The sequence below is a fragment of the Natator depressus genome, chromosome 23, assembly GCF_965152275.1.
Source record: "Natator depressus isolate rNatDep1 chromosome 23, rNatDep2.hap1, whole genome shotgun sequence".
Classification (NCBI taxonomy): Eukaryota; Metazoa; Chordata; order Testudines; family Cheloniidae; genus Natator; species Natator depressus.
Genome location: NC_134256.1, coordinates 6,678,867 through 6,748,393, shown reverse-complemented (window position 1 = coordinate 6,748,393; position 69,527 = coordinate 6,678,867). Strand labels below are relative to the sequence as shown.

The 69,527-nt window shown below is 57.2% G+C and overlaps 1 protein-coding gene across 1 annotated transcript; it reads left to right on the top strand.

The window, feature by feature from the left end:
- Window positions 1-30,860: 30,860 nt before the first annotated feature.
- Window positions 30,861-60,207, top strand: PPP1R13L (protein phosphatase 1 regulatory subunit 13 like). Its single transcript, XM_074937343.1, has 13 exons — window positions 30,861-30,956; window positions 49,483-49,588; window positions 50,422-50,552; window positions 51,153-51,696; window positions 52,331-52,429; window positions 52,728-52,825; window positions 53,502-53,919; window positions 54,762-55,324; window positions 55,778-55,915; window positions 56,385-56,518; window positions 57,237-57,403; window positions 58,513-58,712; window positions 60,029-60,207. The coding sequence occupies exons 2-13, from the start codon at window positions 49,534-49,536 to the stop codon at window positions 60,065-60,067; spliced, it is 2,586 nt and encodes an 861-aa protein (XP_074793444.1). The 5' UTR covers window positions 30,861-30,956; window positions 49,483-49,533; the 3' UTR covers window positions 60,068-60,207.
- The last annotated feature ends 9,320 nt before the right edge of the window (window positions 60,208-69,527 follow it).

Here is a 69,527-nt window from a genome sequence, read left to right as displayed (position 1 = left end):
CCTCTGCCCCTCCCTGCGCTTCCCACAGCGAGTCCGCCCAGGCGGGGTCCTGGGGAAGCCAGAGGGTCCTGCCCCCCAACTCCGCAGTCAGACGGGACTCTCAGCCAGCCAGTAAAACAGAGGTTTATTAAACGACAGGAACATGGTCTAACACAGAGCTTGTAGGTGCAGAGAACAGGACCCCTCAGCTGGGTCCATTTTGGGGGGCAGTGAGCCAGACAACCACGTCTGCACTTCACTCCACGTCCCAGCCAGCCCCAAACTGAAAACTCCCTCCAGCCCCTCCTCCTCTGGGCTTTGTTCCTTTCCCGGGCCAGGAGGTCACCTGATTCCTTTGTTCTCCAACCCTTTAGCTCTCACCTTGCAGGGGGGAAGGGCCCAGGCCCTCAGTTGCCAGGAAACAGGGTGTCGGCCATTCTCTGTGTCCAGACCCCTGCACACACCTGCCCTCTAGGGCTCTGCAATCATCATACACCCTTACCCCACCACCTAGATACTTAAGAACTGCCTAGGGGAAACTGAGGCACCCCCACACTATTCAGAGGAAACATTAAGAACAGTCCCACTTTGTCACAGGGTCATGACCCCCAGTTTGAGAACCCCTGATCTAGACTATCCCTGACAGGCATTTGTCTAACCTGCTCTTAAGAATCCCCAATGATGGAGATTCCACAACCTCCCTAGGTAATTTATTCCAGTGCTAAACTAACCTGACAGTTAGGAAGCTTTTTCTAATGGCCAAGCTAAACCACCCTTGTCCTATCCTCAAAAGTTAACGAGAATAATTTCTCTCCCTCCTCCTTGTAACAACTTTCTATATACTTGAAAACTGTTAACATGTCCCCTCTCAGTCTTCTCTTCTCCAGACGAAACAAACCCAGTTTTTTCAATCTTCCCTCAGAGGTCATGTTTTCTAGACCTTTCATTGTTTTTTGTTGTTCTTCTCTGGACTTTCTCCAATTTGTCCACATCTTTCTTGAAGTGTGGGTGCCCAGAACTGGACACAATACTCCAGTTGAGGCCTAATCAGCTCACAGGAGAGCAGAAGAATTACTTCTCATGTCTGAAAATAGCTAAAGTAGTAAAAACGGAGTGAATTTCAGATCATTGTTTGATAAAGAGATAAAAGGGGCAACGGTGCAAGGATGCCTCTCAATAGTCAAAAGAACAGGAGTACTTGTGGCACCTTAGAGACTAACAAATTTATCTGAGCATAAGCTTTTGTGAGCTACAGCTCACTTCACTGAATACATCCGATGAAGTGAGCTGTAGCTCACGAAAGCTTATGCTCAAATACATTTGTTAGTCTCTAAGGTGCCACAAGTACTCCTGTTCTTTTTGCGAATACAGACTAACACGGCTGCTACTCTGAAACCTCTCAATAGTCAAGAATTTGAGATATGGGCAAAATCTGAGGAGATTTTATATTAATATTTTCTAATTAGGGGAACATCTCAGGACATATTAAATTAGGAATAGAGAAGCAGAGAGAAAACTGGGCCAAATGTAAGGCTATAGGATATCAATCTTTGAGAACTGGAGAGAAAATAGGGCAAAAACTAAATATTAGAGAATGTCTGAGAAAAACAGCAAGATCTGAAGGGATTTGATACCAATATTAAATAAGTGACAAACTTGGGGGAAGTCTGCAGGGACTGTATAAGAAAGTTCAATTAATAAAGCTAAAGTAAGAATCCCCTCCAGTCGACATGGGCAGCAGGGAACTACGTTAAGAGGGCAAGTGAGGGGATAGGGAGTGGGAAAACTCCCCGGCAGTGGGGACGGGGCAGCAGCAGGGGTGCACAGGTGCACTGGGCAGTTGTGGGGGGCAGCAGCCAGGAGTGGGTAACCTGGGGCTGGGCAGTCTCCATCTGCAGCCGCTTCTCCTTCCTGGGCCCTTCCACGCCTTGTTGCTGGCAGAGAACTGGCTTTGCGAGCTGCCCCCGCTAACCCCCTTCCCATTTGGGGAATGACTCAGTTTCCCACCTAACAAAGGACAATTTGCAGCAGGGCCAACGGGTGGGGAAATATCCCACCTCCGAGGAGATTTTAAATGGACCTTGGAGAATTGAAGAGAAGGGGGGGGGGGGATCTGAGGCAGAGCCTAGAGGAAGGGTCAGTCCCTGGAGCGAAAGGGGAGACACCTGCCTGGATTTTACACCCCGCACTGACAAGCGGGGAGAATTGTATCCCTGCTGGAGAGACACGTGGCCAAACCAAAGGGGGGGGGGGCTCAACAGCGCCCCCCCATCCGCCCCGGGGGGGTCCTGGCTGCAGAGATGGTCCAACCCCCCCTTCACATCACCTGCCCCCCCTCCCCCGACACACACACACAGGGGAATCCCCTGGGCCCCGCCACTTCTGCCCCCGCCCGCGCCCCCAGAGCCTGCCCGAGCCGGGGGCCGCGGCCCCACCGCTGTCCAGGCCCCTCCAGCGCCGGCGCGTCCCCAGGGGCTGCGAGACCTGCGCCCCCCCCGGGCCCTTAGTGCAGTGCCGCTGTCCCGCCCGCCCCCCCGGGTCTCTCCGGCACCTGGTGCCTGCGGCTCCGGGCGGGGGCGGCAGAGCCCGGGGTGAGTCCTGCCGGAGAAAGTCCCCCGGGCGGGGCACACCTGGCGCAGGCCCAGCTGGGGAAGGAGCCACTGCTCAGCCGGGCTCCCAGCTCCGCGTCTCTGATCCTTGCTTTTCCCGCTTCCTCCTTCTTGCCACTTGTTCCCCCCGCTGGCTCCGGCCCCTTCCTGGGCTGCCGCACTCCCCGGGACAGGGACTTTCTTAGGGGGGAACTAGCCCCCTCCCTGCTCCTCCTCCTCCTGCACCCCCTGTCCCAGAGCCCTGCAGGGACTGACCCGCACCCAGGCTCTCGCTTCTGTTTGCACTGGCAGGGGCCGATCCAGCTCGGGGAGAGTGAACGCCCCTGGGAAGAGGAAAGTGACCAAGTCTCCCTGCGAGGGGGTTAGAGAGGGGAAAAGGACAGAGAGACTGATAAGGAGGAAGAATTCAGAGTAACAGCCGTGTTAATCTGTATTCGCAAAGAGAAAAGGAGGACTTGTGGCACCTTAGAGACTAACCAATTTATTGGAGCATAAGCTTTCCTGAGCTACAGCCCACTTCATCGGATGCATGTGAAGTGAAGTGAAGATGAAGTGAGCTGTAGCTCACGAAAGCTTATGCTCAAATAAATTGGTTAGTCTCTAAGGTGCCACAAGTCCTCCTGTTCTTTTTAAGGAGAAAGAAGGGTTTTTTATTATCAGCAGGAGGAAAAAAAGTTTCTCTCCTCCTGCTAACTCATCTTAATTAACGAGCCTCTTAGTCCACCTTTTCATGTTCCCTGTATGTATGTATATATAATCTTACTGTATGTTCCAGGCTATGCATCCAATCAAGTGGGCTGTAGCCCACAAAAGCTTACGCTCAAATAAATTGGTTAGTCTCTAAGGTGCCACAAGTGCTCCTGTTCTTTTTGCGGATACAGACTAACAGGGCTGCTACTCTGAAAACTGATAAGGAGAAATAACTGGGGAAACCAGTGCCCGGCTCTTTTCTACTGCATCACTCCCTGAGTAGATTGCTCCTGAGCTCTGGGTAAATATCCCCCGCAGTGTCCAGGTCTCCCAGCTCCCCCTGCCTCCCAAGGGAATACACATAGGGGTCTCCTTCCTGCCAGGCGTGATTACAAGGAGCTGGAGGTACACCCTTCTGTCACTTGAGGAAGACAGCAAGCCTTGGGAACATGTATCGGCGGGCTCCAGTGTTACAGTGCCTGCTTCAGGAGGTGTTTGTGCTCTGTTCTTCCTTGATGGGCACAGAACCGGGCAGCAAAAGGTTTGTGTCAGTTTTCTTGCTGCACATCCCTTAAATTAGAATAATAATGAAATGAGGAAAAGGGAGATGGACGAAAAGGAGACTGTTAATCTACTTTGGTAAGGAGAAGATTGAGATTAAGCCAGACAAGGCTGCAAAATGATGATTATAATAAAATAAAAAAACCCTAGGTGTGTTGAGATCCCATTGAAATTTGCACACGACTCAAAGTCGGGTGTAATAATTACACCACTGACGCTGTTATTGCCCTCTCCTCGGCACGCCCGGAATGCTCTGGACTGAGTTGGGATAACCAGTTCCAGTGCAGACTTTGACTGAGATCAGGGTCTCCATTGTGCCACATGCTGCAGAAACCGCCGTCAAAACGAAGGCCACAATTTTCACTTGCACTGTAAAACGCTAACTGAGACCAGGGCCTTCTTTGCGCCAGGCACTATAGAGACCCTAACCGACACTGGGGACCCCATTGTGCCAGGGCCAGCCAATAATGGGATGTGTGGATTGTTGGATCATATTAAAGAAGTTCTGTATTAAAATCACAAATGAGTTTGATTCCCCATAGTTTCAATTCCAGGGTATTACTAATTAAGAGGTCTCTTGGTTTTTGGTGCTGTTTCTCTCCCTCTATGTGTGAAACTTGCAAGCTGCTAATTGTGTTAGTACATTCTAAGACTGAGTCTGTTCTCAAAGCAATTCACACAGAGAGAGACTCAAAGCAATACTCTGTAACAACAGAAACAGCACCCAGAGACTCCCCGCCCTTTTGTTGTATTCATCTCGCTTTGTTAACAATTGTGATTAAAATAGAGATAGAGGATGTATGTGGATGGATGCTTGGTGTGGATAATAAATAAATGATCAGGGAGGTGCCAGCCTAAGAATCCAGTGTCCATCGGCTGAAGAAGGCGTCAAGTGGAAATAACCAGAGGACCCCTGGAGGGCATACCGGAATCCACCCAACAGCCTCAAGGATGGGAGAACCGAAGAACTAGATAACATCTGGCAGCACGGAGCCGTCAGGAATGTGCTATCTGCTGATTGATTCAGCAACAGCATGAAGAAGCAATTCCCATAGACTGGCATAGGAAGAAATTCGTATAAAAATGGACTCTAGAAAGTGAGAGCTTTGGGGTCTGATTCTGCAAACCAACTTCCAGGAGCATCAGATGAGCATCTGACAAGGCCCTGCTCCCTCCTCATGTCCAGGCCACCTGGCCAGTGGCTTGGCATGAGCAACTCTAAGGCTGGTAACTATGGTAACAACCTTGCAGAACCTGTGTGTGTGTGTGTTTGTATGAATGAATATGTGAATAAATATGAAATTGAATGGAATGTTATAGCTATAACTAACTGCTTACTATGATTCTTTCTGTATTCACAATAAATGTGGTATTTTGCCTTTTCCCCTTTAAGAAGATCCTGCTGGTTTTTATTTTATTGGTGTAACATTTTGGTGGAGAATTGCGAAAGGGGGAATACTGGTAAAATAGCTCAGTTATTGTAAATATTGGTGTGCACACCGCCAGTTCTATTGAGCTAGGCATTTCTATTGGGTTAACCAGACCTGCTGGCCTCCGGGAAGGTAGCAGGGGGAAAATGCATAGATTAAGCTACGATTACTAAACCTAAGTCCTATTGCTCACTGAGGTAGCAGGGGCAGCAAGAAGGCCTAAGGGCCAGGCTAAGCTACTCGCTGGAATAAGGAGTAGCACGGCAGATGGCTAGCTTTGCTCTTTCACTTACGTCCTTCACTTCTTTGGATGAAGCTGTGTGTCTGCCACAAATGTACGGCATATCTGAGGTTCCAGCAGCTAGTGACAAAGCTAAATTCTCATTGCCATCAGCCGGAGGTTATTCTGGGCTGCCAGGGCTGCAGGTTTTGGTCCAGGGTCAATCCAGGGGATACAGCTGTTGCACACCTAAATTGGTGAATCCTGCAGCTCATCATTAAACTGCGCTGCCATATTCTGCAAGGTGGCCTCAGGGGCAGAAAATCTGGCAGACCAGAAACCCTGCAGTAGAGAAGGAAAAATCCTCAACAGTCACCGCCTGCAGGAGCAGGAAACGCTGGGTTTGGTTTTAAACTTCTCACACTTGTCAACCCTTGAGTCACCCCTGTAGCTCTCCTCTCCAATTTATCACAAAACACAAATAAGTGCACAAGCCACCAACCAAACTGGATTAGGTTGTCCTGTCTGATCGAACCATCTATTGCCACCCAAGGCTTAATTTAAAGCCGATCGTTCCATTCACCCAAGAGTTCAACTTTAACCGCGGTTCTTTTTTTTTTTCTAGTTCCAATCAAGTCCTATGCAACATGTTCATTTTTAACTGCTCACTTATTTCTTTCACAATGGCAGCTTGGAAAAGTTGTCAGGTCTAAGCCTTTCCTTCCTAATCAATATGAAGAAAAAAAAATCAGAGAAAGAAAATTCCCTGAGGCACGTCTTCTGTCCTGCACAACGGAATAGGGAAATACCGATTCCTCACTCTTCCTCATGGTGAGTAACAATCTGTTTGTCCTTGGGATCCTGTCACAGGCACAAGGGTTCAGGATGCAAATGACATATCAAGGCTACATTGGTTTGTACAGTCTTTTGCTCCTTCATTAGCGATCAGGACGCATGAATTACAAACAACCCAGTTTTGACTTTCACCTCATAGGCTATTTCCAGGCTGGCAATTAGAAGTGTCTGTCCTATGGCAGGTCCCACTGTATTCTCCCCTGTCTATGAACTCGTCTTCAGTTTATAGGCCACTGAACCAAGTGAGGGGGAAGGTTCCCAGAGCTCCAGCTCCAGCCCAAACTTGAACGTCTACACTGCAATTAAACAGCCCCTTATCCTGAGCCCCACAAGCCCGAGTCAGCTGGCTTAGGCCAGCCACTGGTCTGCAATTGCAATCTAGACATACACTTCGTGTCAAAGTAACAGCTTTCCCATCAGGGAATTGTCGAGGACTCGAACCCCAGACAGGCACGGTTTGTTGTCTGACCGGAGAGAGACAGGCAACACCAACACGGTCCGAACTCAAAGCTCTTTATTGAAGAGTGCACACAACAATAGAGAGCATCCCGTCTCCAGAGAGAACCAGCCAGCCTCTAAGTAAAACTCATGGGTTTTTATAGACAGTCCCGTCGCGTCACAGATTTATTCATAAAGCAGCCCACCCCCCATGTTAGTTAAAATCCTCTTTCTCTATTATGCATGCACTTCTACCCCTTTATTGTAGATAACTTTTAGCAAATCGTAATGCTTCACTAACTTTCTTATCGGTATGTTAGTGAACAGTGCTGCTGTTATTCCAGGGGAACAATTCTTGACTTCAGGAAACATTTTTCTTAGCCTGGTTCTGTGCATCACTGGTTTCTCTAACAAAGGGCAGGGCAGGGCTATATGGTCCAGAAATCCTCCTGGAAAACAAGCTACATCCAGAGAATCCTTTCCCTTTCCCAGGTTGGGGGGGCCGGGGGGGACCTTTAAAAGTGCTCTCTGTGTTATTGCACAGGGCTAAGTAAATAGAACAAACCCCAAATTCCCCCTGGGCTTTGGAAGCCGGGTTAGCTGTTTGAATTCCGTATTTCAGATGACTTCAAGTCTGCGCATTGTGGTTCTTTACCAGTTTAGCCATGGGATTTTTACTCACATACAGCTATGATGGCTGAGTGGTTAAGCGGATAGACTTGAAATCCAGTGGGGTTTCCCTGGGCAGGTTTGAGTTGTGCTCATAATGAGTGCAGTGTTTTAGACCCAGTTTCTAACCAGGGCAATAAATCTATATGAACCCGTGAGACACTCTCAATTCACTCTCCATCCCAAGTAAACCCTGCTCTGCACCGGCCCTATAGATGCCTGGGGTCCTGCCTCACAATGTGTCCCAGAGGTCTTGGGCAAAACACCCCACAGGGGCAAACATTCTGGGCTCCTGAAGCTTCTACCACCTGCCTAGCAGCCCTGGCTCAGCCCAGACCCTGGCTGCTGCTCCTCTCCATAGAGTGAAAGGAGCTGAGGCAGTGCAGGAGGCTTCCCTAGGGCCACAGGCCTGAAGCTTTGGGAGAGAGAGATTCTCTGAGACATCAGAGTGCTGTAAACCATGCGGGCACCCCCTAAATCAGGGGCCTGTTCCAGCCCTGAGACTGAGCTGCCAGGATCCCTCCCAGAGAGCTGGGTGCCCCAGATTCAGGGCTGGCCTTGGTGCCCTGGGCGAACCTGTGTTTTGGTGCTCCTGACCCAATGGGCATGGTGCCCCACCCCCTAACCTGGCACTGTGCCCTCTTCGCCTCTAACCCCTGCACCCCCCTCCTATGGCCACATGGGGAAACTGACCTGGATGCCTTGAACAGCTGGCACTGCTGCTCCCTCCTCCCTTGAACACCTGCTCCTCCATACCCACCCTAGGGAGCTGGAGGGGGGGGATGAGGAGCAACATCAGGGCTCCCCGCAGCCAGGCCACTTTCCCCACCTGGGCTGCGTAAGGGGCAGGCAGGGCAGGAGAGCAGTAGCCGCTGATGCTCGCCTCACAGCCCAGCCCAGGTGGGGAAAAGTGACCTGGATGCACAGAGTACTTGGTGTTGCTCCTCACTCCCACCCTCACTCCCAGCCCCCTGGGGGGGCATGGAGGAACATGGGGGGGGCAGTGTCTGTGCATCACCACTCCCCCCCATGTTCCTCTGCCAGGAGGAAGCAAGGAGAAATCTCGGTGCCCCCCCATGTGGCGCTTCCCTGCCAGCTGGGAATAGCTGGTGACGCTACACGGGCAGGGCGCACCTCTGCACTGCCACCCGGCACCTCCTTGACCACGGCGCTGCTCCCTAAGGCCGGCCCTACCCAGATTACAGCCTGGAAACAGGCATGTGAAACTAACTCCTCTTCTCCCTGCATCACAGCTGGGGGCGGCGTGACCTCTCCATGCCTGTGGGCATCATGCCATAGCACCGCGCAGGCATTCACGGCATCAGCACGTCCACCAGCAGCACTGTGCCAGCCGCAAAGCCCCCAGAAGGGCCAGGCTGGGCTGTTTACACTATCACTGCAGTTGGGCAGCCTGTCCAGTTGCAGCCGGGAAACCAGCCTTTGCTACCAGGCAGCTCAGGGCCGGTCTCCATTCTCGGTCCAGCCCAAGGTGCTGTTTCTAACAACAAACACTGGGTTTGTTACAAGTGAATCCAATCCCAGTTCATCAGCTCTCGGAACTGGTTTACACTCACGCGTGGCTCTCAGAGAGACAAACAAACCTCTGGGTGGACTGGAGAGGGTCATGTTCCATCCCTTGACACCATCAATGGGAAGACTCGGAGAACCTCTTGCTTTTTGTTGCTGATGTGCGCCATCGTGTGGCCATTTTGTGTCACTGCCTTTTATTAAAAATGGCTTTTTTCATAGAAACATTATTTTCCTCACAGAGCCACAGGAGCAGATTAATCTGCAAAGGGAAGGTGACGCTGAGGCAGTTCTGGAGGGAGAAGGGAAGATTTTCAGCATTACTAAATTAATGGGTTGTGCCTTCTATACACACACAGAGAATAACCTTAATTATTGGAGCTACCAACACACCTACCAAGGGTAGGTCATGCCTGACTAATCTAATCACCTTCTATGATGAGATTACTGATTCTGTGGATGAAGGGAAAGCAGTGGATGTATTGTTTCTTGACTTTAGCAAAGCTTTTGACACGGTATCCCACAGTATTCTTGCCAGCAAGTTAAAGAAGTATGGGCTGGATGAATGTACTATAAGGTGGGTAGAAAGTTGGCTAGATTGTCGGGCTCAACGGGTAGTGATCAATGGCTCCATGTCTAGTTGGCAGCCGCTGTCAAGTGGAGTGCCCCAGGGGTCGGTCCTGGGGCCGGTTTTGTTCAATATCTTCATAAATGATCTGGAGGATGGTGTGGATTGCACTCTCAGCAAATTTGCGGATGATACTAAACTGGGAGGAGTGGTAGATACGCTGGAGGGCAGGGATAGGATACAGAGGGACCTAGACAAATTGGAGGATTGGGCCAAAAGAAACCTGATGAGGTTCAATAAGGATAAGTGCAGGGTCCTGCACTTAGGACGGAAGAACCCAATGCACCGCTACAGACTAGGGACCAAATAGCTAGGCAGCAGTTCTGCGGAAAAGGACCTAGGGGTTACAGTGGACGAGAAGCTGGATATGAGTCAGCAGTGTGCCCTTGTTGCCAAGAAGGCCAATGGCATTTTGGGATGTATAAGTAGGGGAATAGAGAGCAGATCGAGGGACGTGATCGTTCCCCTCTATTCGACATTGGTGAGGCCTCATCTGGAGTACTGTGTCCAGTTTTGGGCCCCACACTACAAGAAGGCTGTGGATAAATTGGAGAGAGTCCAGCGAAGGGCAACAAAAATGATTAGGGGTCTGGAACACATGACTTATGAGGAGAGGCTGAGGGAACTGGGAATGTTTAGTCTACGGAAGAGAAGAATGAGGGGGGATTTGATAGCTGCTTTCAACTACCTGAGAGGTGGTTCCAGAGAGGATGGTTCTAGACTATTCTCAGTGGTAGAAGAGGACAGGACAAGGAGTAATGGTCTCAAGTTGCAGTGGGGGAGGTTTAGGTTGGATATTAGGAAAAGCTTTTTCACTAGGAGGGTGGTGAAACACTGGAATGCGTTACCTAGGGAGGTGGTAGAATCTCCTTCCTTGGAAGTTTTTAAGGTCAGGCTTGACAAAGCCCTGGCTGGGATGATTTGATTGGGGATTGGTCCTGCTTTGAGCAGGGGGTTGGACTAGATGACCTCCTGAGGTCCCTTCCAACCCTGATATTCTATGATTCTATGATTCACTTCACAGAACGAAATAAACCCCGCTATGTGCAAGCAGAAGGGTGAACGTAACTAATTCTAAACACATGTTCTGGGCAACGCATGACAAAGTCACCGCACTGAACAAACTACTTGATATACTGAATGTCCTACATAATGTTTGAAAGGAGTTAAGAAAGATGTGATTGAAAATTAACGTGCCGCGCCTTTTACACACCCACACAAACACAGAACATGTGAGAGAACAAACTGAATTATTTGAGCTTCCAACATTTCTGCTTTTTCACATCATTTTCGTTATGAAGGTCATTTACATGTTCTTATTTTCTCAGGCCTAAAGATGGGGTAGGAGTAAACTGGAATTGAGAAAATAGAGCAGTGAGGAATTAGACTCATTATCTGTTCATTGACAACAACCAAACAAAAAAACAAACATTGTGAACACAGAGTTGAGGTTTCCCAGTGGTGTCTCTTATCCTTCCAGAACATCAAGTTAAGCAAAACTCAAACTCTGGGAAAGCAGGGAATACAGTATGAAGTAACCCGCCTGCCCCACTCCCCGGTAACCTTAAATCTGACCACTTGGAGTAATTCCCTGATAGCGCATCTGAAAACAAACAAAAGTTTGGATATAAATTATGGCTACTTTTGCAATATATCTTTAGTAAAAGATCATACCTGCCCGCATCAAGAACAGCTGATTTTATGCTCACGACTTTCAAGTTTCTATGATGCTGGTGTCTGCGGCTGGCATTTACTATTTATTTTTATCCCAGCATAGTTAAAGACCAAACTGTTGCATAAACTCCTTTATTCCAAGTGCTATGAACAGCCCACTCCCACACCCATTTCAAGAGGGTGGGTGTTTTCCTGGCCCACAGGGAATTTAAAATAACTTGCCCAAGTCCTTAGGAGAAAACCAAGGGAAATACAAACCCAGCCATTCCTACTCCAATGTTCAGTGTGACCAGAACATGAGACTTGTGAAGTACATCTGTGTAATGAGCTCTCTGGTACTACATTAATCCTGCAATTAGTTAGCTGCAGATGTAACCAGCTCTACATCTGTTAAAGTTACAGAAACTCTGCAGCCAGTCCTGCAATAGGAGAAGCACATTAACTTTAAACAGCTGCTCTTTCAATGCATCCAAAAGTTACAAAAAACAATGCTCTATGTTAAAGTTGCCTTTTACTCGAGCACAATTTATATTGTGTGCATAAAAGACGACAAGGTCTGAAGGTGTAACAGGCCGTTTTGAAAAGCTTTGCTATTTTAGTTTTTAAACAGGCGACTGCCCACCTCCAGTGGAGTTTTCTGCCATGTACGATGATAACTTACTCACCAAACGTAATACAGATTTGTCCATTCCTCCCCATATTCAGGCTGTGACCAGGAAGTTAGCATGAGGCAGAGTCTTGTGAAATTATTGACGTAGGAAAGAATTAAAACTGGGATTAATCCAAGATGAGATTCAGACACAGCCCATGCTGCAGCTGGTGAAGTGACAGGGACACACTCCTTCTACTGTGAGCTCCACAATAACTGCAGAAGTAGATCCAAGAGAGCAAGCTCATGTAGGAGATACGGGCAGCTGCCCTTTCAGGGCATCACTCACCTGGCAGGTGTTTTACACAGCACTTCCCCTCTATAAGGGGACTCCCCTGCCCCCAGCAACTTACTCCCCAGAGGGCTGTTTGTCCTGAGAGACCTGCCTTTCTCTGGAATGTCTATTGTAAAAGAGCCACTGAGGGAAGGAGTTTTTCCAATAGAAATCTCTTTACTACTTTCTCACTGCGCTGGTGTAGCCCTGGCTGCTCTGGCTTGGGGGCTGGTTTTAGCCTTGCTTTCAGGTGGGATCTTGAAAAACTTCTGGGGCTCGGCAGCTTTGATCTTTTTGGGGGGCTTTTCTCTGCCCGTTTGGTGCTTGCTCCAGCTACCTATTACTTAGTGCTGTTCCTGGTCCTGGTGGCCTTTCCGGGGCTCCTGGCAGCTCTGGCCATCTTCTTGGTGCCAAGTTTCCTGTTCAGAGCCACAGGCTTGTTCTTGTGCTTTGTCCTGGGAGTCCAGCTGCTTCCGGCTGAGTGTGAGCCAAGGTGTCCGTGACCTTGGCCTGCATCAAGCTTTTGCTCAGAACGCTCCTGAGCCCCAACTGAATGTGGTGCTTATTCTTCTGCATAGCCCAGCCCATGGAGAACAAGGATGGGCAAATGCATATTCACATGGTACCTTTCATTCATTCAGGACAACAGATTTGATTTCGGATGATGGACAGGATTGCTAGGTTTTTACATGTTTACACTGGAAATGATTGTGGTGTTTAAATTCATTTCAAGCACCATCATGCAGCAGAACTCCTAAGCAGACTGAAACAGGAGGATGAAACCGTGTGGCATGAATAAAAACCCAAAGGGGGCAGCTGGGAACCACAGCATCCATAGTCTGGCAACACTCTGCCATTGACCTGGACCTTCTCTGGCAATGGCAGGTGGGAGACTGTGATCTTAAGGACAATGAAGGAGAGACCTGCTTCCAGGAGCTCCTGTTCCAATCTGAGACCATGCATGGTTTTGAAACGTTTCTAATACATTGTGGAGGTGTGTGTCAACACCACAGCTTGCACAATCCCCACCCTCTCACACCAGAGCACAATGACATTTCTGGGACCACACCCTACTCCCCAACTGTGACCCCCCCTTTTGCAGTTTAAGTAACTGATAAAATCCCTCTCCCATCCTGCCCCTGCTACTGTCCCAGCTGTGCTCCGACACCCCCATCTGCTGACAAAGCCCCCTAGGAGTCCTGAGACAGACAGACAGACAGACAGACACACACACACACACACACATCCCCCCATCTGGCCTTTCTCTCAGCTGCAAAACCCCTACAGATCCCAGAGCAACCTCCCTCCCAGCAGGGTCCCCTTTCAGCCACAGGCCCTTTGAGGAACTGCCCTGGCTGATTCCCTCATGGTCTGTGCCAGGACGACCTCCCACTTCTTCCTCATTGGGGTAGCAGTGAGTATCCCTTCCTATCACCTTGAAGACCTGCATTCAATTCCCTGATGAGGAAGCTGCAATTCTGACACACACAAAACTTTGATGCTAACTCAGATCTTCCTACTGATCAGCCCTGAGCCAGGTCTTGGGGCAGCAAATGAGTCCAGTGTCTGGGAATGAAATCACAGTACCCCGTGCTCCCAGCTCTTTTCTCTTACAGGGACATGGTACAACCAAAGTCTGTCACTGTTCAGCGTGTGGGGCATCTCCGTTTCCTTTGCTACTCATGGTGAGGAATTTCTCCATTTACAGAATTGCCAATCCCCAAATGTTCCAAAATCATCAGTCAGGCTCTCCAAAATCATGAGACTGGCTTTTAAATCATGAGATTATGTAAAAATAACAGCTTTGGGGTTCTTTTTATTTGCCTTCTGCTTATTGAGCCTGTAGAGTGCATTGGGATCATAGTTTGAAGTTTTCTCCACAGGCACAAGGGCTAGAAACTTACTTTTTCTTTAAGAATGAAGGCTGAAATTATCACATCTTCACTTGACTCCAGGAGCTGAGGCTTTAAGGGAAACAATAATTATCATGAGAGTTGGCAACATTGCCTTTATAAAATGTCTTGCTGGAAGGGGAAAAGGCGAGAGAATAGGTGTTTTCTCTCTATTTATTTCCTCTCAATTTTCTGTTCCTTTTTCTCTTCCAGGATCATTCCTTCCATTTCAGATTGTCCAGTGACACCATCCCCACTTAAGAGCAGACGGATCCCATCAACCCAGGTTGAATCCGAGGGGTGAATTGCTGGCAGCAAGGAGATCTGGCAGCTCTTCTGGGACTGCAGATGAGAAATAGCGCGCTGTCCTCTAGATTCTCCCCCAAGGGGCTCTGGGGAGCAGGGTGGGCACACGTGCTGCATTCTGTCCAATAGTCCCCTTTGATCCCAGCCCAGGGACATCTCCAACTGCCCGTTATCCTCATGCTTCCTTTAGCAGCAGCAAATAAGGGATGTTTCCCATTGCCCAGGAGACCCCAGCCTGGGATTAAAGGCATCTCTGGGTTTTTCCTCTCTCCCTTCCTGGGAATCAAGTTCATGTGTTTACCAACAGTTAAAGAAGCCTCACCCCACACTTCCCTTATGTCTGAATTAATATCTCATTTCTGAGTATCAAGAAAAGAATCAAATGTCATTTTAATTAATAGAATATAGAATATTAGGGTTGGAAGAGACCTCAGGAGGTCATCTAGTCCAACCCCCTGCTCAAAGCAGGACCAACACCAACTAAATCATCCCAGCCAGGGCTTTGTCAAGCCAGGCCTTAAAAACCTCTAAGGATGGAGATTCCACCACTTCCCTAGGTAACCCTTTCCAGTGCTTCACCACCCTCCTAGTGAAATAGTGTCTCCTAATATCCAACCTAGACCTCCCCCACTGCAACTTGAGACCATTGCTCCTTGTTCTGTCATCTACCACCACTGAGAACAGCCGAGCTCCATCCTCTTTGGAGCCCCCCTTCGGGGAGTTGAAGGCTGCTTTCAAATCCCCCCTCACTCTTCTCTTCTGCAGACTAAATAACCTCAGTTCTCTCAGCCTCTCCTCGTAAGTCATGTGCCCAGGGAGTGGAGTCAATTCAGTCAAGTTCCCAGGGAGTGGAGTCATAGGTGCCAACTTCTCCTGGCGCTGGTGGGTTCTCGACCCCCCAGCCCCACCCTGACTCCACCCCTGCCCTGCCTCCTTTCCAACCCCTTCCCCAAAGTCCCCACTCCAACTCTGCCCCCTCCCTGCCCCATCGGACTCCTTCCCCAAATCCCGGCCCTGCCTCTTCCCCGCCTCCTCCCCTGAGCACACCGTGTTCCCGCTCCTCCCCTTCCCCCCCCCCCCCCCGCAGCTTGTTATGGCAGCAAGCGCTGGGAGGAGAAGCAGGGATGCGGCACGCTCAGGGGAGGAGGTGGAGGCGAGATGAGCTGGGGCGGGGAGCTGGGCTGCCTGTGGGTTCTCCAGCCCCAGAGCACCCATGGAATTGGCGCCGATGAGAGGAGTTAATTCCGTTTTCAGCCTGCATCCTTTCCAGCCACATTCCTGAGGGCATTGCACCACCACGTGGGCATTTAATTTCCCTCGTCAGTTTCACACAGAGACGCAATTTCCTTTACATGAACAGCAAAATCTTTTCCTGTCTCTTCTCTGAGCCAGGGCATTCAGTCCCACTGAAACCGTCTCTCCTGCACCAGAGATGTATGGTTAAACAGAGGGGACATGAACACCTTCATCTCCGACAGTGAGATGTTCCCTCTCCTCTTTCTTTCTGCAGCTGGTGTAATTTCAGGGAATGCCGGGGATGGAATGAAAGGCTGAGTTCCCTCCAGGGTGAGGAAGGAAAAGAGCCACCAACCCCCTGAATAAAGCTCAGATTCCCAGGGAAAACCTGACCCCTGCTATTGGAATCCCTGAATGGCAGGAGAGACGAGTGAGAAAAGACTTGTCTCAATTGTCAAGATGGGGAACAAACAACTATCTACAGCAGGGGTGGGCAAACTTTTTGGCCCGAGGGCCACATCGGGGTTCCAAAACTGTATGGAGGGCTGGGTAGGGAAGGCTGTGCCTCCCCAAACAGCCTGGCCCCTGTCCCCTATCCGCCCCTTCCCACCCCCCTCAGAACTTCCGACCCATCCAACCCCCCCTTGCTCCTTGTCCCCTGACCACCTCCCCCTGGGACCCCACCCCCTATCCACCCCCCCGCCCCCTGACTGCCCCAACCCCTAACCACACCCCCACCCCCTGATAGGCCCCCAGGAACTCCCATGCCTATCCAACCCCCACCTGTTCCCTGTCTCCTGACCGCCCCCCTACCCAGAACCTCCGCCCCATCCAACCACCCCCTGCTCCCTGTCCCCTAACTGCCCCCCAGGACCCCCTGCCCCTTATCCAACCCCCCCTGCTCCCCGCGCCCTGACCATGCCACTCAGAGCAGCAGGACTGGCACCCGAGCCGCCCGGCAGGAGCTCGCCACCACTGAGGCTGCAGAGGAGGGGGGACAGCAGGGGAGGGGCCGGGGACTAGCCTCCCTGGCCGGGAGCTCAAGGGCCAGGCAGGATGGTCTCGCAGGCCAGATGTGGCCCACAGGCTGTCGTTTGCCCACCTCTGATCTACAGCAATGTCATTAACCCCAAACACACTGTAATCATGCTCCAGACAGAAGGGAAATTAAATTGGCAGGAACTCTTGTGATTCAGCTATGGCCACACTTACACGACTGCACAGCAGAGAGAGTCCTGGGGAACTGGTCTGAGCAAACAATTGGAAATGATAATTCAGTGAAATGCCTTTTCGATGAGAACACAACCGTAGTGTGGCGAGACAACGGTGCTGCTGTAAGCGGTCTAGTATAGACATGGCTGTAGTCTTTTACAATGCCACAGAGAGTCCTTTCAGTAGCCAAAACCTCTCCCCACCACCACCACCACCTATGGCCAGCTGGTAGGGTGACCAGCTGTCTGGTTTTCAGCCGGAACACCCGGTCGAAAAGAGTCCCTGGCGGCTCCACTCAGCACTGCCAACCGGGACGTTAAAAGTCTGGTCGGCGGTGCTGAGCCACTCAGGCGGGCTACTCCCTACCTGTCCTGGCTGGCACGGCGCTGCGCCCCGGAAATGGCCAGCAGGTCCGGCTCCTAGGCGGAGGGGACACATGGGGCTCCATGCGCTGCCTGGAGCACCAGTTCCGCACTCCCTTGGCTGGTTCCCAGCCAATGGGAGCTAGGGTGGGGTGGTGTCTGGGGGCGAAAGCAGCCTGTCTTAGCCCCCCCGCTGCACCACTGACCGGGAGCCACCTGAGGTAAGTCCATGCCCCAACCCCCTGCCCCAGCCCTGAGCCCCCCCAAACCCAGAGCACCCTCCTGCACTCTAAACTGCTCATCCTCCCCAGAGCCCTCACCCACTCTGCACCCTAACCCCCTTCCCCAGCCCAGAACCCCCTCCCACACCCTGAACCCCTCATACACAGCCCCACCCCAGAGCCCTCACCCACTCCCCACACCCCAGCCCCCTCCCACACTCTGAATCCCTCAGCCCCACCCCCCAGCCTGGAGCCCCCTCCTGCACCCCAAACCCTTCAGCCCCAGCCCCACCCCAGAGCCTGCACCCCCAGCTGGAGCCCTCACCCCCTGCCACACCCCAACTCCCGGCCCCAGAACAGAGCCCCCTCCTGCACCCTGAACCCCTCATTTCTGCCCCACCCCAGGAGCCTGCATCCCCAGTTAGAGCCCTCACCCCATCCCACACCCCAACCCCCTGCCCTAGCCCAGTGAAAGTGAGTGAGAGTGGGGGAGAGCAAGCCACCAAGGGAGGGGAAATGTAGTGAGCAGTGGGTGGGGCCTTGTGGAAGGGGCAGGGCTAGGGTGTTCGGCTTTGTGAGACGAGAAAGTTGGCAACCCTATCAGCTGGGGAAAAGATTACAGGCAACCGAGACCTTAAAAACAAACAATAAACCCATCAGACTAAGTGGCCAAGTAGTTACAGCAACAGCTTGCTAATCTTTCCTCATCGTTGTGGACCACTTTTATTCTTCCCCCATCTTTCTTAAACAGCCATTTCCCTCCTTCAGTTCAGGGTCAGTCCCACACTCATTGCTTCCTTCACATGACATTTCATACACACCCAGTGCAAGAAAAAGCTCATCAAGGAATCAAAGGCACCTGCTGGATCCCTGCCCCACTGCTTTACAGAATCCAAAGCTTGTCAGGCCCTGGTGGGGGCTGGCAGGGAGTCAAGGGCTGGATCATTTAAACTACAGTGACAGGCACTAATAGTAAAGTTGCTGAATGCATGGGAGTTAAAAATTGGTAGGTAAATGTTCCAGCCTTGTTATAACTCCAGAACTTGATCAGATAGAACTGCAGCCATTTTGTGTGTCCAGCCGCTGTTAGCTGAAAACCAAATTCCACGTAGCTAGGAATGATTGTTAGGACTCCGAGAGGCAGCAAGGCCAAACAGCTGCATGATCACAGTTTTGCTAATCAGAATGGGAGTATGGGATAGAAAAGTTAACAGACCTAAGGGCCCCTGACATATAAGCTTTATTGTTGTTATGACTAGAAATATTATAAATGCGTTGGTGATCAGACATAATGAGAAAAACTTGTTGAAGTTAGGAGAATTGCTGACTCTGTAGTGGTTACTGTGGGATATGTGATTTGTAAGAGTTAACTACAAAAAATGAAGTAAAAGTAAACATCTCAGAGCAGCCCAAGGGAGCTTTCCTTTGGGCAAGGAGCACACACCTAAACTGTCCATCAGCTGGACAGAAGGAGGGCCCCCAGTAGCCCAGCTAGTGACCACTGCAAACCATCTCAGACTTTGAGTAACTATGTTTGAGATTGTCACGGAGTGTGGGGGAGTCCGGGGCCTGCACCCCTCGTCCTGGGATTCACTGAGACTCTCAGCCAGCCAGTAAAACAGAAGGTTTATTGAACAACAGGACCACAGTCTAAAACAGAGCTTGTGGGTACACCCAGGACCCCTCAATCAAGTTCTTCTGGGGGAGCAGGGAGCTTAGACCCCAGCCCTGGGGTTCCCTGCGTTCCACCACCCAGCACCAAACTGAAACTAACCCCCGCCCCCACAGCAGGCTCTCTCCTGCAGCCTCTGTCCACATTCCCGGGCAGAGGTGTTACCTGCCCCCTCCCCCTCCTGGCTCAGGTGACAGGCTCTCAGGTCTCCCATCCCCAGTGAAACTCCCCTGCCACATTCCCAGGTCAACACTCCCCCCTCCCTGCTGCGTCACATCTCTCCCCACTTCGAGACTGAACTGAGCGGGGTCACTCTGACCAGTGACCTGGGGAAGTTCAGGGCCCCCTCTCCGGGACAGCGCAACCGCTATCAGGTTGGCACTTCCCTTCACGTGGACCACGTCCATGTCGTAATCCTGCAGGAGCAGGCTCCACCTCAGGAGTTTGGTGTTGGCACCTTTCATCTGGTGCAGCCAGGTCAGGGGAGAGTGGTCGGTGTACACGGTGAAGTGTCGCCCGAAGAGATAGGGCTCTAGTTTCTTGAGGGCCCACACCATGGCCAGGCACTCCTTCTCGATGGCCGTGTAGTGTTGCTCCCGGGGTAGCAGCTTTTTGCTCAGGTACAAGATGGGGTGTCTCTCCCCCTTTTCATCCTCCTGCATTAACACTGCCCCCAGTCCCGTGTCTGAGGCGTCGGTGAACACCATAAAGGGCTTGTCAAAGTCTGGGTTTGCCAGAACTGGGCCACTGACCAGAGCCTCCTTCAGCGCCCGGAAAGCCTCCTGGCACTGCTCGGTCCAGACCACCTTGTCTGGCTTCCCTCTTCTAGCTCGGTGATGGGGGTGGCTATGGCGCTAAAGCGGGGCACAAACCTTCGGTAGTATCCTGCCAACCCAATAAAGGCTTGGACCTGCTTTTTGGTGTGGGGAGCGGGCCAGTCTCTGATCACCTCCACCTTAGCTGGTTCCGGCTTTAGGCGGCCGCTCCCCACCCGATGGCCCAGGTAAGATACTTCAGCCATCCCCACCTTACACTTCTCCACTATTACAGTCAGCCCAGCCCCCTGGAGTCAGTCCAGCACTTGTCTAACCTGGGACACATGGTCCTCCCAGGTCTGGCTAAAGACACAGATTTCATCAATACACGCCATGGCAAAACTCTCCATCCCCCTCAGTAGCTGGTCCACCAGGCGCTGGAAGGTGGCCGGCGCTCCCTTGAGGCCGAAAGGCAGGGTCAGGAACTCAGAGCCCCAGAGGGGTGATAAAGGCCGATTTCAGCTGGGCATCTGCATCCAGCGGCACTTGCCAGTATCCCTTTGTAAGGTCCATGGTGGTAAGGTATCGAGCTCCTCCCAATTTGTCTAGGAGCTCATCAGGCCTGGGCATGGGGTAGGCATCAGATACAGTGATGGCACTGAGCTTCCGATAGTCCACACAGAACCAGACCGACCCGTCCTTTTTGGGGACCAGCACCACTGGCGAGGCCCAAGGGCTGGCAGATGGCTGGATCACCCCCAAAGCCAGCATGTCCCGGACCTCTCTTTCCAGGTCCTGAGCAGTTTTCCCTGTGACTCGGAAGGGGGAGCATCTTATCGGCAGGTGCGATCCTGTCTGCACCCAGTGGACAGTGAGATTAGTGCATCCAGGCTGGTTGGAAAACAGCTGTCGGTATGGATGCAGCACCCCTCTGATCTCAGCTTGCTGGGCAGGGGTTAGCTGATACGAGAGGGGAATTGTTTCCAGGGGTGAACCAGCTCTGATCCCAGGGAATAGATCTACTAAAGGGTCATCTCCCTGCTCCTCCCAATGTCCACACACGGCCAACACCACATTCCCCCTGGCATAATATGGCTTCATCATATTCACACGGTACACCCGGCAGTGGTGCGCCCGGTTTGACAGCTCTACCACATAGTTTACCTCATTTAGCTGCTTGACAATCTTGAAAGGGCCCTCCCAGGTGGCCTGTAGTTTGTTCTTTCTCACGGGGATGAGAACCATCACCTGATTCCTGGTGGCGTAGGCACGGGCCCGCACCGTGCGGTCATACCAGACCTTCTGCTTCTTCTGGGCTCTGGCCAGATTCTCCCTGGCCAGGCCCATGAGTTCAGCAAGTCTCTCTTGGAAGATCAGGACATACTCCACCACTGACTCTCCATTGGGAGTGGTCTTCCCCTCCCATTCGTCTCTCATCAGGTCCAGGGGGCCCCTTACCCTCCTTCCATATAACAGTTTGAAAGGTGAAAATCCGGTAGACTCCTGGGGTACCTCCCTGTACGTGAGCAGCAGGTGAGGTAAGTACTTGTCCCATTCCTGCGGGTGCTGGTGCATAAAGGTTTTCAGCATCATCTTTAGCGTCCCATTGAACCTCTCCACCAGCCCATTGGACTGGGGGTGATAAGCTGAGGCCCAGTTGTGCCGGACCCCACATTTCTCCCACAAGCACCGGAGCAGGGCCGACATGAAGTTGGATCCTTGGTCCGTCAAGGCTTCCTTGGGGAACCCCATGTCACGGAGTCCCTTGGCGATGCTCTGGAACTGCTCCCCATGAAGCCAGTCAGGACTCTGGGGCAGTCGCCTTTCTGTGAGCAGCCTGTCTTCAGGACACACAGCTCACACAGCTTCCACCTTCCTGGGTCTGACCTCGGAGCATTCAGCATCCTCTCCCCTCCATGCGCTTCCCCCAGCGAGTCTGCCCAGGCGGGGTCCTGGGGAAGCCAGAGGGTCTGCCCCCCAACTTCGCAGTCGGACGTGACTCTCAGCCAGCCAGTAAAACAGAGGTTTATTAGACGACAGGAACATGGTCTAACACAGAGCTTGCAGGTGCAGAGAACAGGACCCCTCAGCTGGGTCCATTTTGGGGGGCAGTGAGCCAGACAACCACGTCTGTACTTCACTCCATGTCCCAGCTAGCCCCAAACTGAAACTCCCTCCAGCCGCACCTCCTCTGGGCTTTGTTCCTTTCCCGGGCCAGGAGGTCACCTGATTCCTTTGTTCTCCAACCCTTCAGCTCTCACCTTGCAGGGGGGAAGGGCCCAGGCCATCAGTTACCAGGAAACAGGGTGTCGGCCATTCTCTGTGTCCAGACCCCTGCACACACCTGCCCTCTAGGGCTCTGCAGTGATCATACACCCTTACTCCACCACCCAGATACTCAAGAACTGTATAGGGGAAACTGAGGCACCCCCACACTATTCAGAGGAAACATTAAGAACAGTCCCACTTTGTCACATCTCTCCCCCCTTCGAGATCGAACTGAGCGGGGTCACTTTAGCCAGTGACCTGGGGAAGTTTGGAGCCACCAGCGTTCCCATGGATGCCCCAGCATCTCTCCCATTCCTTGGTAGGTATTACACCAGGCCCTTCCAGTTTCACGCCCTCCCTTAGGTCGGGGGTGGTCGATAGCACTCGCAGGCAGCATGTGGGAAGGTTTATGTGGCCCGTGCCCTTTGGCCACCCCCAAAACCCCAGGGACTCAAACTGGGATTGGGTCTTCTCCCCAACAAGCTGGCCAAACACAGCCACTTGGTTATAGGACTGTTTAACTTTCTTAACAGCTTTCACTCCATCTGAGACCTTCTCAAAGCTATCCACACTGGGTCTTTCAACAGGAAAGTCAGTGGATCCATTCACAACAGAAAATTTCTGGCTGTTAGGAACTGAAACTTTCTTGATCAAATTACTTTCACACCCTTCAGTTGCAGTAAACTGCTTGCAAAGACTCCATGAGGATTCCTTTCCCGAGGGCTTTTCTATGCAACAATTCATCCCTCACAGAAATTCTGCTCTTACCCTCTTTACCTAGGGCTTGCTCTAGAGGAACACTTTCCTGAGCAACAACCGACTCTTTCTGGGTCTCCCTTACATCCAGAATTACGTCTGGCCCATCCGGCGGATTCCTACACAATCCCCTTTCAGGCAAACTTACAGACTTCCTAGATAAAAGGTCAGAAGCATTCACCTTCCCTTTGCCACACACAAGTTCAGGAATCTTTTCCTTCTTGCTACGTTTCCACACCCTCAGTAGGTAACACAATCACATCACCTTTATGCTCTCCTTGTGCCCTGGCTAGGATCTCACCCTGATTAGTCAGAGTTGCTCCACCCTTTCCCAACAACACACTAGCAACAGGCAAAATACAAGCACCCGAATTGTCTGGTCTCAGGGATTTTATATAGACACTAACTGGATGCGATCTAGTTACAGGGCCATTCTCCCGAGCAGACACAAACTTAGGACCCTTCCCTTCCTGGGCTTTAGCTGAATCCAGAACCAACTCTGAGACAACTGCACTACCCTCAACCAGCACAGGCTGAAAGGCCCCTTCTGCTCCACAGACAAAGAAGAGCCGAACACACTTTCTCCTTTCCTAGACACACAGCTTGGGATCTCATTCCTCTTGTCCCAGCACACAAGGCTGGTCACAGACAACTGCTTGGAGATCAGGGTAGCTCTCTCCATAGGCAAGTCAATACCCCTGACAGACACAGGCACGTTTCCTTCACTGTCCCAATTCTCCACCCAGCTAACAGGTAAGGTCCAGGGACACTCAGCTTCCACTCTCCTCGCCTTCCCCCACTGCTGACTAGACACAGCCATCAGCTCACAAGGCTGCCTAGGCTCATCCAGACTTTCCTTACCAAGCACCTTGCCACTCCCAACAGATCCCCTGCCCTGCCTGTGTCTCCCCCCACTCAGCTGGGGTCTCAGCTCCCACTGTGCTCAGCACTGCCCTTGCTGTCCCAGTGGGGGTAGGCAGCGAGCTCCCTGCTTTCCTCACTGCATCAGAGCCAGAGTGAGCCCCCTCTCCAGTGTGCAAGGGGGGTGGGGAGCATCTCTCTGTCCCACCCAGCCCCAGGGGGTCTGGTTACAGGCAGGCAGGTAGCCTGAGCCTAGCGGCTCCTCCCCCCCTGACAGCCAGGTCATCTGCATTTTCACTGACCATTTCCCTCTCCGCCGATTGGTTCCCTGGATTCAAATTCAAACCCTTGGGAGTTACAGGAGCAGGGCCTGGATCCTGTCCCAAAGAGACACAGTCACCCCACAACAGGGTCTCGCAGCTGGTGTCCTGAACAGCTGAGAACCCCAACAACCAGCCAGCCCGACCCCTTCTGGGTCTGCACAGGGATCTGAGCCATAGGGAGGGCGAGGGGCTTCATCCCTGGGACCCTCACACAGCCCCTCAGCATCTGAAGCTGCACCACCCGGGGCCTGGCAACAGTTCTCTCTGTCCCAGGATCTCGCCACCCCAGGAATGTCTCCCCATTGACCATCACCTTCCGCTCCCACTGGAGGTCCGAGGGGCCTAACCCCAGGAAACTCCACACAGACATATAGGTTGGGGTCAGGAGTGGGAGCCTGTCCACCTCCCCACCCATCTGGCTGACGGAGTCTATGGCCTTGGGACCCAGCAAGGGAGCTAGACACCGGGGCTTTTCTGCAGGGTCCCCCTGGTTCAAATCTCCAGCCTGCTCAAAGGCAGTGAGGTGGCATCCACATCCCCCCCTCCTTAACCAGGGGCAGCAATTTACTCTCGAGGTTCCCTGCGGAACTGGCACCCCGGGGTCTATCCCCACTCACCCCTGGGGGGTCCCCTAGACCTCTCCGCTCCACCATCGCCAGTTCATGCTGCTGCTGCTGCTTCTGCAGCTCTTTCTCGGGCTCTCGCTGTCTCTCACAGTCCTCTTGCTCTCTCGGACTCAGCTCCAATCCCGTCCGTCTCCGATCCCCCGATGGGGAACCCGATCGTGAAGACCCTCGTCTGGTCGGGGACAGGAGTCTTGGGGATGCCTGGCTCCCACTCCAGCTGCTCCCAGATCCTGCTATAGCCCCATTTGGGGTCAGGAATCTGTTCCTTAGAGCGGTCATCCCCCTCCAGCTGCACGATTAACTGTGCTTTGGTGAACTTTCCAACGCTCAACCCTCTCTTTCTGCACAGGGTTACAATGTCCCTCTTAAGGAGACGGTGACAGGCCATCACTCCGCTCTTCCCAACTTGTTGTGGACTCACAGGCCTGTGTGCTCTCAGCTCCCCACGGTTTCCAGGGAGAACCCCTAGTGTGCCAGCCCTTCTCAGGGTCACCACCTCTTTGCCAGGGTCGAGCTGCAGACTTCTCCGCCCCTGGGACCGCTCGCTGCAATCCCCCGGGGGACCCTGTTACTGCAAAACTCCTTCTCTCTGGTCACACACTCCCAGGGGTTAACCGCCCCCTGAAACCGTCTCTCTCTGAATCTTCAGCATGCCTGGTCCCCATCAATCCCCCTTCGTTTTACTGCTCCCCAGTCACTTACTTCAGGAAGCGCCGTCCACGGGGTGCAGTAGATCCCACCACTGCCACCAGTTGTCACGGAGTCCCTGGGCGATGCTCTGGAACTGCTCCCCATGAAGCCAGTCAGGACTCTGGGGCAGTCGCCTTTTTTCAGGACACACAGCTTCCACCTTCCTGGGTCTGACCTCGGAGCATTCAGCATCCTCTCCCCTCCGTGCGCTTCCCCCAGCGAGCCTGCCCAGGCGGGGTCCTGGGGAAGCCAGAGGGTCCTGCCCCCCAACTCCGCAGTCAGACGTGACTCTCAGCCAGCCAGCAAAACAGAGGTTTATTAGACGACAGGAACATGGCCTAACACAGAGCTTGTAGGTGCAGAGAACAGGACCCCTCAGCTGGGTCCATTTTGGGGGGCAGTGAGCCAGACAACCATGTCTGTATTTCACTCCATGTCTCCAGCCAGCCCCAAACTGAAACTCCTTCCAGCCGCACCTCCTCTGGGCTTTGTCCCTTTCCCGGGCCAGGAGGTCACCTGATTCCTTTATTCTCCAACCCTTTAGCTCTCACCTTGCAGGGGGGAAGGGCCCAGGCCATCAGTTATCAGGAAACAGGGTGTCGGCCATTCTCTGTGCCCAGACCCCTGCACACACCTGCCCTCTAGGGCTCTGCAGTGATCATACACCCTTACCCCACCACCCAGACACTCAAGAACTGTATAGGGGAAACTGAGGCACCCCCACACTATTCAGAGGAAACATTAAGAACAGTCCCACTTCGTCACACCCCACTCGGCTGAAAATGGTCAGGAGCGCATCTGCCACGGTGTCTGCTTCAATGGAAACTAAGGGCACTGCCTCAGGGTAGCGGGTGGCAAAATCTACCACCACCAGAATGTATTTCTTTCCCGACCGGGTCGTCTTGCTGAGAGGTCCCACTATGTCCACGGCCACATTCTGGAAAGGTTCCTCTATGATGGGTGTGATGAAGCAGGACTGTTCTTAATGTTTCCTCTAAATAGTGTGGGGGTGCCTTAGTTTCCCCTATGCAGTTCTTAAGTATCTAGGTGGTGGGATAAGGGTGTATGATCCTTGCAGAGCCCTAGAGGGCAGGTGTGTGCAGGGGTCTGGACACAGAGAATGGCCAACACCCTGTTTCCTGGCAACTGATGGCCTGGCCCTTCCCCCCTGCAAGGTGAGAGCTAAAGGGATAGAGAACAAAAGAATCCGGTGACCTCCTGGCCCGGAAAAGGGACAAAGCCCAGAGGAGGAGGGGCTGGAGAGAGTTTCAGTTTGGGGCTGGCTGGGGACATGGAGTGAAGTACAGATGGGGTTGTCTGGCTCACTGCCCCCCAAAATGGACCGGGATGAGGGGTCCTGTTCTCTGCATCTACAAGCTCTGTGTTAGACCATGTCCCTATCGTCTAATAAACCTTCTGTTTTACTGGCTGGCTGAGAGTCACGTCTGTCTGCGAAGTTGGGGTGCAGGATCCTCTGGCTTCCCCAGGAGCCCGCCTGGGGGACTCGCTGCGGGAAGCTCACAGAGGGGCAGAGGATGCTGAATGCTCCGAGGTCAGACCCAGGAAGGTGGAAGCCGTGTGAGCTGTGTGTCCTGAAGACAGTCTGCTCACAGAGAGGAGACTTCCCCAGAGTCCTGACTGGCTTCATGGGGAGCAGTTCCAGAGCTCAGAATAGTCCCATTACGTCACATCTCTCCCCACTTCGAGATCGAACTGAGCGAGGTCACTTTAGCCAGTGACCTGGGGAAGTTCGAAACCACCAACGTTCCCATGGATGCCCCAGAATCTCTCCCGTTCCTTGGTGGGAGTTACACCAGGCCCTTCCAGTGTCACGCCCTCCCTTAGGTCGGGGGTGGTCGATAGCACTCACAGGCCGCATGTGGGAAGGTTTATGCGGCCTGTGCCCTTTGGCCACCCCAAAACCCCCGGGGGTCAAACTGGGATTGGGTCTTCTCCCAGCGCTCCAGTCTGGAGGGCTGCAATTCGGGCTCTCTTGGTTAAGAGCCCCCATCTTGACCTGGGCCACATACTGTTCACTTACAGAACTAGCATGGAGACATCCCTTTCTCAACCACACACTAGCAACAGGCAAAATACAAGCACCCGAATCGCCTGGTCTCTGGGATTTTACATAGACACTAACTGGATGAGACCTAGTTACAGGGCCATTCTCCCGAGCAGACACAAACTTAGGGCCATTCCCTTCCTGGTCTTTAGCTGAATCCAGAACAAACTCTGAGACAACTGCACTACCCTCAACCATCACAGGCTGAAAGGCCCCTTCTGCTCCACAGGCAAAGAAGAGGCGAACACACTTTCTCCTTTCCCAGACACACAGCTTGGGATCTCATTCCTCTTGTCCCAGCACACAAGGCTGGTCACAGACAACTGCTTGGAGATCAGGGTAGCTCTCTCCATAGGCAAGTCAATACCCCTGACAGACACAGGCACGTTTCCTTCACTGTCCCAATTCTCCACCCAGCTAACAGGTAAGGTCCAGGGACACTCAGCTTCCACTCTCCTCGCCTTCCCACCCTGCTGACTAGACAAAGCCATCAGCTCACAAGGCTGCTCAGGCTCATCCAAACTTTCCTTACCAAGCACCTTGCCACTCCCAACAGATCCCCTGCCCTGCCTGTGTCTCCCTCCACCCCTCTGCTGGGGTCTCCGCTCCCACTGTGCTCAGTGCTGCCCTTGCTGTCCCAGTGGGGGTAGGCAGCGAGCTCCCTGCTTTCCTCACTGCATCAGAGCCAGCGTGAGCCCCCTGTCCGGTGTGCAAGGGGGTGGGGAGCCCCAGGGGTCTGTTTACAGGCAGGCAGGTAGCCTGATGGGATGGGGAGCTCTGCCGGGAGGATCCCCTGCTGGCTGCCAGAGTCAGGGTGCCCTCGGTATTCGCTGGGCTTCCCCCAACCCCTCCCCCAGGCATAGGTAGGAAGGGTCTCGGGATGTCCTCAGGAGCAGTCTGACCCCTCCCAGCCCAGTCAGGCCCCAGGGCCCACGCTGCATCCACCAGGCAGCTTCCCTCAGGGACAGGGATCAGGTCATCCAAGCGATCCCTCTCCTCCAACTGGACAATCAGTTGTTCCTTGGTGGACCTCCCAATGCGCAGCCCCCTCTGCCTGCACAACTCCACCAGGTTGCTCTTACGGCATTTAGCGTACATCTCCCTGCTGGCCACTCGCAGGCCTGGGCAGCTTTCCACGGTTTCCAGGAAGAACCCCTAGGGTGCCAGTCCTTCTTGAGGTCACCACCTCTTTGCCAGGGTCGAGCTGCAGACTCCTCCGCCCCTGGGACCGCTCGCTGCAATCCCCTGGGGGACCCTGTTACTGCAAAAGTCCTTCTCACTGGTCACACACTCCCAGGGGTTAACCGCCCCCTGAAACCATCTCTCTCTGAATCTTCAGCACACCTGGTCCCTGTCAATCCCCCTTCGTTTTACTGCTCCCCAGTCACTTACTGCAGGAAGCGCCGTTCACGGGGTGCAGTAGATCCCATGGCTACCACCAGTTGTCACGGAGTGTGGGGGAGTCCGGGGCCTGCACCCCTCTTCCTGGGATTCACTGAGACTCTCAGCCACCCAGTAAAACAGAAGGTTTATTGGACAACAGGAACACAGTCCCAAACAGAGCTTGTGGGTACACCCAGGACCCCTCAGTCAAGTCCTTCTGGGGGAGAAGGGAGCTTAGACGCCAGCCCTGGGGTTCCCTGCGTTCCACTACCCAGCACCAAACTGAAACTAACCTCCCCCTCCCCCAGCAGGTTCTCTCCTGCAGCCTCTGTCCACATTCCCAGGCAGAGGTGTTACCTCCCCCTCCCCCTCCCGGCTCAGGTTACAGGCTCTCAGGTCTCCCATTCCCAGTGAAACTCCCCTGCCACACTCCCAGGTCAACACTCCCCCCTCCCTGCTGCGTCACATTGATGCTCTGAACCTGTTGCATATATTTGTGTGTGTGTGTGTGCGCGCGCGTGCGTGCTCGGGACCTATTAAATGTAGTTTTAGGTGAAAGCACTCTGGTTTGTATCAATCATTCATCAGATGGCAGAGCTGTGTCTCCACTGATTTATTCCTGGCACCACCTGGAGAGAAACAGTTCAGCTACCCCTGCTTTGGGTTCTGAAACCCTGGGTAACACTGCCACAGGCCACCCAGTCACTCTGTGAAAGATACAAAATGGCCCCTTCTGGCTGAAAGAACTTGGGAGTGGCTGTTTAGTCGACACTCACTGAGGTTTGATTCCTGTTTTGTGCATTGTGTTTGAGAATGAAAATCATCACCTCCCCCTTGACACAATGAATCCAGCAGGACATGTTATCACCCCTGCCCCAATGCAGACAGACTAACAGAGAAATGCTGTTGATTCAAGGGTAAGACTTCCCAACAAGGCTTGGCCAAATAGGCAATCTCCTCTCTTTAAACATTGTCACTTGTTAAACTTTTTGCTAAGTGGTTACAGTGCTGCTATTTTAAGTGTGAGGTTGTGAGTTGAAAATTGCTAGAGTCTTAGACCAGATGTAGCTCAGGGGGTTGGAGCAGTGGTCTTGGACTACATGGGCCACTGTCTCAAATCTTGCCGGGGCCTAGGTAGCTGCCTCAGATTTGGAATCTCCTCACTGGTGGCTTGTCACTCGTTCCTTGATAGCTCATCTCTCCTCAGCATTAACCTCCCTCTACCGAAGGGACCTGGGCAGGGGCTCCATAGCTCAGGGGGCTAGAGCAGTGGTCCTGGACTGCAGGTGCTCTGCAGACAGAACAGAGCTGGTCTCTGCCCTGGGAACCCCACTGCAGAGAACAGTCGTCCGGACTTCAGCATGCTAGGTCCTGCACAAGCCAGAACAAAGCCGGTCCCTGCCCCTGGGAATCTCCTGCGCAGACCAGTCACCTGGACCCCAACTGCACTAGGAGCTGTACAAACTACAACAGAGCCAGTCTCTGCCCCAGGAACCCCCCTGCACAGACCAGCCACACGGACCCCAGTGCGCTAGGTGCTGCGCAAACCAGAACAGAGCCGGTCCCTGCTCCTAGGACCCCCCCTGCACAGACTAGTCACCCAGACCCCAGAGCAGTAGGTCCCGCACAAACCAGAACAGAGATGGTCCCTGCCCTTGGGATCCCCCTGTGCAGACCAGTCACTTGGACCCCGGAGCACAAGTTCCTGCACAAAGTAGAACAGAGCTGGTTCCTGCCCCTGTCACCCCCCTGCACAGACCCGTCACTCAGACCCCAGCGCGCTAGGGGCTCCACAAACCAGCACAGAGTCCGTCCCTGCCCCTGGGATCCCCCTGCACAGACCCGTCACCTGGACGTTCCAGGCTGGACCCCCCGAGCGCCAGGCGCTGCACAAACCAGAGCAGAGCCGGTCTTTGCCCCGCAGATCTCACCCTGTCCTGGCTGAGACGCAGGACAGAGGCCGCCCCGCCCTGGCTACGGGAGCCCTGGGACCGCGGGTCCCAGCTCGCTGCGCGGGAGAACTACAGCTCCCAGCGTGCACCGGGGCGCGCCTGCCCCTGTCCCACCTGTGCAGCCGCCCGAACCTGCTCCCGGCGCGGCGCGGCCGGAGGGAGCGCGGAGCCAGGTCAGTGCCAGCCCCGCGCGCGCTGCCCACGCGCCCCCGGCCCGGCCAGGGGCTCGCGCAGCCCGGGCACCTGCGCCCGCCGTGCGGGGGGATCGGCCCGTCCCGTCCCAGCGGCGCTGCCCCGGCTGCGGGGGGGGGTCTGTCTGCCTGCCGCCTGCCCGGGGCACCCAGCGGCGGGGGGCCCGGCGCGCCTGGAGCGGAGCCGGCTGCAGGGCGCGCCCGGCCGGCGGGTTAGGGTGGGAAATGCTCCAGCTGCGGGCCGGGGAAGGGGCGCTCCCCGGGTACGATTCTGGGGGGGGGAGGCTGCCGGCCGGGGGGTGAGACCGCCCTAGCGCGCGCTGCGCCCGCGGCCCTGCCCCCAACACGTGTCTGAGCTTCTTCGGGACACGGGACGTCGGACCGGTCGGGCTGGGCTTTCCCGCAGCGGGGGAGAGCCGGGCACGGGGCTGGTGGGAGGATTGTGGCTGGGGCGGTCTGGTCACTGGTGTTCCCCAGGCAGGCCTTGTGGTTCCCTCTGGCGCCGCTGTCTCTTGGCCGGGGTTAAGCCCTCACTGGGGTCAGCCGGCTGCAGCAGCCCGACGCCAGGCCTGGCGCCCTGGGGTGCGTGGGCATGCAGCATGGTGCTGATCTGCTCTGGCCCAGGGTTTGCTCCCAGCTGGCATTTGGCATTGGACTGTTGAGAGACCCCACGCACTGGGACCCTAGCCCCAACCCCGCCCAGGCGGATCCCAGAGCAGCTGGGGAGGGGTGCTGCCGGACTCCGGAAATGCCTTGGCTTTGCCTCGGTAGGTCCAGCCTCCCTGGGCACAGACCGGCCATGCATCCTCTGGTTGGGACTCTGCTGAGCTCCCCAGCCCTGTGCATTGCGGGGTGGGGGTGGGGACATGAAGCCTCATGGACTGATTCTGACCTCGCTCATCCCAGCGTAACCTAACTCCCCGTTTACCCAGGGGATGAGGCCTGGAGTAGTCTCAGGGACCCCCTGGGCTTGTGCAGGCTCCATGAGTCACTGGGATTAGCTTCCAGCCTGGAGTGAGCAGCCTGAGATAAGTGCACGTACCAGCCTGGCCATAAAAGGCTCCTAGTGGCTGGCGGCATTCTGGCCTCCCACATTCTTATAATTAGCCGATACCAGCTTGTCAGTGCCCCATGCCTGGGCGCCAGGCCAGGGGGTCTGGGAGCTGCTGCATGACATGCTGCCAGACTGCCTGCAGGGATTGGCATTTGCAGGCCCCAGCTGGGATCAGCCATGTCCAGTAGCTGGGGTTGCCGTGTCCTGTGGCCGAAACGTAGCAGAGTGGCTATCAGCCCCCAAAGGTGCTGCTGGGCTGGCTGCGGTGGGGCCTTCCTGCTGCCCCTGGCCCTTGGTTCAAATCCCTGCAACCTGCGTGGCATGTGATGCCCCTGACTTTGTTACTAGTTCCCTGGTGTCCCTGCTCTGCTAGGCTGTGGGAGCTTGGTCGGCCTGACCTCTGTCCACTGTGCAGCATGGGGGGAGGTGATTGCCCATTTGAGTGACTGGGCTGAATCTGCTGCGAAAGAGCTGGAGACAGCCATGTGGAGAGGTGGGAGCAGCCCTGGCAGAGTGTTGACTCTGGACCCCAATGCTGATGGATGATCGTTAGCTCTCTGGCTGCTGATCGTGTTAGTAGAAGCATTTGGGCAATGTGTTATCCAGCACTGTGCCCAGTGGTAGGTTCAGAACGTGATGACAAACTTATTTTTGTGAGCGGCCAAGCAGATGGGCACCCCGATGTAATGGGCTGTTCTCTGTGCTCTCGGCTTCCCCAGGCACCTCCTGGTGCAGTCCTGGCTGCTGCTGGTTCCGCAGCACTAGGAAACGTTGCTTGCTGCCTAGATATAGTGGTGATAGGTGCATTGGGATGGAGTGAAGGGGGGCTGAATGTGTGGTGTCCCGTGCCAGGATGGGTGGTGCTGTGCAATCTGTTTTTGTGGTATTGCTCCTTCCAGCTGTGTGACACTGACACATCTGGCTCCCCTGGCAGGTCCTTTGCCAAGGAGCCAGGGGTGGGTGTGGAAGGCACATTTGGTTTTCACTTGGGGAAGGTACAGGTTCTTCCAGACCTTGGAGCATGGAGGGGGAGATCAGAGGTGGGTGGAAGGCTGCAGTGCCAGGCAGGGAAAGGCCCCCAGCCCAGAGGATCTGGTGCCCTGTGGTGCATGTATCCCTGTGCAGAGTGGGCATGAAGCGCTCCAGATCAGGGCTCTCAGTGGGGGAGAAATGGGCCAAGAGCCTGTGTGGGACAGGAGGGAGATGGGGAGACTGGGCAGCATCCCAAAGTAGCCAGAGCAGCGGGGCTAGAGATCCTAGCAGGGGGAGGCATACCTGGGTTCCCAGCCACCTGGGTCTCCCCTTATCAGCACTGTGGGGATGGTCTGTGGCCTGTCCCCTCAGAGCTCCTCCCTGCCAGTATGGTAGGGAGCATCTCTCTCTCCCTATTCCATAGAGGGCGGCAAGGGAGACTGGCTCCCACTCGCCTCCCTCGCCCCATGTCTGACTTCCTGCCCCTATGCTGTTTCTTGACTCCACTTGGTGGGGTTGGATTGCATTTGCCATTCTGAGGTGCTTCTGGGAGGTTTGAGCACAGACTGGCCCTAAATCCAGAGCCCCAGAGTGGGGAGCTGCTGGAGTGGGGGGCTGGGACTGCAGGGACCGGGAATCCTGCTGCTGGGATGCACTAGGCTGTGTTCAGTATCCACAGTGGGTCCCTGTTCCCAGCTTTGCCGGGTAAATGTTGGCAAGGAGCTCACGCTGCAGAAACCAGCTCGTCTCCACTCCTCAAGGGGCCCTGCCAGCCGGGCTGGGACTGAGCAGCCAGCCCAAGCCCAACTGCTGCCAAACCCTCCTCTGGATTCAGTGAAGTGGCTGCAGGCTAATTGCTCCTCCTCGTCAGAGGCTGGGGAGCAGGGACATCACACAGGGAGTGTGGGCAGACCAGCTAGATGGCAGCACAGGGCAGGCACTGACAGCCGACCCCCCTGGGGCTGCCAATTTTGCACGCGTCATGGGGCCCAGCTCGTTGGGTGAATGGTTCATCAGTGACCCCTTGCAGAGCCACTGATGCCAGGGGAAAGTGAGGGCCAAAAATTGCATGTTAAACGTGCAGTTTGCACTGGTGCAAATTACTTCATATGGTGCTGGGCACAGTAAATTGGGCACTGTGCTTCAGGAAGTGGCATGTGGGGCTCAGCCACGGGCGCTCTCCCCTTGTAGGCAGTGCCAACCCCAATGCCCCAGTGCAGTGCTAATGAGCGCCGTGCTGCAGGGAGCCGGGCGGGGGCTCAGCGGGGGGGCGCCGTGCTGCAGGGAGCCGGGCGGGGGCTCAGCGGGGGGGCGCCGTGCTGCAGGGAGCCGGGCGGGGGCTCAGCGGGGGGGCGCCGTGCTGCAGGGAGCCGGGCGGGGGCTCAGCGGGGGGGCGCCGTGCTGCAGGGAGCCGGGCGGGGGCTCAGCGGGGGGCGCTGTCGTCTTGCAGTCAATGCTGACTCCAGGGTGGTGTCGGGGGGCTCTATGCCCGTAGAGGTGCCATCTTTCAAAAGAGATGCCGATTGCTAAAGATCCCAGGGAGTTTTTGCAGGAGGGCTGCTCGTTAGCCAGAGAGAGGGGGCCACATTGCCACTGGCTGTTTTGCTAGTTCCCCTGGTGTCCCTGCTCTGCTAGGCCCTGGGGGCTTGGTCAGCCCGTGCTCTGCTCACTGTGCTGTGCAACATGGGGGACAGGCTGTGGTGCCCATTGGGTATCTCTCAAGGCCCCGGTAGTTTGCTGTGGGAACCTTCCTCGCTTCCCGTCCCAAACTGCACTCAGTGTTGCTTGTGTGGCTGTTTTAACGAGCTGCCCTGTTCCACCTGGCTGCACTTCAGCAGTGGGTGAAATGAGTCCTGTGTGCACCCCCTGGGCCTGGTTCTCCAAGGCCGTGTCCTCTGGTTGCTGTTTACACCTGGCCTCATGCTCCCCGCTGTCGGGCCGGGGCAGGCCAAAGGTGTTTGTGCCAGGGAAGGGAGCGAGGCACCTGGGCTGGGCAGCTGGATGTGCTTTATGAGAGACACTCCCAGACGCTGGGCACTGCCGCAGAGCCTGCCCTGCTATTAAGGGCTTTGGTGCATTGGCTCAGCCTGGCTGGAAGTGGCTGTTTGATCTCTTGGCCGGCTCCCAGCACTGACTGCAGCTAGATGGTGCTTGTAAAGATGCACAGCCACGCCTGCCTGGCAGCGTGAGTACGCGCCATTCGCATGAGACAATCACTGTCTGTTCCTTCTCCCTCCCTGGCTCCACCTCCTGCTGGGGGGTCCCCTTCCTGTTTGCCTGCTCCCCCAGCTCTGTGGAGGTGCCTGCGAGGACCTGCTCCATGCAGAATGGCTGCTCCTGCCTCCACACGGCTTCCTTGGCAGACCCTGAGCTCTGTCAGCGTCGTTCTGCACCAGGCGTGCTCCCATGGGAAAGTGCCTGGAGGGTACCAACAGCCCCACCCCGAACAGAGAGTGTCTGCTTTGATCTGGCCCCTGGGCAGGGGCATTCCTGGCTCAGGGGGCAAGGAATGGGATACAGGATCTTCCCCTCTAAGGGGCACTAACACCATTCTGGCCTCAGGGCAGTGGGATGGGCTGGCTTCTGGGGGCAGGGAATGGGACACGGGGCCTTTCCCCTCTAGGGGGCAATAGCACCAATCTGGCCTCAGGACAGTGGGACACGACGGGCTGGCTCAGGGGGCAGGGAATGGGACTTGGGGCCTTTCCCCTCTAAGGCACCAGCCCATGTTGCTTGCTAGTGACTGCACTGTCTCCCCTCTCTGCTGCTCTGTGGCTGAGGTGAAGGGGGTTTGATGAGGCCCAGCCCTTAGGGTAGGGTCCCATCACCAACCTCGTTTTGGCCAGTGGCACTAACTGACCCCTTCCATATAAAATCTCAGCAGAGAGGCTCGGGGCTGAATGGGCCATGGGCAGCCAGGCCCACTTGACCCCTGGGGGGTGGGATGGGGGTCCCTGCAGGGCTGGGCTGGAGCCTTGTGTCCGTGGGGCTGGGATTGCAGCTCCTGCGGGGCAGGACCAGCCCTGCGCCTGGCTTGTGAGTTGGCATTATCCGCTGGCTCTCGAAAGGATCTTAGCGCCAGGTCCAGTGCCGGGGGGAGGCCTGGGTGTGGAGACGGGCCCCCATCAGGCCTGGCCAGCCCTCCCGGGCGTAGGGAAGGACACGGTAGTGTAGTTACACCCGGGGAATGGCGTTCACCCTCTTCTCATCTGGGGAACATGGTGCCGAGCGTGGGTTGATTTGTCCATTTCTGTTCTTACACTGCCCTACTGGCAATGCTGGCCCCAGAGCTCCAGCCTGCCCTGGGGAGCTGGGGGCTCTGGTTGGCCCCTTGGCTTCCCCCAGCGCCCCTTGATGCTGGCTTATACCAGAACTGCCCTCGCCGCCTTGGGCGCAGACATACTGGGGGCTCCCCTCCGCTGACAGTGGAGGATGTATCTGTGTGTGGTTCCAGCAGTCGATCTTCTGCCCCGGAGTCCAGTCCCTGTTCTGTTGCAGGCTGCCTATGGGACGAGTCACTCAGCCTCCCTGGGCCTCAGGTCCCAGCCGTACCCCGGGGAGACGGCCGGGGCTGCGAGGCGCCCAGGTACTGTGGTGGTGGGGACCGGAGGTGGAGGGGCGTGGGTAACTCATGGTAGTCACCCTGCGGCTGTAGCATCCAGGAGCAGGGGTCCCACGCAGCGCCCCCCCAGTGACTCCAGCGTGAGCGGGGCTGGTGCCGATCCTGGGCATTGTGGCAGCCTGGTGGACGTGCAGCTCCTGGGATTGTTTCTGGCGGTCAGCACCAAACAGGCATGTTCCTTAATTCCTATGGGATTCTGACTCCAGGAGTGGAGGGCTCTCGCTGCGCCCCGTGTGCTTGAGCAGGACAGCGCTTACCCTGTCCCACGCTCACTGGCTCGATTCCCATCATGCCCCAGAGCAGGGTGTTCCCTGCCTGTCTGCGCTGTGACATCACCACGGGCGAGGGCACCATGGCCCATGCCAGGCAGAGCCAAGAGGTCTGGCTGACCAGCCCATGCTATGCTGGTGCGGTGCCCTCTCTGCGGAGCTCTAGGCTGGGCATCCTACGGCCATGCCCGCCAGCATATGTGCACCCGTTGTGCTGAGCTCTGGAAGGGACGTGTCTCTGGCTCTGTAGCCATTGCATGGCCCAGGGCTGGGCTCTCGAAGAAGCCAAGTGGAGTGGGGTGCCTATGAAATTCAGTGGGGCTAGGGTATCCCAAACTCCTCAGGCTCAAGAGTGAGATGCTCCTGCCCTGGCGTGCTTGAGGGGCTGCTGAGCCAGCGGGGGGCACTGGCGTAGAACCCCATGGTCAGGGAGACTTGGGCCAGCTGGAATTTAAACACATTTTGTTTAGGAAGCAAAGTCCATGGGATGGGGTCCCCTCCCGCAGCTTGGCACATCACCTCCTCCCCGGCTCCCCCCTCCCAGCACCTTCCTGGTGCTTCACAACCCCCCTTCCCTCCCCCATTTTGTTTCTGTGGCCTTCAGGGACACTCACTGAACCTTGCCTGTGTCAGCACCAGCATTTCCTGCAGTGCCCACCCTAGTGGCCCCTTGGGCTGGGGGTCTCTGACTCCTGCTCCAGGCGTGTGAAGTGGCTGCCATCCCTGAGTATCTGGGTTCGTCTGCAGCTCAGCTGTCCCTGGGGTCACGTCCTCCCCTCTTCCCTGACTAGGAGGCTCTGAGCCGCACTCTGCTCCAGAGACCCCTGGCACCACAGAACAGGAGAGTGGCCCAGGGCCGTGTCCTGTGGGAGGGACTTTAATATAGCTAAAGGCCAGGCCCTGCATCTAGGAACCAAGGCCGGTGCTCATGCTGGCAGGACAAGGAGCAGGGACTGAAAGGGACTTGGTGTCACGGTGGACATCAGCTGGGGCAGTGTGGCTAAGAGGCAGAATGTGTGAGCAAGGGATGTCGAGCAGGAGCAGGAAGGGGGGGGGGGTCACCTGCGTATATGGCACTGGTGAGACCCTCACGGACCCTGTGCCCAATTCAGGGGTCTTCAGAAAGGGGAGTGATGAACTGGAAAGGGCTCAGAAAAGAGCCATGAGAGCCGTACAAGGGCTGGAAACCTGCATTCGAATTTCTTCAGTCTCACTCTGTCCCGAGGTGACTGGATCCGTCTGCAACACCCTGGGCAGGAGGGTTCTGGGAGCAGAGGGCTCTGCAGCCCAGCGGACAAAGGCAGGGCGAGATGGGTGGCTGGAAGCTCAGGTAGATCCAGAGCAGCCAGAAGGTGTAGCAGTGAGGGGCGTTAATCAGCCACGGGAAGGCCCCACCTATTGGTGGATTTAACTCCAGACTGGCTGTGTCTCCTTGAATGCTTCACTCTGGCTCCAGCAGCCTGGATGGGCTGGGAGGCAAGGCCCTGAGGAACCACTGTGACCGTCCAGTCTGACCTGTAGGACACGGGCTAGGGGATATCAGAGGGTTAGCTGGATGCAGAGGATCTAGGAATAATCAGAGGGGTTATATGTGCAGCAGGTGAGGGCTAAGCAGGAAGATGGTCAGGCTTGACAAAGCCCCGGCTGGGATGATTTAGTTGGGGATTGGTCCTGCTTTGAGCAGGGGGTTGGACTAGATGACCTCCTGAGGTCCCTTCCAACCCTGATATTCTATGATTAGGGAAGGTCTGTGTGGAGCCCTGGGTTCCTCTGGGATGGGGTGTAGGGGGAGTGTCAGCTTGGGTCAGGTCTGGCTGCCATCGGGTCACAAGGTGAGGTTTACAAAACTTCTCCTGTCGCTGCAGCTGTGACACTGCTGTGGGGGGCTGGACCGGGAGCTCCAATCACCTGAGGCCCTGGTCGCGGGGCCTCATCCCACCCTGGGGGGCCCCTGCTGATGTGCAGCCCTCCATGCAGGGCAGGGTAGTCTGTGCTCAGAGGCCCCCACCTGCCAGAATCTGGGGCCGCGAGGCCAGTGCCACTTTGCTTCTGGGTTGAGCCAGGGAAGGGGTGTAGTGCAGTGAGGGGGACCCAGCCCCAGACTCCCGGGCCCTGCAGGGGAGGAGCACACTGACCCCCAAGACTCCCTGCCGAGCTGGCAGCGGTGGGTGGTGGCCCAGGTCCATGATGGTGTCTCCTGATGGTGACATTTGGGGCTGGGGCCCTGCTCCTGGACCAGTGAGGGAGAGGGCTGGTTTGCTGGGGGGCGTTGGGCCGGTCTGTCTGCCTGGTGCATCCTATGGGCTGGGCGGCTCCAGCTGCGCGTTACCTGGCTCTCTGGAATTGGGTGTGGCTGGCTGGGGAACAGGTTTCCCTAGTGGGCGGTGGCAGAGCGAGTGTCTGGGACATGCACAGCGCTGTGTGTTACTCACCCGCCTGCCAGTGCCGCCTGGGGGCTAGGGCCGTGCAGGGGGCTGTGTGGGACTTTCTGCCGGCTGGGGTGGGCACCAAAGCCACAGGTGCCGCGGATGGCTCAGAGCTGGGCTGTCCTGAGGGATGGAGAGCGGTGGCACCTGGCTAGTGCCAGCTCGCTGGACCTGGGGCTGGTTACAGCCCACTGCTGGCTCACCCCTGGACTCACTGCTCCCTCAAGGCTGGTGCGGGAGGCCAGGGGTTCAGTGCTGGCTGCAGAGCTGTGCTGGGGATGTTACCACAGCACCTTCTGGCAAAGCCCTCCTCCTTCACCCCTTCCCCTCCTCTAGGCGGCCCCAACGGGCCAGTGCCAGGACTAGGCCCCAGGGGAGCCCTCCCGAAGCTCCCAGCGTATGAGGAGAAGCTTCCAGGATGTCTGGAAGGAGACACCCCCCCGCCCCCCCTTCACAGGCAGGCAGGTAGCTCCTGAGGTCCCTCCACCATGGAAAAGCCCCTTTGGCCTGGCAGATCCAGTCAGACCCTGCCAGAGAGTGTGGAGAAGCTGGGGACAGGGCAGGTCTGTGGCTGCCAGTGGAAAGCTGAACCCTCTGCCGAGGGTCCTGGCTCCCCGTCCTCAGGTGTCTGCTGCCATCACCAACATAGCCAACTGCATGGCCAGGCCGGTCTTCCATTCAATTTGCATTTGCGCTAGGGAAAGTGACTATGTCATGGCTGCTTGCCTCAGTTCTGCAGAGGCTGGTGGCTGGCACCAGCCCTTTGCCTGGGCCAGGAAGCTTGGACAGCTGCACACTCGTCTCTTGGGTTGCAGGCCCAGCTCTTGGTGCCTGCCGGTGTGCCTGCACCTGTCGGGTTTGGTACCTCTAACTGCATGGGACGCTCGGCCGTGTGGTGCCCACTTCTCCGCTCTTGTCAGGCCGGGGATGAGCAGGAGTTCTGAGCGGAGAGAACCCCCGTGCAGCTCTCTCGGGAGCTGGAGACACCGGGGGTTGGAAGGAGGATTCCTGGCTTCTGTCCGTGGCTCTGGGAGGGGAGTGGGGTCTAGTGGGAAAGAACAAGGGGCTGGGAGCCAGAACTCCTGGGTTCTGTTCCCAGCTCTGGGGTCTAGTGGTCAGAGTGGAGAGGGAGCCGGGAACCAGGACTCCTGGGGTCTATCCAGAGCTGTGGGAAGGTAGTGGGTTCTAGTGGTTAGTGGGGAGAGGGTTGGGAGATGGGATTCCTGAGACTTCTCCATCTTGCTGCATGACCTGGGGTGAGTCCCTGCTTGTCTGTGCCTTGCTCTCCCTGCGGCTGCTGGAGCTGGTAACGCTACCCAGGCTCCGGCAGGTCCCTGGGGGCTCTGTGCTCCCCAGTGCTCTGGCGCAGGGGTGGAGCCCGCTGGCCCAGCGCCGGGTTGTTGGGTTTCACTCTGATGCCCATGAGGTGGCGGGATCTGCCCTGCCTGCCTGCTGAAGGGTGAGAGTCCATGAGGCTGCAGCTGGGCAGGGTGGAGGGAGAGGGGACAGCCCTGGCGCTGCCCTCTGCACTGCCTCTGCCCCTCTGTCGGGGCGCTGCCCCGTGACGGCACCAGCTGTGCCTCTCCCTGGCAGGGCGACCCAGCCAGGGCCCAGATCAAGAGGGGGTGGCGTGAACAGACCCAGCCAGGGTTCTGCAGAGGGGCCCCGGGGGCAAGCGAGGCTAATCTAGAATCATAGACCCATATGGTTAGAAGGCACTGCAAAGGTCACCTAGTCTAACCCCCTGCCACGATGCAGGATTTGTTGTGTCTAAACCACCCACGACAGGTGGCTCCAGCCTCTTTTTGAAAACCTCCAGCAAAGGACCTCCCTAGGTGTCTGTTCCATTGTCTTACTGTTCTTACAGTTAGGAGGTTTTTTCTGAGATTTAATCTAGGTCTGCTGTGCTGTAGTTCAAACCCATTGCCTCTTGTCCTGCCCTCTGTGGCAAGAGAGAACAACTTATCTCCATCTTTTTATGGCAGCCTTTCAAGTATTTGAAAACCACTGTCATGTCCCCCCTTAATCTCCTCTTTTCCAGACTAAACATACCCAGTTCCTTCAGCCTTTGCTCACATGGCTTGCGTTCCATCCCTCTGATCATCTTTGTCACTCACCTCTGGATCCTTTCTAGTTTCTCCACACCCTTTCTAGACATTGGTGACCAAAACTGGACACTGTCCTCCAGCTGAGGCCTAACCAGCGTCTAGCAGAGCGGTACTGTCACCTCCTGTACTTCTGCTAATGCAATCTCAAATTGCATTTGCTTTTTTGCAACAGCATCACATTGTTGACTCATGTTGAGGTTGGGATCCACCACAACTCCCAGATCCTTCTCAGTAGTGCTGTTACCAAGTCAGTTATCCCCCATTCTCTGTTTGTTTTTTTCTCCCCAAGGGTGGCACCTTACAATTGTCTTTGTTGAATTTCATTGTGGTGTCTATACCCCAGTTCTCTAATTTATCAAGATCCTTTTGGATTCTAGCTCTATCCTCCAAAGTGTTGGCAACCTCCCACCTCCAGCTTTGTGTCATCTGCAGATTTGATCAGGGTGCTCTCTAGTCCTACATCCAGGTCATTAATAAACACGTTAAACAACATCAGACCCAGAACAGATCCCTGCGGAACCCCACTGGAGACCTCCCTCCAATCCAACGTCATTCCATTTATAGTTACTCTTTCTTTGTGGTGGTTTAACCAATTATGTATCCACTCAATGGTACAGCTTACTTATCAGAATGTCATGTGGGACTGTGTCAAAAGCCTGGCTAAAGTCCAGGCATATGATGTCCACAGTATCCCGCCCAGCCACCAATCCAGCTACCCTGTCAAAGAAGGATAAGTAAAGAACACGTCAGAGATCTTCTGGCCAACCTGAATGAATTCAAATCCGCGAGGCCGGATGCTATTCACCCCAAGGTGCTGAAGGAATTAGCTGACGAAACCTCAGAGCCAACTGGCGATATTATTTTCAAACTCATGGATGACGGGAGAGGTCCCAGAAGACAGGAGAAGGGCCAGTGTGGTGCCCATCTTTAAAAAGGGGAGAAAGGAGGAGCCGGGGGACTACAGACCAGTCAGCCTGACCGCAATACCTGGGATCTACTAGAGCAGTGTCTAAAATGTTCCATTTGCAAATTCCTGGAGGATGAAGGGGTGATCACTAGCAGCCAGCATGGATTTACTAAGAACAAATCATGTCAAACCAGCTTGATATCCCGTCCCCTTTAATGTCTGTGGTAACTTCGCTAGTCGTCCGGTCACCTGTTGTTTTTTGGTGTGAGGACTGAAGCAAAGTAGGCATTGAGCAGTTACTGGCTCACCTTCTCCATTGAGCAGCAGCCCCTCACCATCCCTGACTCTTCTTCTCTGCCTGACGTATTTGTAGAACCCCTTCTTGTTGGCTCTAACATCCCGGCCAGCTGTAGCTCATTCCTTGCCTTGGCTTTTGTCCCTACACACTCGCGCTGGTCCCGTGTACGCTCCTTGGTGACCTGCCCCTCCTTCCGTTTCCTGTAGGATTCTCGAGCCCTGACTGACTGGCCAGCAGCAATGGGCCTGGGGCCTGTCCCATTTGAAAGGCTGTGCTGTGATACCAGGCGCCCCATTTCCCTCCTGGCCAGAGACCCCCGGTGCCCCTCGCCTACTTGGAAAGTTTAGGCAAAAATGGTTAAGTGCAGAGTTGGGGGTGGGGGGGGATGCACTTTTCCCATGATTTGAAACCCCCAAAGCGTCTCTGGGTCACACACACATGCCCTGGGCACCAGCGCACAAAACATCGCAACAGCTGCTTCCCGTTGAGAGCTTGTGCAGTCCCATGGAAGCCGCTGGAGTCCCGTTGAAGCCAGGAGTCAAGTGCATGCCAAGGGGCTTTCCCAGAGCAGGATCTTGCGGGGGCTTGCAAGTGCATTTGGGGGTGGGGGCTGCGCCCCAGGAGCATGTTGGGGGCCACGTCTCCCCGGCGTACTGAGCTCCTGGAGAGCAGGTTTCCTGTGGCTCGTTCTCTGAAGGGGGGGTGGGGGACGGATAGCTCAGTGGTTTGAGCATTGGCTTGCTAAACCCAGGGTTGTGAGCTCAATCCTTGAGGGGGCCATTTAGGAATCTGGGGCAAAAATTGGGGATTGGCCCTGCTTTGAGCAGGGGGTTGGACTAGATGACCTTCTGAGATCCCTTCCAACCCTGATATTCTATGATTCTAAGGGGCTGGGGTGACGGGGGTGCCTGACACTCCTGGGCTTGGCGCTCCCACCGTCCTCTTCTCCTGCAGAGTGTCACAGCTGAGCTGCAGCCCCCCGGGGGACATCTCCGTTCAGCTGCAGGCTGGCCTGGGGAGCTGGTAGGAAGGGGCTGTGGCGCCCTTCATGGCTCTCCCTGTTTCCTCTGGTCCTGGGACCTTCATCCTAGAGCAGAGATGGACAGGACCAGAGCCTGGAGAGCTGGGCAACTGGAGCAGCGGTGGTGATGCACAAGGGGGGGACAGGAGTGACCTACAGAGCGATGCTGCCCCACCCTGGAAGCGTCAGGACAGGCTGCTTCAGCCCCACAGAGCCTCAACCCCCATGTGCTACAACCCTGTGGCATCTCTATCAGTGTCTCCCAACTGTCCCCATCTCCTCCAGCCTGATGGGTGCATCACGGTGATGCGCAATGCCAGGCTGAGCTCGGGAGACGCTCAGCAAAACCACTGGCCATTCAGCCACACAGGTGTGCCCCAGCTTCCTGGGCTTTGCATGCGGGTGCCTGGGCTTTGCACACCTGTGTGTGTGCTGTGTGTGTGTAGGGTGTACATACCTCTGTGTGTGTGTGTGTAAGGTGTTATAGCACAGTGGGTACTCATGGCTGTGGCGCCTCCTACTGGTCAGGCTGGGAATTAGCCCATTCCAGCCTCAGAGCGCCTCCTGCTGGCCGGTATCTCCCTACTGGTACCTGCTTCCTCATCTATCTCCACCACTGTACTTCAGACACTTCAGGCCCCGTGTCCCTCCCTGTGCCTCTTATCCCCCATATTCTGGGTCTCCCCTCCCAGGGGAACCCCCTCCCCCTATGCCCACTTTGCCTCAATGGCTACTGCCAGTCGTCATCTAGCCCCCTTTCTCTGGGGCAAACTGCAGTCTGTAATGGCCAATCATCATGGGCAAGGGGGTTGGACCTGCTGTTTTTCTAGCCCCAGCTGTCTCCCTGCAGCCCCAGTACCTCCTTAGGCCTTCCTGCCAGGCCTCAGCCTGGGAAATCGCCAGGCCTGAGCTCCCCAGCGCTGCTCTGCTGAAGGTACCCTGTCTCTCCAGGCAGCCAGGTCCTTCTTGCTCCAGGGCTGGAGTGAGACTCTCACGGCTCCTTACTCACAGCCCTCGTATCAGGGCCAGATGTGCCCAGCTACTCAGCCAGCCTCCCTCAGCTGCTCTCACTCCTTTTATCCCAGGAGCGGGGTAACCACCCCTCTACAGGTGTATGTACCTCTGGGTGTCTGTATGTGCTGTGTGCGTGTGTAGGGTGTACATTCCACTGGGTGTCTGTATGTATGGTGTGCGTGTGTAAGGTGTATGTTCCACTGTGTCTGTGTGCGGGTGGAGGGTGTATGTTCCTCTGTGTACATGCATGTGCTGTGTGTGTGTAGGGTGGCTGGAGCTCTGTGTCTGCATGCACTGTGTGTATCCGGTGTATGTACCTTTGCACGTACCTATGGTGTGCGTGCACCTGCCTGTTTTGTCTGCATGTGCGTTGTGCGTATCCATCAAGGCAGCATGTCAAGACTTGGTAGCAGTCGAGCCAGGTGCTGCCCAGGTGGCGGTGCAGGGAGCAGTCCCTGGCCTAGCCCACGATGTTGGGAGGCCCTGCCTGCGGTGACCCTAACGCTGCTCTGCCAGGGGCATTCTTGGGGGGGGGGGGGGTCACCCAGCTGGCGGATGCTGGGGCAGAGTCCCAGCTAGGCCATGAGCCGGCAGCACTCCGGAGCTGCAGTCCGTGGCCCTGGTCAGAGAGTGCTGCCGTCACTTCTCTAGGGCAGAGCCCTCCCAGGGCAGTGGGGGGTGAGGAGACGGAGCTCAGCACGGGCCACAGAGGCACTCCACTGCTGGCATAACTCCGCGAGTGGTCGGGGGGGATTGCCCCAGCCGGGAGCTCAGTCCAGGGGCAGGGGGGCTGCACAGCATGAGAGCAAAGCTACATGGGTACCAGCATGGCAGAGCGCAGCGGGGGGCCTAACCCCGGAGCAGGAGGACAAGGAGGGGACGATGGGGCAGACGCTAGAAAGGCCCTGTCTGGGCCGACCATAGAGGGCCAAGCAGCAGCATCCTTGCAGTCTGTCCCTGGGCATTTGCCAAATCTGGGTCTATACATCCCTGGCGATGGGGGGCCCCCAGCCTTCCCCCTTGGGGTGATTCCTGGCCGAACCAGTCTCCTGTCAGGGAGTGGCAGAGCCCCCGGCCTGTCCCTACAGTGTTCCCCTTCCCCTCCCTCCACAGGGCTCACACCCTGCCAGGCTTTGTGGATTCTCACTCAGCCCAGGGCCAGGCCCCAGCCCTCCTGGCCAGCCAGGCGGCTCCTGGGCTGTAGATACTCCTGCGGAAGGGCTAGCTGGGTTGCTCTGGGCCCATCCCCTGGCCTGTTTCTCTGGCCTTGGTTAGCATGGTCCGCAGTGGCATTAGCACACTTGAGACTGGGCTGACGTGAGGTGAGCGAGGCTCTGACTCCCAGCCCACCTGCAAACCAGCTCCCTTTCCAGCCTGTGCTCCTGCCAGCAGGAAGGTGACAGGCCCAGGCAGACTTGTTTCCGTTGGGTATCGGATAGCTGCAGCTCAAAGCCCTTCCCCTTGGCTGGGCTCCGCTGGGTTCTGTCCCGAAAAGCAGACAGAGCTGCTCTGGCCCTGGTGCGGCTCCACACACCTTCGATTCTTGCCTGGGGAATCCCCTTTCCCTCCCTGCAACCCCTGGTCCTGGATTTACCAGGGTGGGGCCAGGATCAGGGTCTTGTCTGTACTTGAAGGCTGCTCCCATGCTGGCTTATCTCAGGCTATGTCCGCACTACGGGCTACAGACCTTACAGTGGCCCAGGAGGTGGGGGCTGGCTCTGTGACCCAGGCCAGAGGTGCCGACTTGCTAATTTCCCAGGGGGGACTTGACCCCTGCTCCACCCCAGGCCCTGCCCCCTACTGCCCCCCTTCTCCCAAGGCCCTGCCCCGCCTGTTCCCACCTCTGCCACTTCCCACCCTCGCTCCCCCCACATCGGCTCTGGCCCCCCGCGGAACAGCTGATCGCTGGTGGGTAGGAGGTGCTGGGAGGGGGGGAGGAGCGGATCAGCCGGGCTGCGGGTGGCTGCTGAGCACCCACTGGTTTTTTTTCCTGTTGGTGCTCCAGCCCCGGAGCACCCACAGAGTTGGCACCTCTGCCCCAGGCCCCTCCTTTCCCCTGGGAGCAGGGGTCTCATAGTGCCCACCCTAGCTCACTCTGCTCCTTCCCAGGCCCCATGGCAAAGCCCCTCCAATTCCCTTCCTCTGTGGCTGGTTCCTCCCAGGGCCTGTGCATTCCACCGCAGCCGTAGCTGGCCGCGTCTTCCCCCCGCCCGTGACCTCCCTGCTCTTCCTTCCCTGGCCCTCGGTGCCAGCCTAGCTAGGCCCTGCGATCGGCTGTAGCTCAGGGGTAGCTGCAGCCCGGGGTAGGGGTGGTGCTGAAGTCACATGGGGCGTCCGCAGCTCAGAATTGAATTAGATCCCCTGACTCACCAGCCTGTCCCCCCTGTGGGCTCCCGGCATCCCCAGTTGCTCCGCGCATTCCCTGGGGCCAGCTCCCCTGTTGCACTGGTAGGTTTACCCCTGCCCCAGTTGCGCCTCACTCTCTTGATGCCTTAGCCCTCTTCTCCCCTGCCTCCGAGCTCTCCATGGCTCAGGATGTGATACCGGGGAGGGGAGCACCGTGCTCCATGTTCACAACATGGCCCCCTGCAGCGGGCGTCTAGCCAGCCTCCTCGCCCTGCTGCACTCAGGGGCCTCGGTCCCCAGAAGCCGCCACCTCCATGCCCTTTCCCCTGCAGCGATTGTCCCCAGGCGCCTTCCCGGCCTGGCAGGGGTCTGTACTGTTTGGGAGATAGTGTCTCCTGTGCTGTGGACACCAGCGCTCTCCGCTCACCTGCCCTGCCTGGCTCCACGGGGAGCTCACATGCAGCGTCCCAGCTGGCCTGAAATTTGGGTGGGGCCTGCAGGGACATGATGGGGAAGGGGCAGAACAGCTCAGAGCATAGGGTCTGTGTGTGGGGTTGGGCCATGGCCCCTAACTCTGGGGGTGCAGACGGTGCGATCTGGCCTGGACCCCACAGTAACAGTTCCCGGAGGCACCAGACTGGAAAGCCCCACATCCAGGCAACACAGCCTCAGCCCTGGGAGCTAGCCCGACCCCCTGCCCCATAGCTCTGAACCCGTCGCTGCATGTCCCCCAGCTCATTTGCTGGTGCTCTCCCCTGCCCCCTTGTCTTGCCCCAGGCTTGGCTCCTGCCTTGGCTGGTAACTGGAGACGGGCCCAGTGCAGAGCCTTGGTTCGGTGGGTCTGAGGCTGCAGCTCAAAATCCTTCCAGCGAGGGGCCCAATGTGACCCAGACCCAGGAGCAGCCAGGCTCTGGGTCCCTGTGGCTGAGGAGGACAGGCCAGGTTCTGGCTGGGCCCAGATAGAGGCACAAGGCTCAGCTCTGGATTGGGCCATCCCCCACCCCAGTCTTTCTGGGCCCATGGATGGATGTGAGAGTCCCGTGGGATTAGCTCCGCTCTAGGTGTACGGGTGTCCATGCCACTGTGTGCCTGTCTGTCTGTACAACCCCATGCAGTCGTGTTCCCCCCCCCCCCCCCGGCCTGTGCCTCCGTGGGCCCATGTGTGTGCTTGTGTCTCTGTGTGCCCAGGTGGGTTTGCCCCATGTACCCTAATGCCACTTGTTCCTTGCTCTCAGGAGACCATTCTGGGGGCTCCACTCTGCGTCGTGGGGTCTCGGGGAGCTGATCCCAGGGGGAGACCAGCCCCTCTTGTGCAGCTGTGGCACTGCTGGTACTAGGGGGAGGGTGTGCTGTGCCGTGCCAGGCCGGGCCGTGGTGGACCTTAGCCCGGTGCGAGGACTGGTTCAGGCACGGCAAGCTGGGATTTGGCCTGGCTCACCCTGTGTACTCCATTATAACTTCCATTTTGGTGCCACACGCTGTCTCCGCTGGCACGGGCCTGGCGTGTCCGGGGGGGATGCCTCACTCGGGGCAGAGATGCCCACGGCAGGCAGCTCTGGTGGTGATTGCTCTCGGCTAGGATGCCCGGTGCAGAGCCTCACAATGGATTGCATGTTTTAATTATTATTATTGAAAGCAATTCAAGCCAGTCACAGCATGCAGCCAGGAATGGGCTGCAGGGTCCCCAGGGATTCTGGGTAACAGGGTGGGGGCTGGGTCCCCTAGGGGAATGGAATGGGCAGGTCCCTGGAGGGTGATGGGGGGGGGTAGGAGGGCAGCTCCGGTGGGGGGCAGGCATGGGCTGGGCAGCTCCCTGGGGGGGCGGGGGCGCTGGGGCTGGGCAGCAGAGCAGAGCTGATAATAGCTGTGCTGCTGGCCCGGCAAATGCAGGGCACTACCGGCTCTGCATGCGCCCAGCGAGCAGGCCCGGGTGCGTCGCTGTGCCCACCCGTGGGTGTTCGCTCAGTGCCTGGGATGGCAGGCTCAGCTGCAGGAGGGTTTGCTCCCCTGCATGGTGCTCAGCAGCTTCAGGCATGGCTGTGCCCAGCCTGTGCACCAGGCAGGGGGGCAGAAGTGCCAGGGGCTGGAGTATCACCGACCTGGTGGGGTTGGTGCCAGGTGCGCTGGGTGTTCGCTGTGTCCCTAGCCCCTGTGTCGGTGGCAGTGCCGGGTCCTGGTGCCCGGGCGTCCCCGAACCTGGCCTGAATGGTGCTGGATGCCAGCTGTGGCGCCCTGGCTCACTGGAGTGGGCGGCGCCCGTGGCCTGGCCAGGTTTCTCTGCTGCAGCTCCCATTGCCCAAGAGCCCTGAGTCAGCCCCTCCGCCTGCATCCCCAGGGCTGCTTCATAGGGTAGGGGAGCGATACTGAGCACCGGGCGCCTACTCAGCCTGTTGGCACCTGGGTGGGGCAAGAGGGCGGCCCTGGCTGAGAAGGCAGCTCTGGGTCCCAATGGAAGTGCTTCTCGTCCCCAGATCCCTGCGACATTGCAGCTGGTGGCCAGTGGCCTCGGAGCCCCCTGCACCATGGCCAGTGAGAAGATGCATGGTGCCCAGGACCTGCTGGAGCTCAGCTTCCAGTGTAAGGGTGGAGGGCTGGGGGTTGCAGGGTGGGGAGGCCCTGTGCTTTGTGCACAGTGCTCTGGGGAGTGGCTGGGAGAGGTGGGAGCTGTGTGGTGACTGTGGGGAGGTGTTGGGGGGGCAGGAGGGGCACTGGTGGATGTGTGGTGACCAGAGGCTTGGGGGCAGTGCGTGGTGGTAGCCAGGGGCTGGAGGGGGCATGGTGGCTTTCATGGATTTGGGGTGCCAGGGAGTTGGGCTTTCGCGGGGAGCAGAGGGTGCATGGTGGTGTGTGGGGTGGCCAGGAGGGTGGGGGATTTGCGGTGGTTGGAGATTTGGTGGTGGTGCGTGGTGGCTGGCAGGTGTGTGAGGTGGCCAGGGGTGGAGATTGGGGTGCAGTAGGTTGGGGTTCTGGGGGGTGCCGAGGGTGCGTGGTGGCTGGCAGGTGTGTGAAGTGGCCAGGGGTGGGGTTTGGGGGGGTGCAGAGGGTGTGTGTGGTGGCCAGGGGTTCGGGGTGCAGTAGGTTAGGGTTCTGGGGGGTGCGATAACTAGTGGCTTTTCAGCTATTTGGTCACAGCCTCCCAGAGCGCTTGGGCTGCTGTTGCTGAACTGGCAGCCCAGCTGTCCCACCGACTCCTTGGGAGAGGCCTGGAGACAAGCTGGGGATGGGATGAACCTGGGACCCTGTCGCTCATCAAGTCTAGGGGCCTCTCTTGGAACTGCCAGCCTGCCCGAGTACACTCAGAGCGGGACAAGGGCCCCGCAGGGCCATGGCTCTGGGCTCTCTGCATAGCCCGGGCCAGCCGGGTGCGGAGCCTGCCCTGGCACAGGGCCTCATGGTGCCGTCTCCCCCAGCCCTAGCTATGAAGCACATTGACCTGAAGCAGGTGGAGCTGGACACGGCCGCAGCCAAGGTGGATGAGCTGTCCAGACAGCTGGAAACCCTGTGGACGGACAGCCCGGGGCAGACTGCTGGGCAGCCCAAGGTACGGCAGGGAAGGGAGACAGCTTGTCTTGGCAACGACTGCCTTGTCACGGGGAACACTGCCCCACCACTGAGATGCAGCCATCTCTGGGGTGCGATGTAGCTGAAAGAGAATCCTCTACTTTCCCCTGGACGGGGATGTTTCAGGGAGGAGGAATGGGATTTGACCAGGACCCCAGGGCTAACACCCTGGCAAAGGGGAGTCTTGTGAAAGGGCTAGTGAAAGAATCAAGTGGGCAAGAGTTCAGGTCTCTCATCCCCAAGAAGACACCTCCAGCAGCACAGTGCCCCCTAGTGCCAGGCTGGGCCAGTGGGGATCAGCACTCACCCCGAAGGGACAGTGCCCCCATTGAGTCCTCGCCCCGCTCCCTGCAGCACAGCGCCCCCTAGTGGCAGGCTGGGCCAGTGGGGGTCAGCACTCACCCCGAAGGGACAGAGCCCCCAGTGAGTCCTTGCCCCGCTCCCTGCAGCACAGCGCCCCCTAGTGCTATGCCCGCCGGTGCAGTGGTGCCATAACAGGAGTCTGATTTGCTCTGGATGGGGCAGGGGCTGCAGCCGCCAGGCCCGTGCTGAGCCTGTCTGCTCTCCCTGCCGCTCTCAGGTGGACAGATACGGCGCCAGCCCCTCGCACGCCCCAGAGCCGCTTGGCTTGGCCACGTCCCCACAGCTTCAGTACGCCAGGAAGAACTTGTCCCTGGAGAGCACCAACAGCTACATCTCCTACCACGCTGAGACCTTCTCGCCCACCGCCGCCTGCAGCCCCCCTGCCAAGGCCCCGCTGGGCCACCCTGCCTCGCCCCAGTCCCCCTTCTACCTGCAGGGCGAGCCCCTGGAGCGGGCCCAGTCGCCCCGGCCCAAGGTGCTGCCCGTCTCTTACGACTCGCTGCCCCTGCCCAGCCCCAAGGGACGCGCGCCCTCCCCGCGCTCCCTGTGGCAGGCTGGGGCCACGGAGCGCCTGTCCTTCTCCAGGCCGGCGGGCCGCGCCAGCTCCCCCCGGCTGCCGCCCGCCCCCTCTGAGGCCTCGGCACTGCAGATGTTCTTCCCGGACCGTGCGCTATCTCCCCGGCCGCCCCACCCACCGCCCTATGAGAGCCACAGCCTGTTCCCCACTGGGCCCAGCTCCTTCGCCCCCTTCCGGGCCCAAGGTAAGCCAGCCCCAGCCTGACACACAGACCCCCTCCCCATATGGCTTTGGGGGGAAAGGGGAGAGCACCGCTGGGCCTGTTCCTCTAGGGGGCACTAGAGGGGTGCTTGCTGTGTCCTGCAGCTTTACGGGGGGGCTTAGAGCAGGGGTGATGGAAGTTCTCTAAAAGTTTGGGGGGGCCACGGGTGCCTGAACAGTGGCCCCACCCCTTCCCCCGAGGCCCCGCCCTCACACCACCCGTTCTCCCAAGACCCCGCCCTTGTGTCGACCCTTCTCCCTGAGGCCCTGATCCTGGGCTGTCCCCTCCCCTGAAGCTCCGCTCCCGCACTATCTCTTCCCCCCAAGACCCTGCCCCCTGCTTGCTCCTCCCCGCCCCATTGCTCACCCTTACAGCCAGTAAAAGGTGGGGTGGGGCATGGACCCCTGGCTCAGAGCAGGGACGAGCTGCGGTGCTGAGACAGGCAGTTACTTCCCTGGGGGACGTGGAGGTCTCTGGGTCACACTGGTGAGGTCTCCCCTGCCCATCCCCCATCCTGGGGCTGGAATGGCCCCTGCTGGGGGCAGGGCAGGGCTGAGGACCCAGGTGCTGGGGGGGCTGGGGGTGGGGTGAGACCATTCAGAATCTCTCTCTCCAGATGACCTGGTGATCCGGCGAAGGCCCCAGAGGAGCTGGAACGAGTCGGACCTGGACGTGGCGTACGAGAAGAAATCGTCCCACTCAGCCGGCTACGAGAGTGAGTGCCCAGGGTCCATGGGGAGGGCTGGGGGGATGGACAGACTTCTCTCTGTCCCTCCCAGTCTCTGGGAAGCTCCTGGCTGCGGTGGAGCTGGCAGCGCCGGGGGTCCCTGGCAGGCCGCGGGGGAGCTGGCAGCACCGGGGAGTCCCTCCTAGCATTGTCCTATGATGGGTGCCAGATCCATTTCCACACAGAGCCCCTCAGACCCCCATCCTAGCAGGACAGAAAAGCAGTGTGTGGCTTGTCCCCTGCGACAACATGGGAGCCCCCCACCTCACCAGCTGCCTTCCCGCAGGAGGAGATGTGCACACAGGGCTCAGGCAAGCGCCCGCGGGGCTGAAGCTGGCTCCTTGGAGGGAATCGAGCCTGGATGGGGTCGCAGGGCAAGGCAAGGTAAGTGCTGGCCAGGCAGGGCTAGCAGCCGGTGGGGCTGGCCCATAGCGTGGTACCACATGGGGAGGAAGGAGTCACAGCACCAGTCCCTGTGTGCTCTGGGGGGTGAAGAAAATTCATCTGCATCTGAATCAGGCCAAGCTGACCCCTGCCAGAGACCAGATACTGGGGTAGCTGGGCCTGTGGGTCTGATCTGGGGCCACCAGCGCAGGGATGGGGCTAGCTGGCCCTGTGGGTCTGGTCTGGGGCCACTGGCGCAGGGGTGGGGCTAGCTGGGCCAGGGGTCTGGTCTGGGGCCACTGGTGCAGGGATGGGGCTAGCTGGGCCAGGGGTCTGATCTGGGGCCACTGGTGCAGGGATGGGGCTAGCTGGACCAGTGGGCCTGATCTGGGGTGACGGGAGAGAGGTTTGGGGCCAGCTGGGCCCGTGAGTTCGCCCCTGCGCTGGGAACCTGGCAGCCCTGCATCTGGCAGCAGGCAGCTCCTGGGGCTGGCAGCCCTGCATGGGCCCTGCCCCGCTGCTGTTGGGACCCTGGAGCCAGAGCTGTACTGACTAGGTATGGGAGCTGCAATGACTTATGGCCGGGTGTCCCCCGTGCTGCTGGGGGGAAGGTGTGGGGTGTTCTCAGCACTGCATCTGATCCTGGCTGGCTCACAGCCCCCTCTCTCCCCTCCAGGACGAGCACCCCCAGCCTTATGCCATGCACAGCGCCACGCTGCCCCGCAACTACAAAGTGTCCCTGCTGCCCAGCGAGCGCAGACCAGACAGCTCCTTCCGCAGGCTGCTGCCCGCCAGCCAGACGGGCACCCTGCCCCGCAACTGGCAGTTCTCCCAGCAGCCCGTCTCGCGCATTGCCATGCCGCCCCCCAGCCTGCAGGGCACGCGGGCAAAACGCCACAAGCCCCTGCCCCTCTCCATGATCTTCAAGCTGCAAAACGCCTTCTGGGCATCCGGAGCCTCCAGTGCCAAGGGCCAGCCCCAGGGGGCCCCAGGCTCCCCCATCTTCCTCCGCTCCCCACAGAAGCAGCCCCAGATCCAGCAGCCGTCTCCTCCGTCCCAGGCTCCTCTGCGGCCGGCCCCGTCGGGGGCTGAAGGTGAGAGACCTGGGGCAGATGTTGCAGGGCCTGATGGTCTCCTGGTTCCCCCGGGGCGGGGGTGAGGTCAGACCCCTAGCATCATGGGGCAGAGTGTGGGGGGAAACAGGAGGAATTGCTCTGCACTCAGCAACGGGGCTGGATATGTGCAAGGGCCAGGGGGCTGGGAGTGGATCCAGGACTCCCCTGAGCTGTTGGGATAAGGGAGGAACTGAGTAGGTTTTGGGGCTCCCCTTTGGGTCTTGGGGTGCTGCCCAGTGTCTAGGGAAGGGGTACTGCTTGGGTTCCCCCTGTGGATCTGGAGAAGGGGACGCTGCCTTGGACCCCCTGGGTCTGGGGGTGCTCCCCTGGGATCTAGGCATGCTGCCTGGGGTCTGGGCTTCTGGGTGCTGACTGGGGTTTGGGGGTGCTGACTGGGGTGTGGGTCTGAGGGTGCTGCCCTGGTTCCTCCTGTGGATCTGGGAAAGGGGGTGCTGCCCTGGCTCCCCTGGGTCTAGAGATGCTGTCCTTGACCTGGGGGGTGCTGACTGGGGTCTTGGCCTGGGGGGTGCTGACTGGGTCTAGGAGTGCTAACTGGGGTCTGGGCCTGGGGGTGCTGGCCTAGGGCTGGGGAAGGGATGCTGCCCTGGTTCCCCCTGTGGATCTGGGGTGCTGCCTTGGCTTCCCTGGGTCTAGGGGTGCTGTCATGTATCTGAGGGTGCTGACTGGGGTCTGGATCTCACAGTGCTGCCCAGGGTTAGGGGTGCTGTACTGGGTCTGAGTCTGGGGGTGCTGCCCCTTTTCTGGGGGTGCTCACTGGGGTTGGGGACTTGGGTGTGCTGACCTGCCATGTCTCTTACCAGCAGCGGGAAGGGCCTCAGCCCTTGAAGCACCGGTGGAGCCCGTGCGAGGGGCCCCGGCGGCGGGCGACACGGAGCCCGAGCTGGAGAGCATCCTGCGGGGCAGCGAGCCGGCAGAGACGGAGGAGGTGGCTCGTCCCTTGAGCCCCACCCGCCTGCAGCCTGTCCTGCCCCCCGAGGCTCAGAAGGTGCCCGAGTTCAAGGAGGTGGCCCGGGTGCTGGCGGAGATTCCCCGGCCCCTGAAGCGCCGTGGCTCCATGGAGCAGAGCCCTGGCCCTGTCCTGCCGCCCACCCACAAGAAGCAATACCAGCAGCTCATCAGCCGCCTCTTCCACCACCGGGGCCGCAAGGAGGAGGCTGTGTCGGCGGGGGACGACCTGCCGCTCATCGCGGAGACAGCTGAGCTGAAGGCAGCCACCCCGGTCAGCCCTGCCCCGGCGCCCTCGCCCCAGAGCCCGCCAGCACCCGCAGCGTCGCCCCTGCTGGCTGTTACAGAGAGCCCCGGCACCCCGACGCCCAGCCCCGGCACCCCGACGCCCAGCCCCGGCACCCCGACACCCGGCCCTGTAAGTGCACCGAGGAGCTGTCAGCCAGACCCCTGCCCCGGCACCCTGATGCCCAGCCCTGTAAGTGCACCATGGAGCAGTTAGCCCGACATGCCCCCAGCACCCCGACGCCCAGCCCTGAGAGTGCACCGAGGAGCTGTCAGCCAGACCCCTTCCCCGCCCCAGCCCTGGCACCCTGGCTCCCAGCCCTGTAAGTGCACCATGGAGCTGTTAGCCCGACATGCCCCCGGCACCCTGGCTTCCAGCCCTCTAAGTGCACCATGGAGTTGTCAGCCAGCCCCTCCCCACAGCCCCAGGACAGGGCCCCCCCAACCTCCCCGGTGCACCCATGGAGTTGTCAGCCAGTCCCCCCGACCCCCGCAACTCCCAGAACTGGCCTCCCCACTCGCCGGCACAGCCCGAGCTCCGGCCCCTCCCGCCCACACCGTGACCTTGCCCCTTGCGTGCCTGCAGGAGAAGCGCTCGGCGCTGCGCAAGCTCTCGTCCCCGAGGCGGCGGCTGGGGAAACGGGTGCAGCTCAACCCCCTGGTGCTGCTGCTGGACGCGGCCCTGACGGGCGAGCTGGACGTGGTGCAGCAGGCAGTGAACGAGGTGAGGCTGCTGCCCCGCCCTGCCCCTCTGGAGACAGGCCTGGCCTGGAATCCTCTGCTGAGCGCGGGCTGGGCAGGAGGCAACGGCCGGGGGCCGGTGCACCCGCAGGCTGCCCCGTCCCCTTCGTCCGGCTGGGGCCTGGCCAGCTAGACACGGAGTCCAGCCCCTGTGACTGATGAGCGAAAGCTGCTGCCCCGTCAGCCCGTGATCCCCGCGGGACTCAGCCAGGGGCCCCCCCATGGGCAGGCCCAGCACATCCCTGTACCCCACAGCCGGCAGGCCCCTGGGCGGCTGCTCTGGCTCCATTGTCAGCAGTGGTCGGGGAGATGGCGAGTGTCCTGCCATGTTCTGGTGGATCGGGATGGACACAGCCCCTGGGACGGGCCCGGTGTGCGGGGGGGAGCAGGGGGCACAACGCTGGGACAGGTGGTTGGCAGCGTTTTCTGAGTTCACCCGCTCTGGCCTGCAGCTCAACGACCCGAGCCAGCCCAACGATGAGGGCATCACAGCTCTGCACAACGCGATCTGCGGGGCTAACCACAACATCGTCGACTTCCTCATCAGCGTGGGCGCCAACGTCAACTCCATGGACAGCCACGGATGGTGAGCGCCCGCCCATGCAGCCGCTGGCACCCGACCTGCACTCGTGTGCCTGCCAGCACCCACCGTGCAGTCTTGTGCCCACTGGTGTCTGCCATGCGGCCCTGGCCCCCTGCGTCCCAGTGCCTAGTCCCGTGCCCACCATGCGGCCCTGGCACCCTGCGTCTCAGTGTCTAGCCCCGAGCCTCCCAGCACTGCCCTGTGGCCCTTCGCCACTCAGCCCCATGCCTGCCAGTGCTGCCCTGCACCCTGTGTCCCGGTGCCTACCCCCGTGCCTGCCAGCGGTGCCCTGTGGCCCCCTGTCATGCAGCCCCGTACCTGCCAGCATTGCCCCAGCATCCCAGTGCTCTCACCCTACGTGTAGCCACATCCCTGCCCTCAAGCTCCTGCTGCACAGCCCTGGCACCTCAGAGCAGCTGCACTGCTCTAGCCCCCATGCCCCCCTATCACCCAGTGCCTGATGCCCAGCTCTGCACCTGGCCCTGCCCCTCCCTTGCAGCATGCCAGGCCTAGCCTTTTGCCCTCGTGCTCCCCGTGGGCCCGGGCAGGGTTGAGGTGGGTGGATGGGCGGGTACTGTGTGCGTGGCTGGGGTCCGTCCCTGTCCCAGGTGCTGCCTGCCCCAGGTTGCCGTCGTGCCCGCTGGTGCAGGCAGACGCTGATGGTCCCAGCAGAGCCCCCCACTGCCCTGGGTGCCTGTCAGCTTGTCCCTCCTGCCCCCAGGACTCCCCTGCACTGTGCCGCCTCCTGCAACGACACGGACATCTGCATGGCCCTCATTCGGCACGGAGCCGCCATCTTCACCACCACCTTCAGCGACGGCAGCATGGCCCTCGAGAAGTGCGACCCCTACCGGGAGGGCTACAGCGAGTGCTTCAACTACTTGGCCGGTGAGGGGGGGCCACCATGGGGAGGAGCGGGGGACGGGGGGGTCAACCTCATAGGGGCGGGGTGGGATGTGACGAAGCGGGACTGTTCTTAATGTTTCCTCTGAACAGTGTGGGGGTGCCTTAGTTTCCCCCATGCAATTCTTAAGTCTCTAGGGGGTGGGATAAGGGTGTATGATCATTGCAGAGCCCTAGAGGGCAGGTGTGTGCAGGGGTCTGGACACAGAGAATGGCCGACACCCTGTTTCCTGGCAACTGATGGCCTGGGCCCTTCCCCCCTGCAAGGTGAGAGCTAAAGGGATGGAGAACAAAGGAATCAGGTGACCTCCTGGCCCGGGAAAGGAACAAAGCCCAGAGGAGGAGGGGCTGGAGAGAGTTTCAGTTTGGGGCTGGCTGGGGACATGGAGTGAAGAGCAGACGTGGTTGGCTGGCTCACTGCCCCCCAAAATGGACCCAGCTGAGGGGTCCTGTTCTCTGCACCTACAAGCTCTGTGTTAGACCATGTTTCTGTCGTCTAGTAAACCTCTGTTTTACTGGCTGGCTGAGAGTCCCGTCTGACTGCGAAGTTGGGGTGCAGGACTCTCTGGCTTCCCCAGGACCCCGCCTGGGCGGACTCGCTGTGGGAAGCGCATGGAGGGACAGAGGAGGCTGAATGCTCCGAAGTCAGACCCAGGAAGGTGGAAGCTGTGTGAGCTGTTTGCCCTGCAGACAGGCTGCTCCCAGAAAGGAGACTTCCCCAGAGTCCTGACTGACTTCGTAGGGAGCAGTTCCAGAGCATCGCCCAGGGACTCTGTGACATGGGGGCAGCTTGGTGGCGGGGGGGAGGCCTGGGGCTTGACCCCCCTGGGGGGAAGGGGTGGGGTACTTCTATGGGGGAAGGGAGGGCCGGGTGGCTGGTGGGGCCAGGAGGCTGGGTTATTCCACTGAGGGACTTGGGCCTCCCCTGGGGGTGCTGGCTGATCCCTATGCCTCCCAAGCCTGTGGCAGCTGGTTCATTCTCTTCCCTCCCCCACTCCCCATGGGGGCAGCTGATTCACGCGTGCGCCCCCCCCCGTCCCCGTGGTGGTGTCTGGCTCACGCCCCCCCGCCGCCCGGCCGGGCTGTTGTTGCAGATGTGGAGCAGAACATGGGGCTGCTGAATAACGGGGTGCTGTATGCGCTGTGGGACTACAGTGCCGAGTTCAGCGACGAGCTGTCGTTCCGCGAGGGGGAGCCGGTCACCGTGCTGCGGCGTGACAGCCAGGAGGAGCTGGACTGGTGGTGGGCCTCGCTCTATGGCCAGGAGGGCTACGTGCCCAAGAACTACTTCGGGGTGAGCCCTGCCCTGAGCTCACCCGGGTGGGGAGGGGCCGGGGCTGGAGGAGGAAGGGCCGTGCTGGAACCACCTGGGAGCAGATCTGACCTAGGCTGTGTCTTCACTGCAAAGCCTACAGCACAGTGGTCCCCAAACTTTTGAGGGTTGCACCCCCCCTTACCCCGTCCACGCCTCCAGTCTCCCAGAGCTCGGGCTGGGGCTGCGGCTTGGGGCGGGGGGACACGGCCTGAGTTAAGGGGGCAAGGCTGGGGGTGGGTCGGGGGCCAGGAGTGGGGCTGTGGCTAGGGGCCGAGGCTGGGGGTGGGAGTGGAGCTGCAGCCAGGCTACGGTCGAGGCCGGCAGCCAGGTGTGGCCCCACTCCCAGCCTTGGCCCTGGCCGGGAATGGAGCAGCAGCCGAGGCTGGGGGCTGCCGTGGGGCAGGGAGCAGAGGGCCAGGGGTGGGGCTGGGAGCCAGGGACGTGGCTGGAGGCAGGGCTGGATCAGAGCTGGTAGCGGAGCAGGGTTGGGTAGCACTCCCTCGCCTCCTCCCCGCCCCCATGGGGGCTGGCCCAGACCCCGCTGCACCCCCTGGATGTTCATCCACACACCCCTAGGGGGTGCGTCGCACACTTTGGGGACCTGCGCTATGGCAGCAGAGCCCCTAGTGCAGACGCAGCGTATGCTGACAATAGGAGGAGTTCTGTTGCCTTAGGAACACCACATCCCCGAACCCCAGAAGCTGAACCTGCCTGAGCCTCCCTTGACAATGCTGTCTACACACTAGGGGCATTGCCAGCATAGCTGGGTCACTGGCCGGTGTGGTTTTTTTACGCCCCCCCGATGGACCTAGCTGTGCTGGTGTGTTTGGCCCGAGACTCGGGGATTTCAGTTCGCCTGAAGCCTTGGTTTTCTAATTTGCTTGGTTCCGATTCAGAAAATAAATTTACCAAAATTCCCTGGCGAACCAGAGATCCCTGAAAAATTGGTTTCAGAAAGACCAGAATATGGTGTTACTGAAACAGAGTTGTGAAACTGACAAGAATTCAGAGCTATTGGGTGAATAGCAGCCATGAAACGGAGAAGAATGTCAGTTTCACTTAGCAGTTCCACAGCTGGGAGCCGGCCAGTCCCTGGAGTCCCAGTTCCAGCCAGGATCTGGGGTATGGGCAGACTTCCTGGTGGAGCTGTGGACCCTTGAACACTGGCAGGCTTCTGACCACGACTGCCCAATAGCCACTGCTGTGGGGAAGCTCGTGGCGCCGCGGTCGCTGGGAGGGCACTGCTGTGGGGAAGCTCACACTCTCTCTCTCTCTCTCTCTCTCCTCTCCCTCAGCTATTCCCCAGGGTGAGGCCTCAGCGGAAGAAGATCTAATGCACCAGCACACGGCTCTGCTGCTGCTGCTGGGAATGCAGCTGGCACCTGATGAACTTAGGGGCTGGGGGGAACATGGGGTTCTGCTGCTGGGATTCTCCCCTGTTGGGAAGTGCTCCCCTCTTCCAAGGACTTGGTGAATTGGCCCCTGGGGGCTGTGAGGACGAGGGGGTAGGGTGGATGTCCTGCTGGCAGAGAGGTGGGATGGGCGGGGGGGGGGGGGTCATGGCTTTGGCATGCACTGTGGGGGAGTAAGAGTGTTGGTGGGAGCTGGGTCTCACCCTGGATTCAGTTGGCTCATCCGCATCAGAGACTGGTATGCGTGACTGCAGGGGGAGGGGGGAACAAATTCAAATTGGTCTCTAACCAAACTAAACAGTCCGTCCCTTGGGAAAACCCGAAGGTGGGTGAGTGTGGCGGGGGCAGCCTCCTGTGCCAGACCAGGTGCCACCCTGCTCCTCCCCAACCCTGTGGGCTCCAGCCTGACCCGGTGCCCTGGCTGGGGGAAGCTGCGGGGGGAGTGGTCATTTCCTGGCCCAGTCTCAGAGCAGCTGTGTTCCTGTGGGAATCACTGGGCCCAGGCGCACCTACTTGCCAGCCCCACCTAATGGGCATACAGAGAGCGAATCCTTCAAGATATGGACATGCAGCCCATGGAGACTTTGGGTCCCAGCATGCATTGCGGCCAGTCGGCTCGGTGACCCCCAGCAGTGAGGTTCTGGTGGCTTCACCCTAACTGGAGCCTGGGCACTTCCACAGAGGTCCAGGCCAAGAAGATGCAGGGCCCAGCTTCCTCCGCAGTCTGGCAGCACTCCTGGTACCAGTACAATGGGCCCTATGGTGCTGCTGTCCTCCTTACCCATGGGGCTTGGCACCCAGCCCCCATTCAGCCAGGGAGTGGGAACGAGGCTGAGAGCTGAGCCCCACTCTGTGCCCTTCACTCACAGGCCTCTCCCCAAAGACGTCCCTCTGCCCCCCGCTACCTCAGCTACGCCTCAGCCCAGCTTGTGCCGTGTAAGTTCCCCACACAGGCCCTGGTTCCGCCATTCATCTCCGGCTGTTCGCTATGTCGGCATGAGGCTGAAGGGGGGAAAAGCTTTCCAATCAATGGGGCAGCTTGGAGATGTGTGGCCGAGCCAGAGAACCCCAGTGGGCTGGGGATGCAGCTGTGCTGTCGTGCAGCCCTTCGCATGAAGCCTGCTGCCGGGGCCTGTGCGGCTGGCTGCTGTGCATACGGGAGAGGCTGACGATACTCCAGTGGGAGAACCTGTATTTCTCTCCGATTCCAAGGCCAGATGTGCCCATTAGATCATCTAGTCTGACCTGCTTTATCACAGGCCAGGGAGCTGCCCCTGGGTTACCCCTGTAGGGACCCAGTCGCTTGTGCTTGGCTGAAGTTTTCTTCCCAGAAGGCAGCCAGGTTGGACTGGGAGAGATCAGGAGGTGGAGAATCCACCACTGCCCTGGAAAGTTTGTTCCACTGGGGAATATTTGTGCCTAATTTCTAACTGGAATGTGTCAGGTTCCAACTTGTAGCCGTTGGTTCTTGTTCTGCTTTTCTCCATTAGATTAAAGTGCCCTTTAGTACCTAGTTTGGCTGCTGTGATTGAGTCACTTCTCAGACTTCTCTGGGATCAGCTAAACAGACTGTGCTCGGCTCTGAGAACTTTAAAGCACCCTAATAGAGGCTCACACTAAATGTATATCCCCGATGGGGAAAAAATTCTGCCATGGCTAAACAAGAGTGTAAAAGAGGTGGTTAGAGACGAAGAGACATCCTTTAAAAATTGGACGTTGGATCCTACTAAGGAAAACAGAAAGGAGCATAAAGGCTGGCAAGTAGAAAGTAAATTCGGCAGCCCAGAAAGAATTTGAAGAGCAACTAGCAAAAAGCACACAAACTAACAGCAAATTTAAGTACATCAGAAGCAGGAAGCCAGGCAAGCTATCAATGGGGCCACTGGATGATCAAGGTGCTAAAGGAGCACGCAAGGAAGGCAAGGTTGTGGTGGAGAAGCTACATGAATTCTTTGAATTGGTCTTCACTGCAGAGGATGTGAGGGAGACTCCCACACCCGAGCCATTCTTTTTAGGTGACAAATCTGAGGCACTGTCCCAGATTGAGTGATTGATAGAGGAGGTTTTGGAAAAAAATTGGTAAATTAAACAATAACAAGTCTTCAGGACCAGACGGTATTCACCCAAGAGGTCTGAAGGAATTCAAATATGAAATTGCACAAATACTAACCGTGGTATGTAACCTATCACTTAAATCAGCCTCTGTGCCAGATGACCAGGAGGATAGCTAATGTGACTCCAATTTTTAAAAAGGGTCCAGAGGCAATGCTGGCAAGTACAGACCACTAAGCCTAACTTCAGTACCAGGCAAATTGGTTGAAACTATAGTAAGCAGAATTATCAGACACATAGATAAACGCAATTTATTTGGGAAGAATCAACATGGCTTTTGTAAAGGGAAATCATGCCTCCCCAATCTATTTGAATTCTTTGAGGAAGTCAACAAACATGAGGACAAGGATGATTTCGTGGATATAGTTTACTTGGACTTTCAGAAAACTTTTGACAAGGTCCCTCACCAAAGACTCTAAGCAAAATAAGCTGTCATGGGATAAAAGGGAATGGACCAGTAATTGGTTAAAAGACAGAAAACAAAGAGTAGGAATAAATGGTCAGTTTTCACAGTGGAGAGAGCCGGTAAATAGTGGTGTCTCCCAAGGGTCTGTACTGGGATCAGGGCTGTTCAACATATTCATAAATGATCTGGAAAAAGGGGTAAAATAGTGAGGTGGCAAATTTTTCAGATGATACAAAATACTCCAGATAGTTAAATCCAAAGCAGACTGTGAAGAGTTACAAAGGGATCTCACAAAACAGGGAGACTGGGCAACAAAATGGAAGATGAAACTCAATGTTGATAAATGCAAAGTAATGCACGTTGGAAACATAATCCCAACTATACATACAAAATGATGGGGTCTAAATTAGCTGTTACCACTCAAGAAAGAGATCTTGGAGTCATCATGGATAGTTCTCTGAAAACATCCAGTCAATGTGCAACGGGAGTCAAAAAAGCTAACAGAATGTTGGGAATCCTTAGGCAAGGGAGAGATAAGAAGACAGTAAATATCGTATTGCCTCTATATAAATCCATGGTATGTCCACCCCTTGAATGCTGCGGGCAGTTCTAGTTGCCCCATCTTAAGATATATTAGAATTGGAGAAGGTACCAAGAAGGGCAACCAAAATGATTAAGGGTCTGGGACAGCTTCCGTATGAGGAGAGATTTAAAAGATTTGAGACTGTTTAGACTGGAAAAGAGAAGACTAAGGGGGGAAATGAGAGACGTCTATATAACGGTGTGAAGAAAGTGACTAAGGAATTATTTGTCCCTTCACATAACACAAGAACCTGGGGTCACCCGGTGAAACTAATAGGCAGCAGGTTTAAAACAAAATACTTCTTCACACAAGGCAGAGTCAACCTGTGGAACTCAGTGCCATGAGATGGTGTGAAGGCCAAAAGTATAACTGGGTTCAAAAAAGCATGAGATAAGTTCCTGGAGGACAGATCCATCAATGGCTGTTAGCCAAGATCATCAGGAATGCAAGCCCATGCTCTAGGTATCCCTAGCCTCTGACTGCCACAAGCTGGAAATGGATGACAGGGAAGGATCACTCCATAATTGCCCTGTTCTGTATGAAGCATCTGGCACCAGCCATGGTCAGAGATAGGTTGCTGGGCTAGCAGGACCATGGGTCTGACCCAGTCTGGCCGTTCTTACGTTCTTGGCATCAGCATCACCATGGGAGCTCATGTTGAGTTGCTTGTTCACTGTGACCCCTCAATCCCCTTCAGAGTCCCTGTTTGCCAGGACACAGCCTCCTGTGCGGTAGGGGTGGCTGGCGTTCCTTGATCCCTCATGTAGAACTGCAGTTGGCTGGGTTAGACGCATGTTTGAATGGGCCCAGCTCGCACTGGCTGACGGCCCTGTGCTCACTATTCACCGCTCCACCGATCTGTGCCGTACGCTGTCTCTGCAGCAATGGTATGGTTGGTTCCAGCTCATTGCTGACAATGTCCAACAGCGTCAGGGTTAGAACTGCTCCCTGCAGAACCCGCTTGAAACCCCCTCCTTTATTCCACTGCTCCGACTCCCACCTCTGCTGTCCCCACTCCCTGCTGCTCCAGCCCTCTCGGGCCTCCTCCCTGCCCTGTGGCTTCCTGTGACTCCCTTGGCCGTCCAGAGGCTCCGTCTCCCAGCCATGTTGATGCCAATGGGAGCAGTGTGAGGCCAGGGCTGGGCAAGCACCTCTGGGGATTCCACCACCCTGGAGCCAGGCCTTGCCCCAGGGAGCCGCTGTGGGCATGAGGTGAATGGTTCTCCATTCACCTGTGACCCACCCCCTCTGCCCCAAGCATCTGGGGCCATTCTCCCTGGGGTTGTCAGTCCCCATGCAGCCCTGCCTCCGGCAGGGCCTCAGGGCCGTGAGCAGCGTTTTCCCAGTCACACGTGGGTTGGGGAGGCTTGTTTAGTTGCCCTCAGGGGCATGCACCCCCATAATCATCAGGGGCCCAGAACTTCTCTGGCCCTGGGTCTGCGGAGGGAGGGAAGATCGAGCTCCTGTCGGGGAGGGGGGAAAGCAAGCTCCTCCCGGGGCCTGGTGGGGGAGGGCAGCAAGCTCCTCCCAGGGCCTCGTGGGGAGGAGGGGAGAGCAAGCTCCTGGGAAGGCACAAAAGGGGTCAAATTTAAATTCCTGCACACACCCATGGTTGCCCTGACTCCCAAATGGATGGAGCTCCGAGTGCCGCCACCCTACGGCATGAAGGGCTAGGGTTAGGCATGCTGGGGCCACCTGCTGCTCCTAGCTGAGGCAGCATCTGGGGGGCCCTTCCAGCCCAGGAGCCCGCCGGTGGGGCGGAGAACGGCCCAATCAGGTGTGTGGGGGGAGCGGGTGCAATTGGGTTTATACACATGGCTCTGAAGCTGATGTACAGACCTTCACAGCAGCTCTATGTGCACGCCCCACCCCCACCAGGGTCTGGCACAGCACGGCACGCCCAGTCCTGATCTACACCCCCCTGTAAATCACCCCCCACCCCCCGCTGGCTTGGGGCCTGGCTGAGCTGGGGCAGGGCCAGCAAGGGCAGCGAGCCAGAGGCCGACATTAAAGCTGCATTAACTGGACCAACGTGCTTCTGCTTTGATGGGCCAAACCCCTGTGAGCCCCTCCCTGGCTGGGGGGGGGACAATGAGGGTGGAGGCAAGAAGACGGGAATGAGGGGGTGGGAGAGACCCACTGGCCTGCAACACACAGACCCGGGGCTGTACAAATGCCCCCCAGCCCTCCTTCGACGGCTGAGCCTGGCTCACTGGCTGGGGGCCGATGGTGGGGTGTGTGTGGAGGGGGTGACGGGGGCTGTGCTCTTCCAAGGTCAGCCCACGGACTATGCCCCTGCATGAAACAAGCCCCAAGGGAGGAGCGGTGACGTTAGGACAGGCCAGACTGGAGTCAGAAGAGCCGCCCAGGAGCGTGCGCGCCAGCACCGCGGCGCTGAGCAGGGAACCACAGCAGCGAGGCTGCGAACCGAGACCTTTGGAGGTCACCCAGCCCAATGGGGCGGGGGCTGTCCTGTGACCTGGGGGTGCCCTTGTGGTACGTTGCCATGGCTCAGGCTCTCACACGAGTGGCCAGCTCACGAGCAGCTAGAATAGTCTGGAAAAGCAAACAAGTTCTGAAGCCGCAAGGCTCTGTGCGGGGCCGGCCCCTGTCCTGCTGCAGCGGATGGGGTTCCCAGGGTGGGCTGTGCCATCAAGGATGCCCACGGGCCATGGCCGGCTTCCCAGCCTTTGGATGAAAATCACCTCAGTTTCAAGCCCCCAGTTTAAAAGGCTGGGGGAGGTACAGGGGGGGCAGGCTGAATGGTGCAAGCCCCAGGGATGAGCCCAGCTGCACGTGCCCCGATACACTCGCAGCCCCACCCCTGGAGCTGCAGCGCATAGTGACCGGCACGGTCAGAACAGGCCTCGCGCTCAGGAGGGATCATACGCCAGGAGTTCTCAGCCTTTCCCTCTCTGAGGCCCCGCAGCATGCTATAAAATCTCCACGGCACAGCTGTTCTGCACCAACTCGTTTTCTGCATAGAAAAGCCAGGGCTGGCATTCAGGGGTACAAGCAGGGCAATTGCCCAGGGCCCCACACCAAGTGAAGTTGCTCAGGCTTTGTCTTCAGCCCCGGATGGCAGGGGCTCAAGGCCCCGGGCCCCAGTGAGTCTAACGCTGGCCCTGCTTGGCGGACCCCCCTGAAACCTGCTCACAGCCTCCTAAGGGGCCCTGATTGAGAACCACTGCCGTACGCAACATATTGCCAGACACATGTGCCTCCATTGGGGCAAATGCGTGTTCACTTGTTTCAGACACGCTGAAACACGTTAGTGTTTAGATCAAGCCTGGGTCGTGTTTGCAGATTGGCAGGAACTATGATGTCATTGGAATAACAGAAACTTTGGGGGGCAGTTCACGTGACTGGAGCACTGTCATGGGTGGGTATAAACTGTTCAGGAAGGACAGGTATGGGAGGAAAGGTGGAGGAGTTGCACTGTATGTAAGGGAGCGGTATGATTGCTCAGAGCTCCGCTTGAAACTGGAGAAAAGCCTGTTGAGAGTCTTTGGGTTAAGTTTAGAGGCGAGAGCAACAAGGGTGATGTTGTGGTGGGCGTGTGCTATAGACCACCGGACCAGGAGGATGAGGTAGACGAGGCTTTCTTCGGACAACTAACTGAAGTTTCCAGATCACAGGCCCTGGTTCTAATAGGGGACTTCAGTCACCCTGACATCTGCTGGGAGAGCAATACAGCAGTGCACAGACAATCCAAGAAGTTTTTGGAGAGTGTTGGGGACAACTTCCTGGTGCAAGTGCTGGAGGAACCAACTAGGGGCCGTGCTCCTCTTGACCTGCTACTTACAAACAGGGAAGAATTAGTAGGGAAAGTAGAAGTGGGTGACAACCTTGGCAGCAGTGACCATGAGATGGTTGAGTTCAGGATCCTGACAAAAGGAAGAAAGGAGAGTAGCAAAATACGGACCCTGGACTTCAGAAAAGCAGACTTTGACTTCCTTAGGGAACTGATGGGCAGGATCCCCTGGGAGAATAACATGAGGGAGAAAGAAGTCCAGGAGAGCTGGCTGTATTTTAAAGAAGCCTTCTTGAGGGTGCAGGAAGAAACCATCCCGATGTGCAGAAAGAATAGCAAATATGGCAGGTGACCAGCTTGACTTAACAGTGAAATCTTCGGTGAGCTTAAACTCAGAAAGGAAGCTTACAAGAAGTGGAAATTTGGAGAGATGACTAGGGAGGAGTATAAAAATATTGCTTGAGCATGCAAGGGTGTAATCAGGAAGGCCAAAGCACAATTGGAGTTGCAGCTAGCAAGGGATGTGAAGGGTAACAAGAAGGGTTTCTACAGGTATGTTAGCAACAAGAAGAAGGTCAGGGAAAGTGTGGGACCCTAACTGAATGGGGGAGGCAACCTAGTGACACATGATGTGGAAAAAGCTGAAGTACTCAGTGCGTTTTTTGCTTCGGTCTTCACAGATAAGGTCAGCTCCCAGCCTGCTGCACTGGGCAACACAGTATGGGGAGGAGGTGAGCAGCTGTGAGTGGTGAAAGAACAGGTTAAGGACTATTTAGAAAAGCTGGACATGCACAAGTCCATGGGTCCAGATCTAATGCATCCAAGGGTGCTGAGGGAGTTGGCTGATGTGATTGCAGAGCCATTGGCCATTATCTTTGAAAACTCATGGCGATCGGGGGAGGTCCCGGACGACTGGAAAAAGGCTAACGTAGTGCCCATCTTTAAAAAAGGGAAGAAGGAGGATCTGGGGAACTACAAGCCAGTCAGCCTCACCTCAGTCCCTGGAAAAATCATGGAGCAGGTCCTCAAGGAATCCATTTTGAAGCACTTGGAGGAGAGGAAGGTGATCAGGAACAGTCAACATGGATTCACAAAGGGCAAGTCATGCCTGACCAACCTGATTGCCTTCTATGATGCAATAACTGGCTCTGTGGATATGGGGAAAGCAGTGGATGTGATATATCTTGACTTTAGCAAAGCTTTTGATATGGTCTCCCACAGTTTTCTTGCCAGCAAGTTAAAGAAGTATGGGCTGGATGCATGGACTATAAGGTGGATAAAAAGTTGGCTAGATTGCCGGGCTCAACGGGTAGTGATCAATGGCTCCATGTCTAGTTGGCAGCCGGTATCAAGCGGAGTGCCCCAGAGATCGGTCCTGGGTACAGTTTTGTTCACCATCTTTATTAATGATCTGGATGATGGGATTAATTGCACCCTCAGTAAATTCTCAGCTGACACTAAGCTGAGGGGAGAGGTAGATATGCTGGAGGGTAGGGATAAGGTCCAGAGTGACCCAGCCAAATTGGAGGATTGGGCCAGAAGAAATCTGATGAGGTTCAACAAGGACAAGTACAGAGTCCTGCACTTAGGACAGAAGAATCCCAGGCACTGCTAGAGGCTGGGGACTAACTGGGTAAGCAGCAGTTCTGCAGAAAAGGACCTGGGGATTACAGTGGATCGAGAAGCTGGATATGAGTCAGCAGTGTGCCCTTGTTGCCAAGAAGGCCAATGGCATATTGGGCTGTAGGAGCATTGCCAGCAGATCGAGGAAAGTGAGTAGTCCCCTGTATTTGGCACTGGTGAGGCCACACCTGGAGTATTGCGTCCAGTTTTGGTCCCCCCACTACAGAAGGGATGTGGACAAATTGGAGATAGTCCAGCAGAGGGCAACAAAAATGATTAGGGGGCTGGGGCACATGACTTACGAGGAGCGGCTGAGGGAACTGGGTTATTTAGTCTGCAGAAGAGAAGAATGAGGGGGGATTTAATAGCTGCTTTCAACTACCTGAAGGGGGGTTCCAAAGAGGATGGAACTCAGCTGTTCTCAGTGGTGGCAGATGACAGAACAAGGAGTAATGGTCTCAAGTTGCAGGGGGGGAGGTCTAGGTTGGATATTAGGAAACACTATTTCACTAGGAGGGTGGTGAAACACTGGAATGGGTTACCTAGGGAGGTGGTGGAGGTTTAAGGTTTTTAAGGCCCGGCTTGACAAAGCCCTGGCGGGGATGATTTAGTTGCAGTTGGTCCTGCTTTGAGCAGGGGGTTGGACTAGATGACCTCCTGAGGTCCCTTCCAACCCTGATATTCTATATTCTATGAAATGTATGTATCTACAACCTGTGAAATGAGCGGTGGCTCCCCCCAAAATCCATGACTCCAGAGCTGGGGCAACAAAAATTGCAAGAGTGGCCATAAAACCCTGAGAGCTCGCAGCACTGCTCTAGCCATAGGGGCCATCCTCCCCCAAGCCCTCCCTTACCCCCATCCACCCTAATCCCAGATGCCCCAGGCAGGGTTGGTCCTGCAG

What these genes read in the sequence shown, in the direction of transcription:
- PPP1R13L (XM_074937343.1), top strand. Translation starts at nt 49,534, where the DNA reads ATGGCCAGTGAGAAGATGCATGGTGCCCAGGACCTGCTGGAGCTCAGC. An exon ending in AGACTGCTGGGCAGCCCAAG is followed by an intron (nt 50,553 to 51,152) that starts GTACGGCAGGGA and finishes TGCCGCTCTCAG; the next exon opens with GTGGACAGATACGGCGCCAG. An exon ending in GCACCCCGACACCCGGCCCT is followed by an intron (nt 55,325 to 55,777) that starts GTAAGTGCACCG and finishes GCGTGCCTGCAG; the next exon opens with GAGAAGCGCTCGGCGCTGCG.